Source organism: Patagioenas fasciata, chromosome W, assembly GCF_037038585.1.
Source record: "Patagioenas fasciata isolate bPatFas1 chromosome W, bPatFas1.hap1, whole genome shotgun sequence".
NCBI classification, from domain to species: domain Eukaryota; kingdom Metazoa; phylum Chordata; class Aves; order Columbiformes; family Columbidae; genus Patagioenas; species Patagioenas fasciata.
In genome coordinates this window covers 69,812,778-69,884,689 of record NC_092559.1, presented here as the reverse complement: position 1 = coordinate 69,884,689, position 71,912 = coordinate 69,812,778, and the positions used below count along the sequence as shown (strand labels likewise).

The 71,912-nt window shown below is 42.3% G+C and overlaps 1 protein-coding gene and 1 pseudogene across 10 annotated transcripts; one reads left to right on the top strand and one right to left on the bottom strand.

Annotated features, from left to right (window-relative positions):
• Positions 1 to 29,714: 29,714 nt before the first annotated feature.
• Positions 29,715 to 30,486, bottom strand: LOC139826359 (recQ-mediated genome instability protein 1-like; annotated as a pseudogene).
• A 1,589-nt stretch (positions 30,487 to 32,075) lies between these two features.
• LOC136114479 (heterogeneous nuclear ribonucleoprotein K) lies at positions 32,076 to 54,770 on the top strand. 10 transcript variants are annotated; one of them, XM_065859825.2, is made up of 15 exons: positions 32,076 to 32,179; positions 35,472 to 35,523; positions 36,383 to 36,480; positions 37,789 to 37,845; positions 39,262 to 39,305; positions 40,186 to 40,258; positions 40,825 to 40,938; positions 42,969 to 43,097; positions 43,675 to 43,982; positions 44,318 to 44,372; positions 50,319 to 50,369; positions 51,982 to 52,003; positions 52,078 to 52,160; positions 52,599 to 52,768; positions 53,544 to 54,769. In XM_065859825.2, the coding sequence occupies exons 2-15, from the start codon at positions 35,475 to 35,477 to the stop codon at positions 53,575 to 53,577; spliced, it is 1,287 nt and encodes a 428-aa protein (XP_065715897.1). In that variant the 5' UTR covers positions 32,076 to 32,179; positions 35,472 to 35,474; the 3' UTR covers positions 53,578 to 54,769. The 10 variants fall into 10 exon arrangements, with proteins under 10 accessions (XP_065715897.1, XP_065715900.1, XP_065715892.1 ...); XM_065859828.2 differs by having other exon boundaries at positions 32,103 to 32,179; positions 36,371 to 36,480; positions 53,544 to 54,770; XM_065859820.2 differs by lacking the exon at positions 32,076 to 32,179 and adding an exon at positions 32,300 to 32,437 and having other exon boundaries at positions 36,371 to 36,480; positions 53,607 to 54,770.
• Positions 54,771 to 71,912: the final 17,142 nt, after the last annotated feature.

Genomic DNA, 71,912 nt, shown 5'->3' with positions numbered 1-71,912 from the left:
TTACCTGGGAGGGAAGGGCAAAAAGGACTTAAAAGTAAATACTACTTCTAATTTCTAATCCAATTCTATTCATTATTGTCCTAGAAGGAAAAGAGTGCTAGGAATAATGACAGCAAACTGAAGATTAAGGGCAGCCTGCAATTGCAACTCTTTTTTAATCCAACATAAGAGGCAGAAGTTTTCTACAACTCTGCTTCTCATATAAATATATGTGTGTCCTTGAGGATTTTTTCCCTGTTCACATAGTGTTATCTAATGGGGCAAATTGCAATGTGTTCCTGTTAGAATCTGACCTGTTTCTGCTTTTTAGACTTCTCTTATGGCTGAACAAACCCAGTTCTTTCATCCTCTCAACAGAGTGGCAAATGCTCCAGGCTCACGATCACCTTGGTAGCCTGGACCTGCTCCACTATGTCAATGGCTTTCTTGTAGTAGGGAGCCCAAAATGGGACACGCTACTCCACATGAAGTCTCACAAATGCTGAATATAGAAGAATCACTTTCCTGGACCTGCCTGATACTTTCTAATAGAGCCTGGTATGTGGTTGGTCACCTTCACTGCAAGAGCACACTCCTGACTCACATTCAACTTATCCACCAGGGCACACAGGTTTTATTCTGTAAAGTTGCCTTCTAACTAGTCTGCCCCCAGCCCACATTGTTGCATGGGGTTATTTGTGCCCAGATGAAGAAATTTGCATTTGCCTTTGCTGAACTTAATGAGGTTTCTATCAGACTATTTCTCCAGCCTGCTGAGGTCCTTGCTCTCTAGTATATTTACTATTTTCTCTTCTCCCCCTCGCCCCCAGTTTGGTAGCTTCTCCCTTGCTTTACCCTTATCCACACAGTCAGTAATCTCTTCATAGAAAATAATCAGATTGGTCAGGCATGACTTGTCCTTGGTAAACCCATACTGGCTGTTCTATCCAGTCACCACCTTCTCCTTCGTGTGCCTGGATAGGGCTTCAAGGAGGATTTGGTCTAAACTTTGCAGGGACTGAAGTCAGGCTGCGCAGTCTGTAGTTCCCTGGATCCTCCTCCTTGTCCTCCTTGAAGACTGGTGTGACATTTGCTTTTTTCCAGTCATCAGAAATACCTCCCCAACGGTTATGACCTTTCCTGTCCCTGCAATGACATCAAGCCAGCTCCCTCAGCACCCTCAGCTGCATCCTGTGGGACTACAGTGGGTCCCTGGATTCCCTGACGGAGGGCATGGGAACAGAAATTAGCCTTGAAGATATTAAGGCCTACCCGTGAGAAAGATGGGAGTAAAGGAGTATCCGGAAATGTTAAGGATGTACCCATGAGAGAGAAGGGAGTAGAAGAGTAACACTGATGATAGCAAAAACAGCCAATGAGATGTTACTGCTGTAACTTGTAACCAATACTGAAGAGACACAGGAATTGGTAAAACTGTATAAAAATGCACTTGTGGCAATAAATGGCATCTACTACTTTCATCCTGGAAGAACTTGGTCTATGTCATTTGTCCGTCTCAACTGCGACATCTGGTGACTCCAACGTGATCCTGTATGAAGAAGGATCTCGCATGAAGAAGCGACAGCGGCGAAGCTGTGACAGCCGAAGATGAGCTGTGGAGACCGAGCCCAGTACAGCTGATAGAGCAGCAGGGGGGAGCTGCCGAAGATCCGGATCCTTGAAAAGACACCACGCCAAGAGTTGGTGAGCTACCGGGAACGAAGGGGGGGGGAGGTGGGTGGAACTTATCTAAAGAAGAGGGTATTATATTATCTACATGGAAATTGCTTCTGAAGAAGCAGGGTATTAGCCTTCTGGAACTGACTTTACGAAGGATGTTACTATGGGGCAAGGCACTACTGAAAGATCCAAAGAAACAACTGAACTGTTAACGATATGGCACTTGTTGCTAGAGACTTTGAGAGGATTAAAAGAGCAATGGGAACACGCAGAGACAGTGGAGAGGGGTGGCTTCTCTGGACTAGATTTGAAAAAGAAAAGAAAAGAAAAAAAACCCAAAACCACCGTTCAAGCCCGTGTTATCTGATGACTCGGATGAGCATGAGGGTCTGCAGCATTTTCTTGAAAAGTTAAAAGGAAAAGGAGTATGTGTATGTGTTGCCCCGAGATCAGATAAAAACCATGAAAGACTCAAGCAAAATTAGACCTATGCAATGTAACAGCTATAGATCATTTAGGACGGAATGATGGGGATTTGTTGAAAGGGGTGGGTATCCCCCAACTCTTGGAAGAGACACTAATTGGCACATCACAATTATAGGCACGATTAGTTTCTGAAATCCTGAGGCAGTCAGCAGACCTTGCATATCAAGCTATGATAGAGATGCCTGAAACCAACAAAGCAGCCAAATCATTTACCACTATTAATCAGGGTCCCAATGAGAATTACATGCAATTTATTGACCATCTTCAAGAGGCCATCAATAAGCAGGTTGAAAACTTAGAAGCTAAGGAAGCACTGGTGTTGAAATTAGCAGTAGAGAATGCTAATGTTTGCTATCAACGTGTTATCTGCGAGTTTTACAGTACACATTATGTGCTTCTGTGCATTGCCTCTCTGAAAATCAAGCAGCTTGTCAGGAATGTGAGTTAATTGTTTTACTGGTTGTTGTTAGAATTGTTTCTTTGTGCTATAAGTACACCGTAAAACCTTCTCCCCACTTTTCCCACTCATGCTGCAAGCAGCCCTGTGCTTCCCCCCCTTCCTCCCTCTTCTCATGGTTTTTGCTTAGGAGATGGGGTAGGAAACGACTGTTTTCAGTCGTGTTCCTAACAAATCGGTATTGGGAGGTGTTTTAAAACATAGGAAAGCACTTGGAAATATGAGGAAGGAAGATCTTGTGAAATACTATGATCGCTGGTGGCTGCTGTGTAAGTTAGATGAATGGGAAAAGTGGCTGGAGGATAGAACCTTGAAGTATAATACTTTGTTGCAATTAATGTTGTTTTTAAGGCGAGAAGAGCAGGACAAAATAAATCTCTACAAGAGATCATTAAATCATTTCAGACAGTTTTACAGGTGGACCGGTTTGAACTTCAACAAGCTGAGAGAAAATTAACTGATAACACACAGGTCACAGTAAACTTGCTCAAGTCTGCAAGATGCTTTCCTCATTAACCTGTTTTCTTTGTGGGTATCTGTTTAAGCATGTTGCAGTTTTAGTAGATCTTTGTTGTGTGGTATGGTGCATTCACAGACTGTTAAATAATGAGAATCCATAAATGTGCGTTTTGTGATAATACAGAAGATCATGAGTAATTTAGTTCTTTATTGTAAAATTTTGTGTGTAGTAGCTGTTATTTTTCTTTCTAGCATGCTAGCTTTATTCCGGCATTCAGACTTGCACAACTCTGTGATAGGCTGTGTCTCATCTTGGCGTACTAAACTTGGCTCTTTTGTATGCACAGTAGGTAAAGAATCCTGGTTTTGGGATAACAGTTGTAGCACACCAGATTGTTAGCAATCAGGACACATCAGGACACATAACCACGGGCGTAGTTATATGCGGTGCTTTATTTCAGCGCTGGGAAACCAGGGGTTCGCACCCAAAGCTGGCTTCAGCGATCAGTTTAAGTTGCACAGTATTTATACAGTCCATTCACATACATATTCATATATTCATTAGGATCATTAGGATATGTAATAGTTACTCAACATTTATTGCAACATCGATTGCAACACCTTGGAACTACTTTGATCATGCGCAGCGTCCTCTGGTGGTCTTTCAGGGGGTCTTCAGGATGAAGTAAGTAGTCTTCATCGCTTCTGTCCTTTTCACCTTTGGGTACTGCACATGCGCACTACTCTATAATTGCATAACTGCTGACTTGTTCAATTTCCAGAGATACTGTATATACTTCTTCTCATTCTAGGCATATTTGGGCTAAGATAAAAGCTAGGTTGATAAGATAAGAGTATACCCGGATCCCTTGCTAGGTAAAACACGATATGCTTGAACATCCTTTCAGGGACAGTTTACAAAACTGATTCATCCTTTCAGGAACATTTTGTAAAACTGATTCTGTTACTAACAAGATGAGACGCTAATAAAAGCCTTGCCCAGTCCAGCTTGCTGTGGCGGCGGGGGGGCGGGTGCTGATTGGGCTCCAGCGCGCACTGACCTGTTTTGTCAGGGAGACCCAGCGGTACCTCTGCCTGGCTGAGTGGTAAGCAGTTCAAAGGTGCAATGCAAAAATCGAGATATTGTCTTGAATAAGGAAGAGCTTAAGGAAGAGGTGGAGAGACTAAGGTGCATTAGGGAGAGTGAAGAGGAAATTGACTGGTGGAGTCAAACCCTTTTGACTCCTAAGGGTGTGCAACAGGAGATAGTGAAGCCCTGTCCCTCCTGCCATAAGGCAGATAGAGCAGAACTAATTGATGGGGGAAAATGGAAACATGTCCCTGATCGGAGAGGTAAAAGAACCCTCTCTCGAACACCATCACCACCCTTGGTGCCCTTAACAAATAGATATGAGGCCCTGGACCCAGAAAATCAGGCAGAGAACAGCCAAGATCTGCCTGGAGAGCCTCCTGGATGGACCTCATCTACAAAAAGGATTACAACTGCAGCTATAAGAAAAAAACAAAGAAGGGTGGTTGTAGTCGGCGACTCCCTTCTGAGGGGAACAGAGGGCCTTATATGTCACCCAGACCCATCCCACAGGGAGGTCTGCTGCCTTCCTGGGGCCAGGGTGAGGGACATTAATAGAAGACTTCTGGAGCTAATTCAGCCCTCAAACTATTATCCCCTGTTAGTAGTCCAAGCTGGCAGTGAGGACATTAACAGAAGAAGTACCAAGACAATTAAAAAAGACTTTAAAGCACTGGGTCGGTCAGTTCATGGGACAGGAGCACAGGTGATATTTGCCTCAGTTCCTGTGCTATCTGGGATGGATGAGGAGCTAAATAAAGAGAGGAGTAGAAAAGCCCATCTCATTAACAAGTGGCTAAAGGATTGGTGTCACCATCAACATTTTGGTTTTTTTGACCATGGGGCAAACTCCATGGTACCTAGTCTCCTCAAATCAGATGGGCTTCATCCTTCTAGGAAGAGCAAGAGGACTATAGCCCATAAGTTGCCGGGGCTGATCAGGAGGGCTTTAAACTAGGTTTGAAGGGGGAAGGGATTGAAACTGGGCTCTCCAAAGATCAGCCTAAGGATGGAAAGCCTGAATTAAGAGTGAAATCAGCAGCCCACTTGAAGTGCATGTACACTAATGCACGCAGTATGGGCAACAAACAAGAGGAGCTGGAAGCCATCGTGCAGCAGGAAAGCTATGACATAGTTGCCATCACAGAAACATGGTGGGATGACTCATATGACTGGAGTGCTGCTATGTGTGGCTACAAACTCTTCAGAAAAGACAGGCAGGGTGTCGAGGGTTAGGATTGTGGGGTGACAATCAAACCCTGGCAGATGTATTGTTAACCTCCTCTCCCCCCACTTCCCCCTTTTTGCCCCTCCCTCTCCCCCCTTCCCACTCAGAACAGGCGATCGGGAGGGAAAGAAGGACAGAGAGAAGAGAGGTGGAAAAGTTAAAGATGTTTTACTAGTGCTACTAATAAGAATAGAGAAAATAATACAAAATATACAAAACCAATCTTGTAAGTCTCAGCAACTGCAGAACCAGCACCCAAAGTCCTGGATTGGACTCTGCAGCCAACCGGAGCTGGATTCAGTCTCTCACTAGGCCTCAGTTCGCAGGGACGACCAGCAAGGTCCTCTCCTAATGTCGGCCATGTGGATAAAAGGGAAAAAGGGCAGCAAAAGGGAAAAAAGGAACGAGATCCTCGTGATCTCCCACTTTTATATGAAGTATTCACGTGAATGGAATGTTATACACCATTGGTCAGTCTCTCGGTCATCAGTTTTCTCGTTGCCCCTCTCGCGAGATGTCCATCCGTGCTTATCAATAAGTTTGCATTCCATTGCTAGGTTTAACCAAAACATGTGTTGAGTTCTCCAGGAAAATGCAGCTAATATGAAGGCTTTAGCTGACAGGCAAAAATTCACTAAAAGAGAAACTTGTTTTTAACAAAACCAGGACACAGGGTAAGAGAGGTGGAGGGGTGGCTTTATATGTTAGAGAGTCTCTTGACTCTCTTAAACTTGAGGTCAGCAGTGACAAGGTTGAGTGCCTGTGGACCAGAATCAGGGGGAAGTCCAACAAGGCTGACATCCTCGTGGGTGTCTGTTATAGACCGCCCGACCAGGATGATGAAGGAGATGAATTATTCTACAAGCAGCTGGCAGATGTCTCAAAATCGACAGCCCTTGTTCTTGTGGGTGACTTTAACCTGCCGGATATCTGCCGGGAGCTCAATACTGCACAGAAGAGGCAGTCTAGGAATTTCCTAGAGTGTATAGAGGACAATTTCCTTCATCAGCTGGTAAATGAGCCTACCAGGGGTAAGGCCCCGCTAGACCTACTGTTTACAAGCAGAGAAGGGCTGGTGGGATGTGGGAGATTTAAGGGATTTTCTTAAGGTTGTTGCGTGGATGGGTTTCTGTTAGATAGAGATTTATTTCTGAACTAGACAAAGCAACTCCAAGGCCGGCGCGAAGGCTGAAAAACAACACCTGTTATGAGAGTGAGGTAATTCTATAATAACAAGACCTGAACATGGACAATATCTGATCAGCCAATGCGTGTTTGGAACGTGGACGCGTGATCAAGAAATAACTGCATATATAAGGAGGCTTGTCTCTGTAATAAATGGCTTCACTTGAATTCGTATTGAATTGTGTGGAGTCCATGAGTTTTCGCCCTCGTAGTGGGAGATGTAGTGGTTGGAGGCCGCCTGGGGTATAGCGACCATGAAATAATAGAATTTTCAATACTCAGAGATGCAAGGAGAGCCATTAATAAAACCTCTACACTGGACTTCTGGAGGGCAGATTTTTGCCTATTCAGAAGTCTAGTTCAGAGCACACCTTGGGAAACAATGCTTAAAAACAAGGGGGCCCAGGAGGGTTGGACATGCTTCAAGCAGGAGGTTTTGAGTGCACAGGAACAAGCTATACCAGTGTGCCAAAAAGCTAGCTGGCGGGGAAGACAACCGGCTTGGCTAAACAGGGAGATTTTGAAGGAAATCAGAAATAAAAAGAGAGTTCACCGACTGTGGAAAAAAGGGCTGGCTACTTATGAAGAATTTATGAAAATAGCTAGATTGTGCAGAAAAAAAAAAATCAGGGAAACAAAAGTGCAATTTGAAGTTAATTTGGACAATTCTGTTAGGGATAATAAAAAGTCCTTCTTTAAATACGTTAATAACAAAAGGAGGGGCAAGGAAAACCTCCATTCTCTATTGGACTTTGAGGGAAATATACTTAACAAAGATGAGGTACTTAATACCTACTTTGCCTCAGTTTTTACCAGTAAGACAGGTGGCCCTCAGGACAACTGGACTCTGGAGGTGGTTGACAGAGATAGGAAGCCAAATAGTCCCCTTGTATTCCAGGAGGAAATAGTTGGTGACTTACTGAGCCATCTGGATCCTCACAAGTCTATGGGACCAGACGGGATCCATCCTAGGGTGATGAGGGAGCTAGCAGAAGAGCTCGCCAAGCCGCTCTCCATCATCTTCCAACAGTCCTGGCTCACTGGGGAGGTCCCATACGATTGGAAATTGGCGAATGTTACCCCAATCCACAAAAAGGGCTGCAAAGCTGACCCTGGCAACTACAGGCCTGTCAGCCTGACCTCGGTGCCTTGGCAGGGTTATGGAGCAGATAATCCTGAATGCAATCACACAGCACCTTCAGGATGGACAAGGGATCAGACCCAGCCAGCATGGGTTTAGGAGGGGCAGGTCCTGTCTGACCAACCTGATCTCCTTTTAGGATCAGGTGACCCACCTGGTGGATGAGGGGAAAGCTGTAGACGTGGTCTATCTAGACTTCAGCAAAGCCTTTGACACTGTCTCCCATAATCTACTCCTTCAAAAGCTGGTAGCCCATGGCTTGGACAAGTGCACTCTCTGCTGGGTTAAGAACTGGCTGGAGGGCCGGGCCCAGAGAGTGCTGGTGAATGGGGCCGCATCTAGCTGGCGGCCAGTCACTAGTGGTGTTCCCCAGGGGTAAGTGTTGGGTCCAGTCCTGTTTAACATCTTTATTGATGATTTAGATGAGGGGATTGAGACCATCATCAGCAAATTTGCTGATGACACCAAGTTGGGAGGGAGTGTCGACCTGCTGGAAGGCAGGAGGGCTCTGCAAAGGGATCTGGATAGACTGGAAAAATGAGCCGATTCCAATGGGATGAAGTTCAACAAGGCCAAGTGCCGGGTCCTGCACTTTGGCCACAACAACCCCCTGCAGCGCTACAGACTGAGCACAGAGTGGCTGGAGAGCAGTCAGGCAGAAAGGGACCTGGGGGTACTAATTGACAGGAAGCTCAACATGAGCCAACAGTGTGCCCAGGTGGCCAAGAAGGCCAATGGTATCCTGTCCTGTATCAAAAATAGCGTGGTCAGCAGGACAAGGGAAGTGATCCTTCCCCTGTACTCTGCATTGGTGAGGCCATACCTGGAGTATTGTGTTCAGTTCTGGGCCCCTCAGTTCAGGAAAGATATTGAAGTGCTGGAGCAGGTCCAGAGAAGAGCAACAAGATTGGTGAAGGGACTTGAGCACAAGACCTATGGGGAGAGGCTGAGGAAGCTGGGGTTGTTTAGTCTGGAGAAGAGGAGGCTTAGAGGTGACCTCATCACTCTCTAGAACTACCTGAAGGGAATTTATAGCCAGGTGGGGATTGGTCTCTTCTCCCAGGCAGTCAGCAATAGGACAAGGGGGCATGGGCTTAAACTCTGCCAGGGGAAATTTAGGCTGGATATTAGAAAGAAATTCTTTACAGAGAGAGTGGTCAGGCATTGGAATGGCTGCCCAGGGAGGTGGTGGACTCACCATCCCTGGAGGTTTTTAAACTAAGATTGGACATGGCACTTAGTGCCATGATCTAGTAAATGGACTGAAGTTGGACCAAGGGTTGGACTTGATGATCTCTGAGGTCTTTTACAACCCAGTCGATTCTGTGAGTCTGTGTGAATAAGTGTAACTGTGATCCATCTGCATATTTGAACTTGGTATTTGGTTTTCATATCTGAGCTCAGTATTTTAGTTTGCATATAAATATAATTTGGTACCAAAAGAATTTTGTTTGGGGAGATAATTACAAAATGGGAACCGGTTCCGCTGCTAAAATACCACCTTGCTCCCCCTTACGATGCATCCTTACACATGAGAGTAATTTTTGGGAAATATTCTGGTAAAAGAAAACTTGGAACGATACTGTACTTGAATGTGGTTTAAATGTGGAATTCTGGGTTTTAGTGCTGTATTGCAATTAATGTTCTTCTGCAGAACTTTGGAAAAAATTGGGTGAAGTATGGTACTGTAAGTTAATTAGCTAATTTTGAGACCAGAAAAGAATTTAAATTGTTAAAATCTGATTCACATTGGGAAAAAAAAAAAAAACAAAACAACCCCAAACAAACAAACAAACAAACAAAAGCAAAAAACACAAAACCAGAAACAAAACAAACCCTAAATGCTATGGTGGATGTGAACTTGGTATTGTATGAGGTTGTATGTAAAAGTTGCTAGAATATGAACCGATTTGGATCTAGGAAAATGGAATAATGGATTGATGTTTAATATGCTGGTTTTTGACATCTGTAAATTTTAAAAGGTAAATGGAGCTAAGGAATGTAACTATTGCTGAGCTACTTGGAATTGCATATAAAGTGTTTCATGGTTGGAATGAAATGGGAAAACACAAAAGCAAAATATCCCAGGCCTGTGTTGTACAGTTTGAATATGAATTTCAGGCCTGTGTCAAGCTGCAAGATTAACTCAGCTCATTGTAACTGAGGAGTTTGCCAGAGTCTCCCACTTCGTACCAGCGATTACGCCACCTGCATGGCCTTGGCTATATCTAAACTGCAGCAAGAAGAGAAAGAAAAAAAAAAAAGGGAAAACCTGGTTGCCCGTGGCTAAGTGGAGAAAGGGGGGCTTTATTCCCCCCGCTCTGTCTTTTTTTTCCTCAAGTGTTGTCATCCATCCTTGTGGCACTGCGTTGCTTCTCGGCTTTGAATCAGGGGTTGTTGGTGCTGTTTCTTTTTGCTTCCATCTTGTTTCTTAGGTTCTGGCACATTTGGGGAGAGAGCTCATCATTTAACCTCCTTGCTGAAGTCAGTCTTTTCACACTGGTCAGCTTTGGGGGGTCAGAGTGCTCAGTGCTTCTCTGGGTCAGACTGGTACTAATTTGGGTGTGGAGTGCAGCCAGACTGGTTTGATGTGGAGTTCGAACTGATTTGTTTTCATGCTGAGCTGGAGGTCTTGCCATCCCAGATGGGGGTGAGAGGGAGGTTTTATTCCCCCCCACCTCACCCCCCAGCAATGTTACTGCTAGAGAACTGTAATGCTGCATGAAGGAGTCTGAAGGTGAAATTTAGAGGCATTGCCAGTGGATCCATAGCTCTAATGAAGCTGGGAAATTAAACCAAAATTATTTTTTTTTAAATAGACTTATTCTGTGGTAACTAGTTGTAAGAGACTTCTTAGTAAATTCACCGTGCTAGTTTTTGAGGTCATGGGAGAGAATCAAAGAAAGGCTGTTTTTTGAGACCAATGGAATGCCAAATTTGGAACAAAGTTTTACCATATGAATTCTTGTATTTGCCAGAAAGCCCTATACCTCTCTTGGGTCAAGATTTGTTAAGTAAATTGTAAGCTCAAATAACGCTTTCTGAGAATTCTGTTTAGTTGCATGTCCTACAAGAAGCTGCTTGGATGGTGCAGATCTGCTTGCTTCAAGTGAGGAATCTCCAAGGAAATTTTTGAATGCTGTATTTCCACTAGTATTAACAGCCAATGTTTCGATAAAGCAAACACTACACTGATAGAACTGAAAGAGGACTTTGATCTGGTAAGGGAAAACAATATCCAATAAATATGACAGCCAAAATGGACTTGGAGACTTTGATGAATAAATTTATGACAACCTTACAGGCTGACTGCATTCGATTGGACTTGCAGATTTGTCTGTTTATAGCTACAACATAGAAACAACCTGTGGCTCTTGTGGGACAGTATGATGAGAATGCTACTAATGTTGCCATGCATGATTTCTCTGCTGCAAAGGGCCTTGCAGCAGACAATGAAGGCATTTTTTTTAGCACAAATACAAACGGGGAATTGTGGGGGACTACGGTGAGTCCGCGGATTCCCTGACGGAGGGCATGGGAACAGAAATTAGCCTTGAAGATATTAAGGCTTACCCGTGAGAAAGATGGCATTAACGGAGTATCCGGAGATGTTAAGGATGTATCCGTGAGAGAGAAGGGAGTAAAAGAGTATCATTGATGATAGCAAAAATAGCCAATGAGATGTTACTGCTGTAACTTGTAATCAATAGTGAAGAGACACAGGAATTGTTAAAACTGTGTAAAAATGCACTTGTGGCAATAAATGGCATCTACTACTTTCATCCTGGAAGAACTTGGTCTATGTCGTTTGTCCGTCTCAACCGTGACAGCATCCTGTCTGATCACAGAATCATAGAACGTCCTGAGTTGGAAGGGACCCACAAAGATCATCGAGTCCAACTCCTGTCCCTGCATATGACAACTCCACAGTTCACACCATGTGTCTGAGGGTGTTGTCCAGTCTCTTCTTGAATACTGCCAGGCTTGGGGCACCTCCCTGGGGAGCCTGTTCCAGTGCTCCACCACCCTCTGGGTGAAGAACCTTTTCCTAATTGTCACGGAGGCACCCCAAAGTCAGTTTTAGGCAGACAACAAGTTCCAAAACAGACTTTACTCTGACCGGAAAAGTGCAGCCAATAAACCGACCAAAACAGGGTTTATACAATTAGTTAGCACTCCGACAACATAAAATACAGGTTCGGATATCAGTTGAGGAGATTATCAGGGTGCAGCAAAATGAGAATAATGAGGATCCACAGCGTGCATGCACACACTCACAAGAAACAAACCAGAGCCCTCTGACTCCAGGGTACCCACAAGAAATAGTCACTCGCCTGGGTTAGGCAAGGACTTATTCAAGGATATATCCAGTAAATAACCACTCACGCAAACGAGGAGGTGAGGCACTCTCAATCCCAGGAAGTCTCCTTAGACGGCGTCCCAGTTTAAGGGGAGGGCTCCAGTTCACAGACCCGCTGCTCCGAGAAGACCACTTTGTTGGTAACAGAATCAATTTTACAACATGTTCCCTTCTGGAACAGGTACAGGATGGGCCTTTGCTGGCTCCGCCCTGGATATCACTGGATCTGTTACAGTTGGATTAACATTAAGATAGCAAACAACCTTGCAACTACAGAATCTTTGTATAAGCAGACCTTGTAACCATAGAATTCTTGTATTTAGTAACCAAGCCTTATTCTTAAAGTTGACATAGATTTATGATATATTCTTTTAAAGTAGGTAACTTAGAAATAACTGAATGTTACTTAGCATGTCTTAGATAGAGAGTTTGTGTTAGAATAGGTGTGGAATATGCTAATGGTTGTCAAGAATTGTAATGAATATGTAAGTGACCAAGTTGTACAAATAAGGTGTAGTCTGACTCAGTGGTTCGAAGCCAGCTTTGGGTGCAAACCCCTGGTTTCCCAGCGCTGAAATAAAGCACCGCATATAACTACGCCCATGGTTACGTGTCCGGATTGCTAACATTTTGGCGACCCAGATGGGACCTCGTGGGCATTGCTGCTCCGGCTAGCACGGAGGTATTCTTGGGGAGTGCATTGGACGTGACCGACCCTCTGCTGCTCACGACGAACCTCTGACTGATAAGAAGGTGCTTTATCTGTTGCTTTATCTGGATTATTGGGTACCCATCTGGTCTGGTTCTGGTCTGGTAGCCTGCTGGTCAGGCACCTAGTAGCCTGCCGGTCAGACGCGGCGAAAGCCACGCTTGGTTGGGCAGGGAGCTCCCGGGGTATTGCCTAGGCAGCCGTCCGTTAGACAGAGGGAAACCTCTGCAGGTTCGGCATCTGGTCTGGTTATTTATGCCGCAGGCTCGGCACCTGGTCTGGTCTGGTTATTTGTGCGCACCTGGTCTGGTTATCTATGCTGTTCAGCACCTGGTCTGTAGTTCTGGTAATTTGATCTGTATTTGCTGTTGAAACTGGTGATTTGATTCGCATTTACTGTTGTTTTGGTACAGTTATCTGTGTGTTATCTTTCTGTGTTAATCGTCTGTGTGTTACCCTTTTGTGTTGATATGAGTGGTACAAAGATGTCACCATTAGATTGTTTGTTGAAACATTGGAAGGAGGCTAGATTTGGACAATCAATGAGTAAAAATAAATTAATTAAATATTTACTCACTGGTGGCCTGAATATGACTTGCCTAATGAAGTGCGATGGCCACCGGAGGGTACTTTAGAACATGGAAATATTGTTGAATTAATGAGGTTTTGTCAAAGGGAAGGTAAATGGGATGAGGTACAGTACGTGGATCTCTTTTTCTATCTTGAACAAAAACAGGACTGGAGGAAGGAATGTGGGTTAATGTTAGTCCGGAGGAGCGGTACTAATGATAAATGCATGGGATGTACGGCAGAAAAGAAATGCATGACGTGTTTGGCTATAGAAAACAGTAGCGGTAACGCTTTAAAATTAGATCTGCCGTGTCTTGACGTTGCGCCTTCAGAAACTGAACCCTCTGCACCTAAACCCCTTAAACCCTCGGCACCTGTGCGTCTTACTGAAAGTGATATCGATTCTAGTGGTGATGAGGGGGCAGCAACTGGTGTAAAAGGAGTAACAACTACACCAATATCCCACAGGACTAGGAACAGAGAAAAGGAAGCCCAAAAGGGGGGTGGACCGCCAAATGTAATAGCACCTCTAAGACAAGCAGTAGGAGTGGGGGGAGAGCCAGTTTATGTAAAAGTTCCATTTTCGCCAGGAGATTTAATGATCTGGAAACAATCAGCTGGTCCTTACCGGGAAAACCCAGACAAGGTTGCAAGGGTAATCAAAATGATAATTAAAACGCAGAATCCTGATTGGGATGATTTGCAAGTGATTCTTGACACATTAATGGATTCTACAGAAAAAGATATGGTTATACGGGTAGCAAGAGATAAAGTAAGGGAGGATATTCGGAATGGGATAGTGGGCGGTAATGTTGATGAAAATTTTCCAAAAGAGGATCCCCGATGGGATTATAATACTGGAGGTGGTCAGCTTCGCCTCTGGAGGTATCAGGACTGGTTATTGATCGGTGTTCAGACTGCTATGCCAAAACAAATGAATTGGTCAAAATTGTATAGTGTTAGGCAGGAAAAGAACAAATCCCCTTCAGCCTTTTTAGAAAGATTAAAGGAAACTGCAAAGAGATATACGGATTTAGATATTGAAACAGAACAAGCAAGGGTTCAGTTGGCTTTAATCTTCTTGGGACAGTCTCAGGATGATATTCGAAAGAAATTACAGAAACTGGAGGGGGCGCAATTACGAGATCTGGATGTTATGTTAGAAACAGCCTGGAAAGTTTATAATAATAGAGAAAAGGAACAGTCGAGGCGTTCTCAGCAAGACTTGTTGGCCCTGGTCCAAGGACAAGGCAGGGGAGTAGGAATGGGAGTCCGTGGTAGAGGAACTAGAGACAGCCGAGGGCACGGTTTTCTCACAGCGGGTCTGTGAACTGGAGCCCTCCCCTTAAACTGGGACGCCGTCTAAGGAGACTTCCTGGGATTGAGAGTGCCTCACCTCCTCGTTTGCGTGAGTGGTTATTTACTGGATATATCCTTGAATAAGTCCTTGCCTAACCCAGGCGAGTGACTATTTCTTGTGGGTACCCTGGAGTCAGAGGGCTCTGGTTTGTTTCTTGTGAGTGTGTGCATGCACGCTGTGGATCCTCATTATTCTCATTTTGCTGCACCCTGATAATCTCCTCAACTGATATCCGAACCTGTATTTTATGTTGTCGGAGTGCTAACTAATTGTATAAACCCTGTTTTGGTCGGTTTATTGGCTGCACTTTTCCGGTCAGAGTAAAGTCTGTTTTGGAACTTGTTGTCTGCCTAAAACTGACTTTGGGGTGCCTCCGTGACAATTAGGAAAAGGTTCTTCACCCAGAGGGTGGTGGAGCACTGGAACAGGCTCCCCAGGGAGGTGCCCCAAGCCTGGCAGTATTCAAGAAGAGACTGGACAACACCCTCAGACACATGGTGTGAACTGTGGAGTTGTCATATGCAGGGACAGGAGTTGGACTCGATGATCTTTGTGGGTCCCTTCCAACTCAGGACGTTCTATGATTCTGTGATCAGACAGGATGCTGTCACGGTTGAGACGGACAAACGACATAGACCAAGTTCTTCCAGGATGAAAGTAGTAGATGCCATTTATTGCCACAAGTGCATTTTTACACAGTTTTAACAATTCCTGTGTCTCTTCACTATTGATTACAAGTTACAGCAGTAACATCTCATTGGCTATTTTTGCTATCATCAATGATACTCTTTTACTCCCTTCTCTCTCACGGATACATCCTTAACATCTCCGGATACTCCGTTAATGCCATCTTTCTCACGGGTAAGCCTTAATATCTTCAAGGCTAATTTCTGTTCCCATGCCCTCCGTCAGGGAATCCGCGGACTCACCGTAGTCCCCCACAATTCCCCGTTTGTATTTGTGCTAAAAAAAATGCCTTCATTGTCTGCTGCAAGGCCCTTTGCAGCAGAGAAATCATGCATGGCAACATTAGTAGCATTCTCATCATACTGTCCCACAAGAGCCACAGGTTGTTTCTATGTTGTAGCTATAAACAGACAAATCTGCAAGTCCAATCGAATGCAGTCAGCCTGTAAGGTTGTCATAAATTTATTCATCAAAGTCTCCAAGTCCATTTTGGCTGTCATATTTATTGGATATTGTTTTCCCTTACCAGATCAAAGTCCTCTTTCAGTTCTATCAGTGTAGTGTTTGCTTTATCGAAACATTGGCTGTTAATACTAGTGGAAATACAGCATTCAAAAATTTCCTTGGAGATTCCTCACTTGAAGCAAGCAGATCTGCACCATCCAAGCAGCTTCTTGTAGGACATGCAACTAAACAGAATTCTCAGAAAGCGTTATTTGAGCTTACAATTTACTTAACAAATCTTGACCCAAGAGAGGTATAGGGCTTTCTGGCAAATACAAGAATTCATATGGTAAAACTTTGTTCCAAATTTGGCATTCCATTGGTCTCAAAAAACAGCCTTTCTTTGATTCTCTCCCATGACCTCAAAAACTAGCACGGTGAATTTACTAAGAAGTCTCTTACAACTAGTTACCACAGAATAAGTCTATTTAAAAAAAAATAATTTTGGTTTAATTTCCCAGCTTCATTAGAGCTATGGATCCACTGGCAATGCCTCTAAATTTCACCTTCAGACTCCTTCATGCAGCATTACAGTTCTCTAGCAGTAACATTGCTGGGGGGTGAGGTGGGGGGGAATAAAACCTCCCTCTCACCCCCATCTGGGATGGCAAGACCTCCAGCTCAGCATGAAAACAAATCAGTTCGAACTCCACATCAAACCAGTCTGGCTGCACTCCACACCCAAATTAGTACCAGTCTGACCCAGAGAAGCACTGAGCACTCTGACCCCCCAAAGCTGACCAGTGTGAAAAGACTGACTTCAGCAAGGAGGTTAAATGATGAGCTCTCTCCCCAAATGTGCCAGAACCTAAGAAACAAGATGGAAGCAAAAAGAAACAGCACCAACAACCCCTGATTCAAAGCCGAGAAGCAACGCAGTGCCACAAGGATGGATGACAACACTTGAGGAAAAAAAAGACAGAGCGGGGGGAATAAAGCCCCCCTTTCTCCACTTAGCCACGGGCAACCAGGTTTTCCCTTTTTTTTTTTTCTTTCTCTTCTTGCTGCAGTTTAGATATAGCCAAGGCCATGCAGGTGGCGTAATCGCTGGTACGAAGTGGGAGACTCTGGCAAACTCCTCAGTTACAATGAGCTGAGTTAATCTTGCAGCTTGACACAGGCCTGAAATTCATATTCAAACTGTACAACACAGGCCTGGGATATTTTGCTTTTGTGTTTTCCCATTTCATTCCAACCATGAAACACTTTATATGCAATTCCAAGTAGCTCAGCAATAGTTACATTCCTTAGCTCCATTTACCTTTTAAAATTTACAGATGTCAAAAACCAGCATATTAAACATCAATCCATTATTCCATTTTCCTAGATCCAAATCGGTTCATATTCTAGCAACTTTTACATACAACCTCATACAATACCAAGTTCACATCCACCATAGCATTTAGGGTTTGTTTTGTTTCTGGTTTTGTGTTTTTTGCTTTTGTTTGTTTGTTTGTTTGTTTGGGGTTGTTTTGTTTTTTTTTTTTTTCCCAATGTGAATCAGATTTTAACAATTTAAATTCTTTTCTGGTCTCAAAATTAGCTAATTAACTTACAGTACCATACTTCACCCAATTTTTTCCAAAGTTCTGCAGAAGAACATTAATTGCAATACAGCACTAAAACCCAGAATTCCACATTTAAACCACATTCAAGTACAGTATCGTTCCAAGTTTTCTTTTACCAGAATATTTCCCAAAAATTACTCTCATGTGTAAGGATGCATCGTAAGGGGGAGCAAGGTGGTATTTTAGCAGCGGAACCGGTTCCCATTTTGTAATTATCTCCCCAAACAAAATTCTTTTGGTACCAAATTATATTTATATGCAAACTAAAATACTGAGCTCAGATATGAAAACCAAATACCAAGTTCAAATATGCAGATGGATCACAGTTACACTTATTCACACAGACTCACAGAATCGACTGGGTTGTAAAAGACCTCAGAGATCATCAAGTCCAACCCTTGGTCCAACTTCAGTCCATTTACTAGATCATGGCACTAAGTGCCATGTCCAATCTTAGTTTAAAAACCTCCAGGGATGGTGAGTCCACCACCTCCCTGGGCAGCCATTCCAATGCCTGACCACTCTCTCTGTAAAGAATTTCTTTCTAATATCCAGCCTAAATTTCCCCTGGCAGAGTTTAAGCCCATGCCCCCTTGTCCTATTGCTGACTGCCTGGGAGAAGAGACCAATCCCCACCTGGCTATAAATTCCCTTCAGGTAGTTCTAGAGAGTGATGAGGTCACCTCTAAGCCTCCTCTTCTCCAGACTAAACAACCCCAGCTTCCTCAGCCTCTCCCCATAGGTCTTGTGCTCAAGTCCCTTCACCAATCTTGTTGCTCTTCTCTGGACCTGCTCCAGCACTTCAATATCTTTCCTGAACTGAGGGGCCCAGAACTGAACACAATACTCCAGGTATGGCCTCACCAATGCAGAGTACAGGGGAAGGATCACTTCCCTTGTCCTGCTGACCACGCTATTTTTGATACAGGACAGGATACCATTGGCCTTCTTGGCCACCTGGGCACACTGTTGGCTCATGTTGAGCTTCCTGTCAATTAGTACCCCCAGGTCCCTTTCTGCCTGACTGCTCTCCAGCCACTCTGTGCTCAGTCTGTAGCGCTGCAGGGGGTTGTTGTGGCCAAAGTGCAGGACCCGGCACTTGGCCTTGTTGAACTTCATCCCATTGGAATCGGCTCATTTTTCCAGTCTATCCAGATCCCTTTGCAGAGCCCTCCTGCCTTCCAGCAGGTCGACACTCCCTCCCAACTTGGTGTCATCAGCAAATTTGCTGATGATGGTCTCAATCCCCTCATCTAAATCATCAATAAAGATGTTAAACAGGACTGGACCCAACACTTACCCCTGGGGAACACCACTAGTGACTGGCCGCCAGCTAGATGCGGCCCCATTCACCAGCACTCTCTGGGCCCGGCCCTCCAGCCAGTTCTTAACCCAGCAGAGAGTGCACTTGTCCAAGCCATGGGCTACCAGCTTTTGAAGGAGTAGATTATGGGAGACAGTGTCAAAGGCTTTGCTGAAGTCTAGATAGACCACGTCTACAGCTTTCCCCTCATCCACCAGGTGGGTCACCTGATCCTAAAAGGAGATCAGGTTGGTCAGACAGGACCTGCCCCTCCTAAACCCATGCTGGCTGGGTCTGATCCCTTGTCCATCCTGAAGGTGCTGTGTGATTGCATTCAGGATTATCTGCTCCATAACCCTGCCAAGGCACCGAGGTCAGGCTGACAGGCCTGTAGTTGCCAGGGTCAGCTTTGCAGCCCTTTTTGTGGATTGGGGTAACATTCGCCAATTTCCAATCGTATGGGACCTCCCCAGTGAGCCAGGACTGTTGGAAGATGATGGAGAGCGGCTTGGCGAGCTCTTCTGCTAGCTCCCTCATCACCCTAGGATGGATCCCGTCTGGTCCCATAGACTTGTGAGGATCCAGATGGCTCAGTAAGTCACCAACTATTTCCTCCTGGAATACAAGGGGACTATTTGGCTTCCTATCTCTGTCAACCACCTCCAGAGTCCAGTTGTCCTGAGGGCCACCTGTCTTACTGGTAAAAACTGAGGCAAAGTAGGTATTAAGTACCTCATCTTTGTTAAGTATATTTCCCTCAAAGTCCAATAGAGAATGGAGGTTTTCCTTGCCCCTCCTTTTGTTATTAACGTATTTAAAGAAGGACTTTTTATTATCCCTAACAGAATTGTCCAAATTAACTTCAAATTGCACTTTTGTTTCCCTGATTTTTTTTTTTCTGCACAATCTAGCTATTTTCATAAATTCTTCATAAGTAGCCAGCCCTTTTTTCCACAGTCGGTGAACTCTCTTTTTATTTCTGATTTCCTTCAAAATCTCCCTGTTTAGCCAAGCCGGTTGTCTTCCCCGCCAGCTAGCTTTTTGGCACACTGGTATAGCTTGTTCCTGTGCACTCAAAACCTCCTGCTTGAAGCATGTCCAACCCTCCTGGGCCCCCTTGTTTTTAAGCATTGTTTCCCAAGGTGTGCTCTGAACTAGACTTCTGAATAGGCAAAAATCTGCCCTCCAGAAGTCCAGTGTAGAGGTTTTATTAATGGCTCTCCTTGCATCTCTGAGTATTGAAAATTCTATTATTTCATGGTCGCTATACCCCAGGCGGCCTCCAACCACTACATCTCCCACTACGAGGGCGAAAACTCATGGACTCCACACAATTCAATACGAATTCAAGTGAAGCCATTTATTACAGAGACAAGCCTCCTTATATATGCAGTTATTTCTTGATCACGCGTCCACGTTCCAAACACGCATTGGCTGATCAGATATTGTCCATGTTCAGGTCTTGTTATTATAGAATTACCTCACTCTCATAACAGGTGTTGTTTTTCAGCCTTCGCGCCGGCCTTGGAGTTGCTTTGTCTAGTTCAGAAATAAATCTCTATCTAACAGAAACCCATCCACGCAACAACCTTAAGAAAATCCCTTAAATCTCCCACATCCCACCAGCCCTTCTCTGCTTGTAAACAGTAGGTCTAGCGGGGCCTTACCCCTGGTAGGCTCATTTACCAGCTGATGAAGGAAATTGTCCTCTATACACTCTAGGAAATTCCTAGACTGCCTCTTCTGTGCAGTATTGAGCTCCCGGCAGATATCCGGCAGGTTAAAGTCACCCACAAGAACAAGGGCTGTCGATTTTGAGACATCTGCCAGCTGCTTGTAGAATAATTCATCTCCTTCATCATCCTGGTCGGGCGGTCTATAACAGACACCCACGAGGATGTCAGCCTTGTTGGACTTCCCCCTGATTCTGGTCCACAGGCACTCAACCTTGTCACTGCTGACCTCAAGTTTAAGAGAGTCAAGAGACTCTCTAACATATAAAGCCACCCCTCCACCTCTCTTACCCTGTGTCCTGGTTTTGTTAAAAACAAGTTTCTCTTTTAGTGAATTTTTGCCTGTCAGCTAAAGCCTTCATATTAGCTGCATTTTCCTGGAGAACTCAACACATGTTTTGGTTAAACCTAGCAATGGAATGCAAACTTATTGATAAGCACGGATGGACATCTCGCGAGAGGGGCAACGAGAAAACTGATGACCGAGAGACTGACCAATGGTGTATAACATTCCATTCACGTGAATACTTCATATAAAAGTGGGAGATCACGAGGATCTCGTTCCTTTTTTCCCTTTTGCTGCCCTTTTTCCCTTTTATCCACATGGCCGACATTAGGAGAGGACCTTGCTGGTCGTCCCTGCGAACTGAGGCCTAGTGAGAGACTGAATCCAGCTCCGGTTGGCTGCAGAGTCCAATCCAGGACTTTGGGTGCTGGTTCTGCAGTTGCTGAGACTTACAAGATTGGTTTTGTATATTTTGTATTATTTTCTCTATTCTTATTAGTAGCACTAGTAAAACATCTTTAACTTTTCCACCTCTCTTCTCTCTGTCCTTCTTTCCCTCCCGATCGCCTGTTCTGAGTGGGAAGGGGGGAGAGGGAGGGGCAAAAAGGGGGAAGTGGGGGGAGAGGAGGTTAACAATACATCTGCCAGGGTTTGATTGTCACCCCACAATCCTAACCCTCGACACCCTGCCTGTCTTTTCTGAAGAGTTTGTAGCCACACATAGCAGCACTCCAGTCATATGAGTCATCCCACCATGTTTCTGTGATGGCAACTATGTCATAGCTTTCCTGCTGCACGATGGCTTCCAGCTCCTCTTGTTTGTTGCCCATACTGCGTGCATTAGTGTACATGCACTTCAAGTGGGCTGCTGATTTCACTCTTAATTCAGGCTTTCCATCCTTAGGCTGATCTTTGGAGAGCCCAGTTTCAATCCCTTCCCCCTTCAAACCTAGTTTAAAGCCCTCCTGATCAGCCCCGGCAACTTATGGGCTATAGTCCTCTTGCTCTTCCTAGAAGGATGAAGCCCATCTGATTTGAGGAGACTAGGTACCATGGAGTTTGCCCCATGGTCAAAAAAACCAAAATGTTGATGGTGACACCAATCCTTTAGCCACTTGTTAATGAGATGGGCTTTTCTACTCCTCTCTTTATTTAGCTCCTCATCCATCCCAGATAGCACAGGAACTGAGGCAAATATCACCTGTGCTCCTGTCCCATGAACTGACCGACCCAGTGCTTTAAAGTCTTTTTTAATTGTCTTGGTACTTCTTCTGTTAATGTCCTCACTGCCAGCTTGGACTACTAACAGGGGATAATAGTTTGAGGGCTGAATTAGCTCCAGAAGTCTTCTATTAATGTCCCTCACCCTGGCCCCAGGAAGGCAGCAGACCTCCCTGTGGGATGGGTCTGGGTGACATATAAGGCCCTCTGTTCCCCTCAGAAGGGAGTCGCCGACTACAACCACCCTTCTTTGTTTTTTTCTTATAGCTGCAGTTGTAATCCTTTTTGTAGATGAGGTCCATCCAGGAGGCTCTCCAGGCAGATCTTGGCTGTTCTCTGCCTGATTTTCTGGGTCCAGGGCCTCATATCTATTTGTTAAGGGCACCAAGGGTGGTGATGGTGTTCGAGAGAGGGTTCTTTTACCTCTCCGATCAGGGACATGTTTCCATTTTCCCCCATCAATTAGTTCTGCTCTATCTGCCTTATGGCAGGAGGGACAGGGCTTCACTATCTCCTGTTGCACACCCTTAGGAGTCAAAAGGGTTTGACTCCACCAGTCAATTTCCTCTTCACTCTCCCTAATGCACCTTAGTCTCTCCACCTCTTCCTTAAGCTCTTCCTTATTCAAGACAATATCTCGATTTTTGCATTGCACCTTTGAACTGCTTACCACTCAGCCAGGCAGAGGTACCGCTGGGTCTCCCTGACAAAACAGGTCAGTGCGCGCTGGAGCCCAATCAGCACCCGCCCCCCCGCCGCCACAGCAAGCTGGACTGGGCAAGGCTTTTATTAGCGTCTCATCTTGTTAGTAACAGAATCAGTTTTACAAAATGTTCCTGAAAGGATGAATCAGTTTTGTAAACTGTCCCTGAAAGGATGTTCAAGCATATCGTGTTTTACCTAGCAAGGGATCCGGGTATACTCTTATCTTATCAACCTAGCTTTTATCTTAGCCCAAATATGCCTAGAATGAGAAGAAGTATATACAGTATCTCTGGAAATTGAACAAGTCAGCAGTTATGCAATTATAGAGTAGTGCGCATGTGCAGTACCCAAAGGTGAAAAGGACAGAAGCGATGAAGACTACTTACTTCATCCTGAAGACCCCCTGAAAGACCACCAGAGGACGCTGCGCATGATCAAAGTAGTTCCAAGGTGTTGCAATCGATGTTGCAATAAATGTTGAGTAACTATTACATATCCTAATGATCCTAATGAATATATGAATATGTATGTGAATGGACTGTATAAATACTGTGCAACTTAAACTGATCGCTGAAGCCAGCTTTGGGTGCGAACCCCTGGTTTCCCAGCGCTGAAATAAAGCACCGCATATAACTACGCCCGTGGTTATGTGTCCTGATGTGTCCTGATTGCTAACAATCTGGTGTGCTACAACTGTTATCCCAAAACCAGGATTCTTTACCTACTGTGCATACAAAAGAGCCAAGTTTAGTACGCCAAGATGAGACACAGCCTATCACAGAGTTGTGCAAGTCTGAATGCCGGAATAAAGCTAGCATGCTAGAAAGAAAAATAACAGCTACTACACACAAAATTTTACAATAAAGAACTAAATTACTCATGATCTTCTGTATTATCACAAAACGCACATTTATGGATTCTCATTATTTAACAGTCTGTGAATGCACCATACCACACAACAAAGATCTACTAAAACTGCAACATGCTTAAACAGATACCCACAAAGAAAACAGGTTAATGAGGAAAGCATCTTGCAGACTTGAGCAAGTTTACTGTGACCTGTGTGTTATCAGTTAATTTTCTCTCAGCTTGTTGAAGTTCAAACCGGTCCACCTGTAAAACTGTCTGAAATGATTTAATGATCTCTTGTAGAGATTTATTTTGTCCTGCTCTTCTCGCCTTAAAAACAACATTAATTGCAACAAAGTATTATACTTCAAGGTTCTATCCTCCAGCCACTTTTCCCATTCATCTAACTTACACAGCAGCCACCAGCGATCATAGTATTTCACAAGATCTTCCTTCCTCATATTTCCAAGTGCTTTCCTATGTTTTAAAACACCTCCCAATACCGATTTGTTAGGAACACGACTGAAAACAGTCGTTTCCTACCCCATCTCCTAAGCAAAAACCATGAGAAGAGGGAGGAAGGGGGGGAAGCACAGGGCTGCTTGCAGCATGAGTGGGAAAAGTGGGGAGAAGGTTTTACGGTGTACTTATAGCACAAAGAAACAATTCTAACAACAACCAGTAAAACAATTAACTCACATTCCTGACAAGCTGCTTGATTTTCAGAGAGGCAATGCACAGAAGCACATAATGTGTACTGTAAAACTCGCAGATAACACGTTGATAGCAAACATTAGCATTCTCTACTGCTAATTTCAACACCAGTGCTTCCTTAGCTTCTAAGTTTTCAACCTGCTTATTGATGGCCTCTTGAAGATGGTCAATAAATTGCATGTAATTCTCATTGGGACCCTGATTAATAGTGGTAAATGATTTGGCTGCTTTGTTGGTTTCAGGCATCTCTATCATAGCTTGATATGCAAGGTCTGCTGACTGCCTCAGGATTTCAGAAACTAATCGTGCCTATAATTGTGATGTGCCAATTAGTGTCTCTTCCAAGAGTTGGGGGATACCCACCCCTTTCAACAAATCCCCATCATTCCGTCCTAAATGATCTATAGCTGTTACATTGCATAGGTCTAATTTTGCTTGAGTCTTTCATGGTTTTTATCTGATCTCGGGGCAACACATACACATACTCCTTTTCCTTTTAACTTTTCAAGAAAATGCTGCAGACCCTCATGCTCATCCGAGTCATCAGATAACACGGGCTTGAACGGTGGTTTTGGGTTTTTTTTCTTTTCTTTTCTTTTTCAAATCTAGTCCAGAGAAGCCACCCCTCTCCACTGTCTCTGCGTGTTCCCATTGCTCTTTTAATCCTCTCAAAGTCTCTAGCAACAAGTGCCATATCGTTAACAGTTCAGTTGTTTCTTTGGATCTTTCAGTAGTGCTTTGCCCCATAGTAACATCCTTCGTAAAGTCAGTTCCAGAAGGCTAATACCCTGCTTCTTCAGAAGCAATTTCCATGTAGATAATATAATACCCTCTTCTTTAGATAAGTTCCACCCACCTCCCCCCCCCTTCGTTCCCGGTAGCTCACCAACTCTTGGCGTGGTGTCTTTTCAAGGATCCGGATCTTCGGTAGCTCCCCCCTGCTGCTCTATCAGCTGTACTGGGCTCGGTCTCCACAGCTCATCTTCGGCTGTCACAGCTTCGCCGCTGTCGCTTCTTCATGCGAGATCCTTCTTCATACAGGATCACGTTGGAGTCACCAGATGTCGCAGTTGAGACGGACAAATGACATAGACCAAGTTCTTCCAGGATGAAAGTAGTAGATGCCATTTATTGCCACAAGTGCATTTTTATACAGTTTTACCAATTCCTGTGTCTCTTCAGTATTGGTTACAAGTTACAGCAGTAACATCTCATTGGCTGTTTTTGCTATCATCAGTGTTACTCTTCTACTCCCTTCTCTCTCATGGGTACATCCTTAACATTTCCGGATACTCCTTTACTCCCATCTTTCTCACGGGTAGGCCTTAATATCTTCAAGGCTAATTTCTGTTCCCATGCCCTCCGTCAGGGAATCCAGGGACCCACTGTAGTCCCACAGGATGCAGCTGAGGGTGCTGAGGGAGCTGGCTTGATGTCATTGCAGGGACAGGAAAGGTCATAACCGTTGGGGAGGTATTTCTGATGACTGGAAAAAAGCAAATGTCACACCAGTCTTCAAGGAGGACAAGGAGGAGGATCCAGGGAACTACAGACTGCGCAGCCTGACTTCAGTCCCTGCAAAGTTTAGACCAAATCCTCCTTGAAGCCCTATCCAGGCACACGAAGGAGAAGGTGGTGACTGGATAGAACAGCCAGTATGGGTTTACCAAGGACAAGTCATGCCTGACCAATCTGATTATTTTCTATGAAGAGATTACTGACTGTGTGGATAAGGGTAAAGCAAGGGAGAAGCTACCAAACTGGGGGCGAGGGGGAGAAGAGAAAATAGTAAATATACTAGAGAGCAAGGACCTCAGCAGGCTGGAGAAATAGTCTGATAGAAACCTCATTAAGTTCAGCAAAGGCAAATGCAAATTTCTTCATCTGGGCACAAATAACCCCATGCAACAATGTGGGCTGGGGGCAGACTAGTTAGAAGGCAACTTTACAGAATAAAACCTGTGTGCCCTGGTGGATAAGTTGAATGTGAGTCAGGAGTGTGCTCTTGCAGTGAAGGTGACCAACCACATACCAGGCTCTATTAGAAAGTATCAGGCAGGTCCAGGAAAGTGATTCTTCTATATTCAGCATTTGTGAGACTTCATGTGGAGTAGCGTGTCCCATTTTGGGCTCCCTACTACAAGAAAGCCATTGACATAGTGGAGCAGGTCCAGGCTACCAAGGTGATCGTGAGCCTGGAGCATTTGCCACTCTGTTGAGAGGATGAAAGAACTGGGTTTGTTCAGCCATAAGAGAAGTCTAAAAAGCAGAAACAGGTCAGATTCTAACAGGAACACATTGCAATTTGCCCCATTAGATAACACTATGTGAACAGGGAAAAAATCCTCAAGGACACACATATATTTATATGAGAAGCAGAGTTGTAGAAAACTTCTGCCTCTTATGTTGGATTAAAAAAGAGTTGCAATTGCAGGCTGCCCTTAATCTTCAGTTTGCTGTCATTATTCCTAGCACTCTTTTCCTTCTAGGACAATAATGAATAGAATTGGATTAGAAATTAGAAGTAGTATTTACTTTTAAGTCCTTTTTGCCCTTCCCTCCCAGGTAAATACATTTAAGTTTGCTTGACACCAGAAAACTCAAAAACACTGTACTGTAAATCACTCTACCTACAAAGAATAGCTTCAAGTTATTAAGATTTTATTCTAAACAGAAATGCTTGAGATTATTATAGCAAGTGAAGGGGAAATTCAAATTGTAACTGCTCAGCAGTGGTAATTTGTGACAGAGGAATGATCTAACATAGAGGGCAAGAACTGCAGAAGGGGTTGAACTGTCTGGAAGCAGGAATGCCAGAGACATAATGACTCCCTGTAAGGGAGTGAAGTTTCCCTTGGTGATGAGATAAGAAACAGCCATAGCAGTGTCTTGCAGCCATCCTGGAATGCAAGTGTTCAGGGGCCACCTATGGGCAGCAGAGCTGGGCCTGGGGATGGAATCAAGGCCAGGCTGAGACGCCTCATGCAACTTCTCATGGGATCGGTGCTGGTGCAAGTGTATATAAAGAATCAGCTTGTGATACATGTTCGCAGACTCCTCGTAGAACCGCTTATGGCAGTAGGACTCCGCCCAATGCAGTGTTCATTAATTTTGTCCTTTATATTTAAGCACAAATGTGGTTTTAATTCACCTCAAGGGGTACAATAAAAATTCCCACACAAAAGATATTAAGAAATAGGGTTTTATATTTTGTCCTAAATGCTATATTTAATGTTATATCTAATAGTGCTCCATACTCAACTTCTGTGAAAAGTCTCCTTCTGATATGACCTTGACTGTACCAATACAGCACACCCTTTAGGAAATAATTTATCCTTTCATATTCCTAAACGGTACTTTAAGATGATATTATGACAACTAGCTGTTACTTCCTTAGGATGCTACCTTCATTCAACAAGAAAGAAGTTGCTGGGTTATAAACACATGTATCACAGTGGCCAAATTGGTATCTGGAAGGATTAGGCTAATTCTCAAGCTGGTTTGGCCAGCCTAGTTTATTTGGAATCCTACCACATCTTTGGTCTAGCCACTGCCTTATTTTACAATTTGAGAGTGAATACATTTAACAATAAGTCTTTAATAATACTAATAGATCTTGGGCTGTCCATTCTTCTGAGTTGGAGGACCATGACTGCGGGAACAGTGACCTTTTATTTGTCACACTGAAATTGTAAGGGACCAGCTGTACCAGATGTATTCATAAGTCCATGGGGCCTGATGAGATTCACCCCAGAGTACTGAAGGAGCTAGTGGATGTTACAGCAGGACCCCCACCAAAGGTGTTGAGCATATGGGGAGGTCCCTGCTGGAAGCTCACCAGTGTTAGTCCGATTTACAAGAAAGGCATGAAGGAAGATCCAGGAAACTACAGACCTGTTAGTCTAACCTCAGTACCCAGAAAAATTATGGAGAAGGTCATACTGGGTGCTACTGAAAGACGTTTAAAGGACAATGCAATCATCGGGCACAGTCAATACGGGTTCACAAATGGAAAGTCCTGTCTAATTTAATTTCCTTCTACAATAAGGTCACCCACCTAGTGGATGAAGGAAAGGAGGGGGATGTAGTTTTTCCGGATTTTAGGAAGGTTGGACCAGATGATCCTTGTGGTCCCTTCCAACCTGCTATGATTCTATGAAAGTGATACATGAATATTTTAAATCAAGCCAAAAAAAACAAAAAAATCAAAAGTTTAATTCGATATTATTACCATAAGAAACAAACAGGTAAAGCCCTGCCTGCTAAGACATCTCTCACTTTTCCACTATTGTTCCTGAGAGAGAAAACATACCACTTAATTTAAAAATTTAATTTTCAACAGTCCTTCAGAGGAAATCTTGACTTAAACATTTCCTAATATATAATCTACAAGTTTGTACACATTATTTATTTAAACAATTCTTCAATTGTTCTTGATGCTTTGCATCCACATCCTGCAGAACTAATACAGTGCCTTTAGACTGAAAAAAAAAAAAAAAAAAGGATTAAATTCTGTAGTCATCAAACAGACTCTAAACCATCCTTAAGCTTTGGATGTGAAATGGGATATTTTTCCACATATTTATTTCAGGCACTGAAAACCCAATCAAACTTGTTAGAATATCATCAGCAAAATCTACTTTGAGATAAGCTGAACCATCAGAATTTTTTTTTCTTTATACCCCTGGACATCTAACTTTCAGAATTGGCTTTTTTGCAAGGAGAACAGAAATATCGGTGAAAGGTGGAAAAATTAAATCAAGATCACATGCCTCTACTGCTCTACAAGGAAAGGATTGCATATTGTTCTCTGGCTGATCTGCTTTTGAATCAGTTTTCAAAAAACATACTGGTTCATTGTTAGCAGCTTGCTGTCAGAAGTGTGTTGGAATTTATGTCCACTCTCAACTAGGTCTATATCATTCTACCTTTCTTTGGTAGTATTTTCCAAAGAGAAATCTGCAGAACTCTAAGTCTGATGTACGGTATTATGCTGTGAAAAGTTACTTGTACTATTTTCATCTCCAGCAGATATTGTTCTTTCAGAAGTCTTTTGCTTGCGGGTAGCTTTTACAGGCTTCTCTCATATATTTTTCATAAGTGCCATTCAAAGATGAATCACATGAACTTCTGGATGTATGTAGAAGCCTCTCAGTAATTAAATCTATGTTTCTCTTCATGACAACTGACAGCACTTCTTCTATCTCTCTTTGGATCTCTTCTTCCAGAAGAAAGCAATCTTCCAAAGGAAAGTAATTTAAAAAATCCTTCATCGTTACACAGGAGGTGAAATTTGTTCATCTGAATGAGGCAAAGGATTTCCAAATTCTTATTACAAAACATTTTCATCATGTGCAGTTAGCAAACCTGAGGCTGTACTGAAATTGTCACTTCTACTGCAGTATCTGCTTTCTGAAGGTGTTACATTATTTAAAACAAATTAATTGTTTTCATCAAGACTAGCTAAAAGATCTTCATTTGAAGGGCCTAGAATTTGCCCTAATTCATCTACAGGCCTTGGAACAATTTGTTCATGATCAGTTTGTCCAACAGGGTTAAGGTTCTCATCTTCCCCGATTAATCCAGCAAGGACTTTTTCCTGAGTATATTCCACTATAAGAATCTCCACCTCATCCAGTTCACCAAGAATCTAACATTTTCTGGTTTAAGAAGGACTCCAAGACAACATGCAAGATTCCCTTGTACAGTGCTTTTTCTTCCAGGAGGATGATTACTATGGAGAACAGGGACTGGTTGATATTCCATGCCCTGAATTTGATCTATCCCATCAATTAGTTGCAGTATCAGCATTTGAGTACACTTTGCTTCCTGGGATTCTTGTGATGCTCAAGTGTTGGCTGCTACTTCTTCATTTACAGTATTTTTTCCTCTGAGCTTCTGCAACTGTGAACATGCTAGTTTGACTAACATAAACCAGTGAATCAATCTGTATGGAGTAGAAGCCAGACAACTCTCTTTTGGGAGCATCTAAAATGCAATCAGGCAAAAAGGGATATTCCAAATCTCTTAGATCTGGTAAGAATCCATTGCTCAAATATCTGTCTGTTAATCTTAGCTTGGCTTAAGTTACTACTGCTATTTTTTTCACAGATAAAATTAATACAGGCTTCCAGCCATATCAAAGGAATTTCAACATGCTACATAGATGAAAGGCAAGTTTCCATTCTTGCTGCAATGTTAGATGCAGACATTTTCTTTTAAGTTAAAAGAAAAAAAAAGTGAGTTCTCTAGAACAAAACCCAGAAAGATGTTTTTATTCTTCTGACAATAGCTAAAGTTATGATGTCTCTCACTTGCACTGTATAGAAATTTGCTTTCAATTCAAAGTTCAGCTATTCTAAGTGTGACAATGTAGAAGCAATTACATTTAAAAACACTCCCACTGATGCTAAAAGTAAACATGCAGTTCCAATAATTAAACAAGTTACCTTCAACCAGCATAAACAGTTTATACAGTTTATTCATCACAGTATCAGGAAAGTACTGAGACTTCTACAAGCAACCCTTCTTGGTGGCTTTATCTTTTCATGTTGATTTAATTGGAAGTATACACCTGAAATCCTTTTGCTGTGGATGGAAACATATAATAATTAGAAGAAGAAAGGTTCTCTTCCAACTGTTTTTTGTTTGTTTTATTCCTATCAGTGCTGCTGTTCACACCCGGTCTACTTTAAAAATTGACCCAAGAAGTTATTCTCCCATCTCATTAGCACAGTTAAGAACACAAGTGAGAAGCCCCATTTATAATACAAACAAGCTGGGATCTGCAAGTATTTGTACCACAGGAGCAATTTTTACACTTCAACACAATGAAAGCTTTGGAACTGACAACAGAAGGCTAGCCTGAAACATCAATGTTATCTAGAGACCCAGTTCACCGGGGTTTGGCTGCAATAGTACCAAGTTTTGGTGGTCATTGACTCAAGAATATCGGTAGCTAATAAGCTCTAACTTGTTAGTTTTAGAAGTAGCTATGCATGTTTAAGTTGTATAACTGTATTGGAACCTGTTTATCCCCTTAAGGGTGGAGTGACCAAGGAGCTCAACCTCCCTACAGAATTATACCAAAGAAAAAGAATCGTTAAGAAACACAAGGCTTGTCTTCTGACATTATAACCTGCAGCTAAGAAAAAAAATACCCTGCCTTAAAGTTCTCTCCAAAACTCCTCCACTTAACTGTACAGTTGCTTAAGGGAAATAGCCCATTTGTTCACTCATCAACGTGTCTAATCCCATGGGCCTCTTGTAAGGTAAGGATCAGTATGTCACGCCATTTCCGATAACTTTCTCATCTCAGCCGTGAAGTCCTTAGGCAGCCTGTCGCGCGCTTGGCGCTGCTACCCGGTGCCCAGGCCCCCGGGGCAGTGAGCCAACTACCACCCCGCATCCCTGCTGGCACCAACGAGCTGCAGTGAACAGCCATGGACGCTGAGGTGAGATAGCCCGCCTGACCACACAGTCAAATAGGAGATGGGACACATACCTCCCTACTCCTCAAACAAGCTGACTCTAAACCCCTTCCCCCGCACCCCACCCTTAGCCAAGCTACCCCGCACTTAACCGGGGTAGGGGTGGTGCCTAACGAGCGGGCAGAATCAGCAGGGCAGCCCACCTCCCAAGTTGCGGGTGGGAAGGAAAAAGAGAATACATCTGCTCTCTGTGCACAGCCCCCCAAAACCCCGCGCAACCCAACAGCCAATAGAAAGGATGGAGCCACGCGCGCCTTTAAGCATCGCAAGAACTCTTCCCCGCCCCCTCCGGTGCTAGAGGACAAGCACACGGCGGAGTTTTCGTAGACGCCATTTTTTCCCCCCCCAAAAACTGAGGCCGCCCTCCACTGTCTCCACTTTTATTGCCAGTCTTCTCGTAACTCCTGTCAGGCAGGTAAAACAAACAACCTAGGCACACTACAACGATGCAGGGTGGATCGCGCTCTTCTCGTGACACCGGCTTGTCTCGCTGTAGTTTACACGGAGGGCGGGGCGAACAAGAGGCCATCCCTACCCTGACGGGCAGCTGCCTTACCCAACGGGGCTTCTGTGGGTCCCCACGTGGGGGAGGAGAGGAGTCGCTTGGCGGTGCTGGTGGACGTGTGTGTTAGTGGTGGGATCTGCTTTACTCTCTCGTACGTCGTGGGTGTAGGTAAGCGCGGCTTGCGCGCGTAGCTGATAAAGGTGAGGAGGTGTTGCGCTCGTGCTAGGGAGGGGTAGGCAGGCCTTATGAAAGTGGAGCTGTTAATCGCGCCCCTCTCGATGTTGCTGTGTGACACAGTAACGCGGGAGGCCTGAGTCGCTGCCGGGCCCTACGATTTTAGTGGGCTCCCGCAGGGACAGCGCTCTTCCTCGCTGTCGGGGCGGCGGAATTGAGTAGGTCCGGGTACCGCTGCGTGGAGGAGGGGGCCGGGAGAGACTCCTCCTTAGCTAATGTGGAGTGGCTTGGAGCAACCTGCGGGCCCAAGGGGCTCTATCTGTTCTAAGGGAAGGGCAAAAAGGATGATTTGTGTCTCTGCCGGCAGTCGTCGCGCCTCGGCGACCTTAGTGCGGGCACGGCGGCCCAACCGGTGCGACTCCCGGAGTGGTGATCTGGGGGAGACTAGCTGCAGTAGCGGGTGCGCACTAAGACTGGGGGAAGCGGCCGCCGCCGCTTTCTTGCGCCTATCCTGGAGAAGTGTGTATAGATAGGGCGAGTTTTGGGGAATTATGGCGGGCAGAGAGGAAGAGGAGGGAGGGCACTCTCGGCTGCGGCCTATGCGGAAGCGGCCGTGCCAAACCGATTGGGGAGCGGTCTGCAGCAGGGTCCACTTTAAAGAGCGATCGCGGCGATGGCGGAGTTCTTGTGGCGGGGCCGTTGCGCTTTGTTGGCCCTGCTTAAGCTCGAGTAGGGGCTGCCGAGTGCCTCCTTTGTGTCTCCCTGGGAAGAGTGGGGGAAATCTTGTGACCGCGTGGTGGTAGTTTTTTAGCTCCTGGCTCCGCCTAGCAGTGGGTAGGTGCTATTACAGCGGCCGCCATTTCTGCTTGTCTCCGCCAACGTGGAGGTGGGTCTTGGTCAGGGGTTATGTAACAGCCCCTCCTCCTCCTCCTCTACCTCCTCCTCTCTCTCCGCCCCCCCACCTCCTCCTCTCTCTCCCCTCCTCCCTCCCCCCCCCACCCTCTCTCTTTCCCCCCCCATCTCCTCCTCCTCCCCTCCCCCATCTCCTCCTTCTCCTCCCCCCCCCTCTTTTCCCTCCCCCCCCCCTCTTTTCCCTCCCCCCCCCTCTCCTCCCTCCCCCCCCCCCTCTCCTCCCTCCCCCCGCCCCTCTCCTCCCTCCCCCCCGCCCCCTCCTCCCCCCCCCCCCCTCCTCCCCCCCCCCCTCCTCCCGCCCCCCCCTCTCCTCCCGCCCCCCCCCCTCCTCCCCTCCCGCCCCCCCCCCCTCCTCTCCTCCCGCCCCCCCCCCCCTCCCTCTCCTCCCGCCCCCCCCCCCCTCCTCTCCTCCCGCCCCCCCCTCCCCCCTCCCCCCCCCCCCCCCCCCTCCCCCCCCTCCCCCCCTCCCCCCTCCCCCCCTCCCCCCTCCCCTCCTCCCCCTCCTCCCCCCCTCCTCCCCCCCTCCCCCTCCTCCCCCTCCCCCTCCCCCCTCCTCCCCCCCCCCCCCTCCTCCCCCTCCTCCCCCCCTCCCCCCCCTCTCCCCTCCCCCCCTCTCCCCCCCCCCTCTCCCCCCCTCTCCCCCCTCCTCCCCCTCCTCCCTCCCCTCCTCCCCTCCTCCCCCCCTCCTCCCCTCCCCCCCCCTCCTCCTCCCCCTCCCCCCCCCTCCCCCCCCCCTCCCCCCCTCCTCCCCTCCCCCCCCTTTCCCCCTCCTCCCCCTCCTCCCCTCCTCCCCTCCTCCCCCTCCTCCCCCCTCCTCCCCCCTCCTCCCCCCTCCTCCCCCCCCCCCTCCCCCTCCTCCCCCTCCCCCTCCCCCTCCTCCCCCTCCTCCCCCCCCCCCCCCCCCCTCCCCCCTCCCCCTCCCCCTCCCCCCCCCCTCCTCCCCCTCCCCCCCTCCTCCCCCCCTCCCCCCCCTCCCCCCCCCCCTCCTCCCCCCCTCCCCCCTCCTCCCCCTCCCCCCCTCCTCCCCCTCCTCCCCTCCTCTCCCCCCCCCCCCCCCCCCCCCCCCCCCCCCCCCCCCCCCCCCCCCCCCCCCCCCCCCTCCCCCCCCCCCCCCCCCCCTCCCCTCCTCCCCTCCCCTTCTCTCTCCCTCCCCCTCCCTCCCTCCCTCCCTCCTTCTCCCTCTCCCCCTCCTCCCTCCCCCCCTCCCTCTCTCTCCTCCCTCCCCCCCCCCCCCCCCCCCTCCTCCCCCCCCCTCCCCTCCCCCCCCCCCTCCCCCCCCCCCCCCCCCCCCCTCAATTTAACAAAAAATAGATCTTGAAAGAGGTACCTAATTCACAGAGTCAAATTCAGCTGCTTTTGAGATTATTCGTGCATGTATGCAAAGGTTATACATAACTACAGTGTAGTATATTTCACAGAATTTTTCTGGTGTGGCTTGTGTGTAATTTCTGTTGTTCATCTGTTGTATTAAATGGAAGGCACGATTAAATGCCTGCTAGTAAGTTGATAGAGAACTTATAAAATTAATGCTGACGATTATAATAACAACTTTTTAGTCTAAATTCAAGATATGTATTAAATAACAAGCTAAAAATAGGAACTGGATAATTGTTCACTTTATCTGAAAATCATCGGTAAATGTGATTGCTTAAAACTAGCAAACGCTTGAAAAATGAGCAAGTCTATCTAGAATCAGACTGTAATTGTTTATCTGTAAGTTTACAGACTCGATTATTTTTTTCTCCTCCTAATTTGGCTTTGTTATATTTTCTTACTTATAAAGAAAAGCTTTACAGTAAAAACTTGAGTCAAACCCACGTTTTTAGTTGTAGCAAGAATCAGATCAGCAAAGATCAGACTGTTCACTTACAGTTTTCATAGGCTTCTGAAGCAGTAGGCTGTTCTGTTTTGATCCCTCCTAGAACACTTGAGTTTTGCTCTGCAAATATATATAAAACCGGTAAGTTATAAAAGCAGGCATCTTTGTTTTCCCCTTTAGTATGATGTATACTTAGGCATTTGTTTGTAGGGTTTTTTTGTGTGCTGTGTTTTGTTTGTTTTTTTTTTTTTTTCCCCCCACAAAATAGATGTACTAGCTTTTTTAATTCTGCAACAGGTAATGGAGACTGAACAACAGGAGGAGACCTTTACCAACACAGAGACAAATGGTAATTTTTATTGAAGGACTGTTTTATTTGAGGGGGAAATAAGCTTTTTAAGTCACAGTGTTTCTAACTATTTTGGAATGTTTTAACTGTATCAAGTGTTTGTATTGCCAGTGTTTTTGCATTTAATCTTAACTTTCAGTGTCCCATATCGTTTTATATGGGTTTTGTATCACAAATATGTAATTTTTCTTTAGGAGCATTTTAGACATGGCATAAGTAACTAAAATTTATAACTAAGGATTCAAAAATATTTGATAGCTAAAGTCTCAGTACTTGTCTGGGCGGTGTGATCATGTAAAAATACTGTCAGGCGTATCTGTTACTGTATTTATTGCAGTTGTTACTTTAAAGGAATGCATATAAATGTGAAATATCTAAATATTAGATGAGTAACACTTTTTGGATATGATTACTGAAGAAGTGTTAGGGCATTAGCATTGAGTTGATTCATGCCAGTTTTTCAAAGCTATTTGAAATACTCCTTTCCTCTTGTTTCACCAGTATTTCAGTATTGGACAAGATACTTTTGATCTTTTGGGCTTTAAGGTTTCCCAATTGTAAAAGAAATACTAAGTAGGTGACATAGCACTGCTTTAAACGACATGTTGTAATCTTTTCACAAAGTTTTCAACTATAGTTCATGGATTTGAAATGAGTCTTCAATAATTGATATGTAGGATGATGAATTAAAAACCTATTTCTGTGCTATAGATACTCAGGGTAGATGTCAGAAGCTAGCATTTGGCTTATAGGTAATGCTTCATTACAAATACAGTGCATAAGCTTGATATACAATTTTATCGTTACTTTGAAAGTTAAAAATATGTTTGTGTTTTCCCTCCTATGGACCTGTCTACAGGCAAACGTCCTGCAGAAGATATGGAAGAAGAACAGGCCTTCAAAAGATCTCGGAATACAGATGAGATGGTTGAATTACGCATTTTGCTTCAAAGCAAAGTATGGTTTTTTGGTATCGCTATGTTCCTGCTTATACCATTGCTTAAGATAGTAGTGACAAAGTGTATGTTGTGGTTTATGTTTAGAAAGAACATATGCTTTATTTGAAATAAAAGAACTTATTAGGATCATTTATAAGTGTATGTGAGCGATAGTAGAAGTGTATTGCAATGGTATTCAGTAAATTTTTTTAAGGGTGGGTCTTTAATGATCTATGTGACTTCTGATTTTAAATAAAAGTACTAATTGAAAAAATAAAGCAATAGAAATTATAAACCACTTTTCTTATATTTGAATGGAACATAATTGTTTCCATGGGAATGACTGTGTATTAGTCTTAAGAAAGCAAGCAGTTTAGAGAATGATCAGCTTATGATTGTAAATTAAACATGAGAGAAAAGAGGAGGTCTTCCTCAGGGTTTTAGTAATTTTCCCAGATTTAATAAATCTCTATTTATCAACAGAAGGAAATATGCTATTTATGAATCTCCTTTAGTGTTTCCAGTCATTACAGGTGTTTGTGCTGTCTGAAGTAACTCAGTCTTTTCTGTTGGGGCAGAGGAGTGTTTCCTCTGTATGGCATTTCTGATGAATAGTCAAGTTACATGGAATGCTGCAAAATATTTGTGGTGCTGTAAGCATTATGTATGAACTGCATAATAAAAGCAATAATTTTGCATGTAGTTCTTGATATAGCCTGGTAAAAATGTAGTTTTATGGTTGTCCCTCTTGAATATCTGAGTTTATTCCTGTTGATTTTAGCAACTGGAGAGTAACAATTGCTTATATTTACTTTACATTCTTTAACCTATACCTGCCTGAGTGGTCAATTGAGTTACGTAGGTTTAAACCAAGAGTAGCATTTGAAATTATCAAATGTTTGGAGCGTGAAAGTAAAATTTGCAAACATATTTTAAAAAGTGATAAATCAGGAAAATACTTGACCTACATAACAATGGAATTCCATAAGGTATTTTTTCAGTCATACTCTAACTATGGGATGACTTTAACATGAGCAGAATTGCCTAGGAACTTAAATGTGAAATGGAAATAATATTATTGAGTATTTTTATCTCTTTCCAAAGTTCAGTGGTAATAGCTGCTTTGACTTTTTTTTCCCCATGGTAAACCCATGTCAGTTGATATTTAGATTTCATTTGAACCTTCAAAAGCAAAACAAGCCCCACCACACCCCTAAATGCATCCCACAAGGTAATGCAGAAATAGATATGTTGTTTTCAGTCTTCAGTTAAAAAATGTAGTCTATGTTGTATTAGCATAACATAACTTCTCAAAACTATTTTCCAGAATGCTGGAGCAGTGATTGGAAAAGGTGGCAAAAATATTAAGGCACTTCGTACGGATGTGAGTATAGATGAGTTTGAATTAATTTAACACCAATTCTTTCAGAACACTACATAAAAAAACTTGATTGCATACATTTATAGAAATTGAGAAATTCAAATCTAGACAACAATAATCTGATTATAAGCCATTTGTAATGATTTTTAGAGGAGGTAAATTTAGTTTTTCAGTTTGTGTTGTAATTAAAACCCAGCTTGAGTTATGTGGGAGGAGAGGTTTATATTGAACCTCTTTACTTTCAAACAGGGTTCCTCTAAATTAGGCACTTCAAATGAGTTAACATCTTTAATTAGAAATAATGGTAAAGCATAAAACCCTTAACTGTACCATTTCCCATATGTGTGAATTGATTATAGTACTATTAAAAACTGTTGCAGGTGGCTGGCTTAACCCAGTGATAGAGGAATTCTTTAGCCACCCACCATAATGCTCCGTCTGTTCTTACTTTAACAGCGTGGACATAAAGTACAAAAATATTCATGTTGAGGTTACATTATTTGAATATGGGTATAGAACAGTAAAGAAACATTTTATTCTGTTACTTAGAAGCATTTTTAAATGGTCACGACTTATTTACTTATTTTCTAGTGGATTAACTCTTGTGATTAGACACATTCAACATAAATGTTATGTATTTATACAACTTGGCAATGCTTTTTAAATTCCATTTGTTTACACTCCTGTACTTAGCATTAGCTATAATTCAGGAATTTTTCAAGCAAGACTGTGTTCAACACAATATTTGCTATATATCTTTACAGAATCTGTTCCATCTAAGTTCACAAACTAGAGCAACTAGAATTGAGGATTAAGCTGAAATGGTCAGGAATCATACATACACTCACTAACTTTGGCAGCTAGTGTATTTGTTTTAAGTAAATAAATACATCAACTAAATCTAGATAATTTAATTGGTCTGGAATAGTAACTTGCCCAAGATTTCAGTAATATTTATCTCAACAGTTTTTGTGTCTACATTCATGAGCCAGCCTACTGAAACATTGTTAAAAGTAAAAAGTAGTTTAGTCAGATAAAGTAACTCAGTAAGATTCATACTGTTAAACCACTGTTGATGTAGCAATCCATTATTGTGTTAGTCTTCAGAACAACTTAAGCTTGCTTCGTTAACTGAGAGTAATGAGTATAGTTTGTTTTAAATTAAAATGTATTGCTTTTCCCCCTTTTCCCTCTCCTTGTTTTTTTGGCCATATATCTCCGTTATCCATGTACTGGATCGACTTGTCCCTGCGTTGCCCACCATGACGTTGGCCCATCCGCCCCTGAACGCCCATGTGAAAACCCTGGTTGGCTATGCCCAAAAATGTGCTCGTTGCCAAACGGGTACAATACTTGACAACTTCTGATTGAATACCCATGCCCAATGCCAACATCCACGAACGCCAATGACCAATGCAGTACAATGCAAGTGTTTCAGTCCCAGACAGCAGTGGCCCCGAGCGGTATGTCCCAACAGTTTATGCCTCACTGCCTGATGAGAAAGAGAGAAATGTATTTTATTACCTGCTTTTTATATAATTAAATAGTATCCCCTTATAGACTGTATTTTTTTTTTAAGTTTTCTGTCTTATTTTCCACATTAAGTCACTTTTATGTGAGTTGGCCACCCAAATGATCCAGTAATTTTATTTCAGTGGAAGGAGCATAGCTTCAAGTGTTGCATATTCACTGCATTGTAAATCAAATTGTTTCAAGAGTGTCTTCCTCTGTCTTTGTGGCCCACCTTGCTCCCCTCAGCATTGTCTGTTCATAATTATTTCTGATGAAATACTAAATCTAGTTCACTTTCCTTCACTTTGCATTTGTGTTATATTTTTGTTGGTGAGGTTTTTGTTTTCCTTGTCTTTATATTCCTTTTTTGCAGTGCCCATTAATAATCTAATCTCTAACTGGTCTCTCAACCTTACTCCAGGTGTAATGCATATCTCCGCTTTTTCCATAAGAAACTGTGCCAGTTTTACCAATGTAATGATGAGGATATACTAAATTAGTGGTGGTGGGGAATGTGAACATTTACTTTCAGTTCTGTGTTGATTTCTTGCCCACTTAATCTGAGCCCTTCCAAAAGCTCTTGCTTGCTTGCTCTCTCTTACTCTCTGCAAGACCTGCTTAGTCTTAAATTCATCATGCATATATGTTGGGCATAAACAAAGATGCATGTGTTTTAAATCCATTGAACAGGTTTACTTTAAATGGGAAATATTAATTGTAAGTTCTTCTGTGTAGTCAATCTTGTTAGAATTTTGCATATGATTATGAATACTAAACTTATTTCTACTTTTCCACCTTCTCCATATTTTCTGACACTATGGCCTCTAACAGCATCTTGAGTATAAGTGCAGATACAGAGACAATTGGAGAAATCTTGAAGAAGATTATCCCTACTTTAGAAGAGGTATGTCTCTTTCTTCTTCAGAGGTATAAATTTAGATTTTAAACCAAGATAATTCTAGATGATTGTGGCTTTAATATGTTAAATTAGAAAATAAAACCCATCCTTTTTTGAAAGGAGGCCTATAGCTCTCAAACTACGTGTTGACTTTGTCCTCTGCCAAAAAAAAAATCTCTTCTTAGAAAACTAATATTTGGAACAACCTTCTCCCCTCAAAACACCTGTCTCCTTACTTGTTTAGTCCCCAATTTGAAGTAGCTGGTTTGTAATTTCCATCCCACCTTGGCTGTAAGCAAGTATGTTGTGCTGTTTGACATCTTAATTTTATACAATAATAATAAAAGAAATAAGAAAAACTAATTTGACATCACCTCACGTTGAGGCAAAGTACTTAAATATTTAAGTGTGTTCTATCATAGCAAATACAGCATTACAGTTCAGCAGCAAATTAAGTCATACCATGGTGTTAAGAGAAAAACCTTAACAAAAAAGCAAAATTAGTACTTTGATTTTTCAATTATTTTTTCCATTGACTAATATTTTATTATTTCCTTGTATGCATCTTACAGTATCAACACTACAAAGGTAGTGACTTCGATTGTGAATTAAGACTTCTAATTCACCAAAGTCTAGCAGGAGGAATTATTGGTGTCAAAGGTGCTAAAATCAAAGAACTCAGAGAGGTAAAGTTTCCTCCTCTTTTCAGATTCTGCTTTTATTCTATAAAAAAATTAGTTTTTTGTGTTAAATAACAGTGAGTGTAAGCATCATCTGTGCAATAATTGCTTCAGAACATATTTCATACATTATTTCTATGTTCTGAGAGCAGTTTGAGTACAACTTCCTTGCAAAAAGTCAGAAGTGAAGTGACTGTTGGTGATAGAACCTAGGACTTCTTATAAAGCTTTTAAGCATATTAGCAGTAGACTCATCTTTATAAATAAAGGATGCTTTTTAAAATTGCCATTCATCACTCCTGGAATTAACTACTAAATAGACTATTGGTGGTGTTGGACATGGAAAAATGGTTTAGTGTGGATACATAAACTCTTTAACAATGATAATTTAATAGATGTTTGAATATTGCTATAAAAAGGTAGTATGGGGTGGGGTTTTGGATGGGTTTTGGGTCTTGTGGATTTTGATTTTTTTTGGGGTGGGGGGTGGGGTTGGTGGTTGGGTTTTTTTGTTAGGAAGTTCCACTTCCTTGAAGACCACTGTTTCCTTTGTGAAGGAATGATGTTTTATTCTAAAAAGCTAGTGGTCTCTATGAATCTAGAGTGTTGTTTTCTCTCCTGGCATTGCGTCAAAGGCAATTCCAGGTCAGTTTGGGTGTAAGCTACTATCTGTGTGGACTGAGGAAGGCAAGATGACTAGAAATAATCCTAGCAACACTGCTGTTTTGCATCTAAAGCATATTTTTATGACATGTGAAGGTTTATATAACCTGTAAGCTCATCATGGATATGTGGTCATTTTCTTATTTGAGTTCAAAATGGGTTGTAAAGCAGCAGAGACAACTTGCAACATCAACATTGCATTTGGCCCAGGAACTGCTAATGAATGTATGGTGCAGTGGTGGTTCAAGAAGTTTTGCAAAGGAGATGAGAGCCTTGAAGATGAGGAGCATAGTGGCTGGCCATCAGAAGTTGACAATGACCAATTGAGAACAATCGAACATGAGAAGTTGCCAAAGAACTCAATGTTGACCGTTCTGTGGTCGTTTGGCATTTGAAGCAAATTGGGAAAGTGAAAAAGCTCAATACGTGCATGCCTCATGAACTGACCAAAATTAAAAAATTTTGTTGTTTTGAAGTGTCGTCTTCTCTGATTCTATGCAACAACAACAAACCATTTCTTGATCAGATTGTGATGTGTGACAAAATGTGGATTTTATATGACAACCAGCGACGATCAGTTCAGTGGTTGGACTGAGAAGAACCTCCAAAGTACTTCCCAAAGTCAAATTTGCACAAAAAAGAAAAAAAAAAAAGTCATGGTCCCTGGTGGTTTGTTGCCAGTCTGATCCACTGCAGCTTTCTGAATCCGGGCAAAACCATTACATCTGAGAAGTATGCTCAGCAAAATGATGAGATGCACTGAAAACTTGGAATGCCTGCAGCTGGCATTGGTCAACAGAAAGGGCCCAATTCTTCTCCGTGACAATACCCAATTGCACATCGCACAACCAACACTTCAAAAGTCGAACGAATTAGGCTATGAAGTTTTGGCTCATCTGCCATATTCACCTGACCTCTTGCCAACTGGCTACCACTTCTTCAAGCATCTTGACAAATTTTTGCAAGGAAAATGCTTCCACAACTAGCAGGATGCAGAAAATGCTTTCTAAGAGTTAATTGAATCCCGAAGCACAAATTTTTATGCTACAGGAATAAACAAACTTGTTTATCATTTGCAAAAATGTGTTGACTGTAATGTTTCCTATTTTGATTAACAAAGATGTATTTGAGCCTAGTTATAATGATTTAAAATTCACAGTCCAAAACTGCAATTACTTTTGCACCAACCTAGTAATATCCCAAGATTGAATTTGTTTTAAGAACTCAGAAGCGAGCATTCACTTGCAATGACTAGAAGTTTAATGGCCTGGTTTGTTTGTTTATATGAAAATGTTTGTGTGTGTGTCTTACCCATTTTGTTTTCAATAACTTTATAAAATTGTGTAAAATACTTCTATTTTTTTCTTCAACAGAACACTCAGACCACCATTAAGCTCTTCCAAGAGTGTTGTCCTCATTCCACTGATAGAGTGGTGCTTATTGGTGGAAAACCTGATAGAGTTGTCGAATGTATCAAGATTATCTTGGATCTTATCTCTGAGGTAATGTGTCTTAAACTTATTATTCTTTCATTGGTATTCATGAAAATTGGGATGATTTGGATGGAAAATTACATCTTTCCCTTTCTGTTCTGATTCAGTGCCTCTTCTCCAGTAACAAAATAAGTGTTGGACTGTTAGCACCCTTTGAAATTATTCCTGTTTTCTAGAATTGGGGTGTACCTTATTGGAGAGGGAAGCCGTTTTTAGTACCAATGGACCGTTAGTCATGATTTACGTATCAGTAAAATAAAAAAATTTAAATTGGGAAGTGAGACAAATGTATGTGTCACCTATCCGTAACAGCAGGTTTTTTTATTATAGTTAAGTTCTGAGGAAACATATCACCATCCCTGGCTTTCTTATTAGCATTGTGGAATCAAGAATGTATTCAGAATGCATAAATTGATATTTATACATTTAATATAGTAATTTAATTAAATATAATAATTGTAATAGTCAGTGCTAACCAGGGGAGGGGGTGGTGTTGGTTTTGTTTTTGTGGTTTGGTGTATTTTTAATTTTTTTGTCATTTTGTGTGGCTTCTTAATGTTTTTGTTTTTTTGTGTGTGTGTCTTAGTCTCCAATTAAAGGACGGGCCCAGCCTTATGATCCCAATTTCTATGATGAAACATATGACTATGGTGGCTTCACAATGATGTTTGATGATAGAAGGGGACGTCCAGTAGGTTTTCCAATGCGTGGAAGAGGGGGCTTTGATCGAATGCCTCCTGGTCGTGGTGGACGACCTATGCCTCCATCGAGAAGAGATTATGATGATATGAGCCCTCGCAGAGGACCTCCACCTCCTCCGCCAGGTCGTGGTGGCAGAGGTGGCAGCAGAGCTCGTAATCTTCCTCTTCCTCCTCCACCACCTCCTCGTGGCGGGTGAGCTGTTGTATAAATACATTGTATAAAACTCAAGTTGAGTAAAACTTGCTGAATTGTATTCATGTTTCCAGGACTTACTTTGCATTCCATGTTGGTAGTGATTATGCAGGATTGAGTGTGCATCGCACCATAAAATTTCAAAAAGCATTTGAATGTAATTATTTCTGCTATGTATCAGTCTATCAGGACTATAGTCAGTAGTTCTGTAACTTTATTTTGTTATTCAGAACTTGACTAAAGCATTCAGAAATTCATAGTTGTGTGCAAATCATGGAAACTTGAATTAGAGTACATAAACATAAGTCATCTGCTGCTGTTTTTTCTTGTTTTAGAGATCTTATGTCTTATGACCGAAGGGGTAGACCTGGAGACCGTTATGATGGAATGGTAGGAGTTAAAATTCATATTGATTTGTTTAGTAATGCAGTTAGCACTTAGAATATCTGAGGAAACTGTTCTTGAATACATACATTTAAGTGTGGGGCATGTGTGCTTCTGATAAACTTTGATATCACCAAAATGTTTTGGCCATACAAATGGTCTCCCCAAGAAGACAATAGTTTGGGGTGTAAAGGGTATTTGGGATGTAAATCTGCTGTGTGGTTTTGGTTTGTGGGTGTTGGTTTGTTGTTTTCCTTACCTGCCATCAACAGTGGAATAGAAAGTTGGTAGAACATAGTACCTGCAGGTTTTATTACACAGACCTTCTTTTAGACTTTTTCTTTTTCATTAGGATGGCAGAAGTAGGAATGGGGAGGCTTTTCAGATCAAGAAAGCATGTCAGAACAATGTTTTCCAACAGATGTTAACAGAATTTAAGAGAACATGAATAATATCTTTAAAGAGCTCTAGTTGATCTTGGCAGATGATTGCTTTTTCAAATAAATTCTTGTCTCTATGCCAATTTTCATGTCTGCAAAAAAAAAATCTACTGTAATTCCAAATTTTTTTGGAGCCAGGGCCACTGATAAGTTGAAATTTAAATGAAATTAGGTATATTCACCCATGTTGGGGGATAGGAAGAATTTAAAAAGGTTGTACTCTGAAATGTGACTGTCATGGTTTAACCCGAGCTAGCAATACAAGCACAATAGCTGCTCACTCACCCCCTCACCCCCCCCCCCCCCCCGTCCCCCAACAGGGGAGAGAATCCAAAGGGAGAAGAAAGAGGAAAAAGGCAGAAAGGCTCAGAGGCCTCTGCAAAGTGGCAAAAGGCTGGACTAAATGTCCTGCACCAAAAACTCCCCTGTCTGACCAAATAAAAAAAAGCAGAAGACCCAACTCTCCTTATGTATGAATCATGATGCTAATGAGATGGAATGCTCTTATTGATTGGTCTGGATGTCAGTCAAGCTCTGCCCCATCTATGCCCCCCTTCCTCGATACCTCACACCTGTGGGCAGAAGCTAGTTGCTTCTCTTCCACTGCTGTAACCACCCCCACAAGGCATTTGCCACCATCCATGAGTCAGTATAAAGTACTGGCCATTTTTCCCATTCAGCAATGTCCAAAGCCAGCTGGATGGCTTTCACTTCTGCAAATTGACTCGATTCACCTTGTCCTTCAGTAGCTTCTGTAACTCATCATGTGGGACTCCACACAGCAGTTTTCCACCTCTGATGTTTTTCTGTAAGAGAGCAGGATCCATCTGTGAACAGCGCATACTGCTTATCAGTCTCTGATAGTTTATTGTACAGTGGTGCTTCTTCAGCACGTTACTTTCTCTTCATCTGGCAACTTCATAAAATCTACTTTCTGGACAATCTGTAATCACTTCTAAGATCACTGGGCGATTGGTTCTCCCTATTTAAGCTCGTGTGATCATTGTACTCCACATAGCATCGGTTGCATGATGCGTAGAGGGAAACTTCCCTTTGAACAATCTAGCCCAGCACCGGCAGTCGAGGTGCCAGGAGAAGCTGTGCTTTCGTACCAATCACTTCTGAAGCAGCTCAGACCCCTTCACATGCTGCTAGTATCTCTTTTTCAGTTGGAGTATAGTTGGCCTCAGATCCTTTGTATCCTCAACTCCAAAACCTAAGGGTCCATCTCTAGTTTCTCCTGATGCTTTCTGCCACAGGTGGGCAGAGCATTCAGGGTGTCCTTGGCTCTCAGACCAGAGCAATTAAAAACATTAGCTCTGTGCTGGGGTGTTATCTTCTTGTTCTCAAACTAAGTCCAAATAATGAGCGTGCTAGCTATGAAAAAGAAATGTTTCTGACTGCATGAAGAAAACCCATTTTCAGTCAAGCCAGCACAGTGATTTCCTGGTAGTCATTTATTGTTGTATTCTCTTTCCTGGGAAGAGAATTCATAGGCATCTGGGAGGTAAATCTCTCTGGTTAACCATCTTCTTTTTTCCTCTGGTTCTGCTTGGCACATTCCTTAAAATAACAGGTTAGATGAGATTTTTATTCTTCTTTTACATTAATGGAAAAGAAAGAAGTGGAGAGAAGCTATGAAATGGACTAGTTGAATGAGATTTACACATTGTCTCCTTCTGAGAGGAAGAGGCAATTACTTCCAGTAATATGTACTGGAAGTACGTATTGCAAAAATGTCAAAATTGGGGCACCAGAATCCTAGCAGAAATATTGAAAGGAAAGACTTGCACTTAAAATTACCAAAACAAACAATAAACCTCACCCACCAAAGAAACCAACAACAGAAATGCTAAGTTGTCTATTCTATTCTGGATCTTAAAAACTAGAAGAATCATGAGTTATACATTTAAGATCCCTTATTCATATTCTTATTTTCAAAGCTCAATTTTTGTGTTTTCATATTTGCGGCTGGTAAAACCAGTGTCAGGGCATATAAACAGAGCAGCCTGTCCTCCCTTAGTTATCTGGTTGAGTGCAATCTTTAGCTTGGGCAGTGGTGTATTTCTCGTTCTGTTCCAGAATAGAAAATTTGAACCCTATTTATTCTGACTTTAAACAGGTTGACCTTGACTTTCTTGACATGAGTTTCTACAAATAAGTAGGAGTCATCTCTGCTTATTTTCCATGTTCCAAAAACTGTTTTTATTTCGTCTTCACGGTGGAGCTGCTCATGGCTTTGACTGTTTTATGCATGAGTTTCATAGCTTGCCTACAAAGTGGACTGCTTACTGACACAGACTGTATTTAATTTCGAGTTTTAGCTAGGCATAATCACAGTATCCTTGATTGTATAAGCAGATGAGAAGTTTTTCCATGGATTGCAAGGCTGAAGCTGGAAGAGTCATGCCAGAATTATAAGGTTGTCTTGAGCTACTATGCATTTCATATAGAAACCATTGTCTAGCAAAGCATTTAAAGTAAACCAACATTGTGGTTTGCGAAGTGATGCATGGGAAAGGCTACTTTCAGAGAGCAGGAATGACATTTTACATAAACACATAAAGGCAAGAATAGTTTCTCTTTTCAGACCAACATCTTGGAGATGTTGAATCTATAGAAATCCTCATTTTCTGCCAGTTCTCCACTAAAGGCTGAAAAATTCAGTAGTTCAAGACTTTTAAGATTGTGAACCAAGACTGGATGGTGAAACTTTAATTTTCTGATATGCAACAATACTGACAGCCTTGTAAATTCTAAGATGGGAGGGAAAAAAAAATGGATTTATACATATAATCTCTTTTCTAAGGCATTTTACTGAAAGACATACATGCATTGTTTCTCTTATTCAAGAGGTATATCTTTTAGGCTGTAACTACTCCAAATCAAATGTCTGTGGACCATGATGACTATTTTGATAGCTGAGAAAACATGAATGTGTTTCTACTACTTCTTTTTCTTAATACCCCCATTGGTGCTTCAGATATACAAATGCACAAAAACATACTGGGGGGGGAAATAAGGTGAAGAGGTTCATGTAAAGGCACTTAATCTCCCCCCTGCCCTTTTTTTAATGGTCAATTCCTAATGCTTTCAAAGTCTGCTTGAGTTGGAGTTTAATGAGAACTAAATCAGAATGTCTGTTTAAAAGTAGAGTGTATGTTCAGATGTCTAATCTGGTTTTGCTCATTCAAATGATTCCTACTTGATGTTTTTTAACATTATATATATGTATATGTGTATATACATGTCTGTATAAGCACTTCAATAAAGGTACAGACACTAAAAAATATTCAAAGTACTTCATGTTTAAGAAATTTGACATTAAGGAGCATGTAAAAAAAAAAATCAGTGAAGGAAAGATGCTCATGGCCTGGATGGGCATACTCTTTGCTGGGTAAAAAACTGTCTGGATGGCTGGGCCCAAAGAATTGTGAATTGAGTTAAATCCAGTTGGTGCCAGGTCACAAATAGTGTTCAGTATTGGGACCGGTTCTGTTTAATATTTTTATCAGTGATCTGGACAAGGGGGATCAAGTGCACCTTCAAAGTTTGCAGATGACACCAAATTGGGTGGGAGTGTTGGTCTGCTTGAGGGTAGGAAGGCTCTACAGAGGGATCTGGACCAGCTGGATTGATGGGCTGAGGCCAATTGTATGAGGTTCAACAAGGCCAAGTACCGGATCCTGCACTTGGGTCACAACAACCCCACACAACGCTACAGGCTTGGGGAAGAGTGCCTGGAAAGCTGCCCAGTGGAAAAGGACCTGGGGGTGTTGGTTGACAACCGGCTGAATATGAGCCAGCAGTGTGCCCAGGTGGCCAAAAAGGTCAGCAGGATCCTGGCCTGTATCAGAAACAGTGTGGCCAGTAGGACTAGAGAAGTGCTTTTCTACCTGTACTGAGCACTAGTAAGGCTGCACCTTGAATCTTGTGTTCACTTTTGGGCTCCTCACTACAAGAAAGACATTGAGGTGCTGGAGAGAGTTCAGAGAAGGGCAATGAAGCTGGTGAAGGGTCTGGAGTGACGAGGAGCAGCTGAGGGACATGGGGAGGGTTCAGCCTAGAGAAAAGGAGGCTGAGGGAAGACCTTCTTGCTGTCTACAACTACCTGAAAGGAGGTTGTACCATGGAAGGTATTGGTCTCTTTTCTTGAGGCCGTTGCCTTTTGTGCTATTGCTTGTTACTCAAGTTGTGCTAGGGGAGGTTTAGATTTGATATTAGGAAAAGCTTCCTCATGGAAAGGGTTGTCAGGCATTGGAACAAGCTGCCCAGGGGAGTGGTTGAGTCGACATCCCTGAAGGTGTTTAAAAGATGTGTAGGTGTGGTGCTTAGTGATATGGTTTAGAGGTAGACTTGACAGTGCTAGGTTAACGGTTGGACTTGATGATCTTAAAGGTCTTTTCAAACCAAAATGATTCTATGACACTTCTTATTTACCTGTTTAAATACTAAAAGTAATTAACAAAATTTCACTCCTCTGGGCCAGTCCCTTAGGGAAAGTTACAATATGGAATTTGCCATCAGTTAGGATTGCATACATATTCTTATTAATACTCTATGCTTTGTCTTATCCATGCAGTGTTTCATTTGGTTTCAGTTTCATTTCCATTTATTACCAGTAGTAGCTAGCGCAAATGAGTCTGTAGAGAAGAAAATTCTGTAATGTATCTTAAGTTATCTTGCACCTAGTATTTTAGAACTGGTTTAAAATTAGCATTTATATTTTAATGTACTATTCATTTTGTGTTGCACGTTTTAACCCCGCAAAGGCCTTTGCCTTAAATAGTAATTTAAATTGGATTCCACAAATTATGTTTTTATAAATTTTTTCCAGTGTTTGTTGTAGAATTCTGAAGGAAATAAATGTTATATATTTGAAAAAAATAATTAGATTTCCAACATGATTAGGCAGTAGTAGATTGTTAGATGAGTTATTGACTGTATGAGGTATATGGAAATTAATTAATAAGAGAAGCCATGTCCTTCCTGTTCAGGACATAGGTACATTAATGACAGTTACTTGTTTTATTAAATGCCTTTTCTGGGTTTTTTGTTTTGTTTTGGTGGGTTTTTTTGTTTTTTGTTGTGTGTTTTTTTTTTTTTAATGCATGAGAGAAATCGAAGGTTTTGCTATCCAAGAGTAACATTTTTTAGTATATAGTACAGTTTTAGTACTCAAAGGTATTTAAAGCAAACTCTTGAAGTTTGCTCTCCCCTTAGCTGTCTGACATTTTTTGTAAGAGGAAAATCTGTTTACATCACAGAAACAAGGAAGAAAGAAGTGTGACCAGTTACAGTTCCCTTGCAGTGAAAGTAAAAGGGAGTGTATCTTGTAACTGGTCTATATCATGTACTTTTGAGTTTTAGTAGTGTTTTAAAGTAGTGCAGAAAAATGTTTCTCTGTATTGGTATTGTATGTGTTTGCTTGCCAAGTTACCTATAAGCTTCCATGACATGGACTTAACTTGGATTCATTTCCTCTTTCCTCCTATGATTTTGTGCCTGGAAGATGATGCAGTGTCATGTGGATGCCTGTGATGACATGCAGCCACCAGAGTTGGTGAGTGTGCTCATGCTTTTATTTGACTAGTTTAAGAGTTGGTTTTTTGAGAAAAATCATTTTAATTGCTTACATGATAACTGGAATTTCTTGAGATTGAATGTAGTCAGTGGCAGCTTGCACCTATTGAAAAATCCTTAAAGCTGTCCTTCTAACTCAGGTTATTTGCAGTTCATGTCCTGAACAGTGCATCCTATACGGGCAGTTAATGTTCCACAATGGCAGTATGCAGCAGCACAGCCAAGACAGAGAAGCTTTTCTGTTGTATTACCTCTTTTGTACCCTATTTTAGTGTTCTAAGTTGTAACTTTCACTGTAACTATTACTTTTCAACACCCTGTAGGTGCATCTATTTAGGAGTATGTTTTATGTTAACTTTGTCATGTTGTGTTTTCTCCTGTTTCACACAAGGAATGTTAAGAATAATTCATATAGTTGTGGATAAACTATTATGCATTACCTATCTATATATTTGAAAGTATTCCATTTCATTTGTGTTTATCAGACTTCTTACTCTTAGGGGGTTTAGTAAGGAAAGTTCAAAGGGTGTCAGCAAGTGTTTATGCTGTCTAGAAGATGGCAAAGTGCTGCCAAATATTTAATGTTAGTTTCTATCTTATGTAAACTCTGCACTTATAATTATTCTTTTGCTATCAAATTCATTTGTTATCTTGTAGTCTGGGGAAGAGAAGCAGCAGAAAGGGTCAAGAAAAGAGTTGTTCATTAAAACAACTTAGCCTGAAAAAGATTCTCTGTGCAAAATATCAGCTGAAATAGATAGAAGAGTATGTGTGTGGAATATGCAGCTCTGATCAACCTCCGAATTAAGATCAAAACCAGCAGTAATTAGTGTTATGATTGCTACAATCCTTTGTATCTTAGAAAGGACATAGTCTGAATGGAGAGACCAATCATAAAATTTTTATTAGAGATGACTTGTTTTTTCCTCAAGATATAGATGGAGTAGGATTGGCAGTTACTAGGTAAATGTCTTGTCCCAAACTGACACTTTAAATTGTCCCAAACTGTGTAGGTACTAGGCTGAACTCTGATTTTTTGTTTGTTTGTTTTGAATGTTAGTTTAGTCCAAGGGTCAGGAGTATATGAGCATCAAGAGCTGTTTACCAACTGAATTGATAAGGTTGCTTTGTAAATAGTATGGCTGGATCTTGATGACTTAGAGCAGGGGTGTCAAACTCATTTACACCGGAGGCCACATCAGCCTCACAGTTGCCTTCAAAGGGCCAAATGTAATTTTAGGACTGTATAAATGTAACTACTCCTACATTTATACAGTCTTAAAATTACATTGGGCCATTTGAAGGCAGCTGTAAGGCTGACGTGGCCCCCGGTGAAAATGAGTTTGACACCCCTGACTTAGACTTTTTAACAGAGCAAGCTAAGAGTTTCTCATGAGATATTCTCCCCACTCCCCCCCTTGGTTCCTATTCTGCCCTCTTCTGCAGTTTGCCTTTAATAACATTTAGATTAAGGTTGTGTGTTAGGATTTTTGCATAAAATAGGCTCAAAGTTAACAGTATGATACTTAAAATGAAAACATATTAATTAATCATGGCTATTTGCTATTTAAGTGTTTTTCTTTTTCTTATAGTTTGAGGGTGGCTCTGGATATGGTAAGTTTTTATAGACAACTTTGACATGCACTTTATTTAGTTAGTAAGGGGCTTGATGCATACATTTAAATCAGACTATTCTTACACAGGGGGCCGTGGTTCATACGGAGATCTTGGTGGACCCATCATCACAACACAAGTAACGATTCCCAAAGATGTAAGTAAAACTGATTTGCTGATTTCCACTTGTTTTTAAATAAATAAATAGAAAGTCACAGCCTTTTCTCAGACTATGTAAGTAAATCAAAATATTTGGAATGCTTGACAAATACTTTTAATATAAAGCAAGTGTTTCTAAGTTGTCAAAAGCTTATTCTTAAGGATGTTTGTTTTGTCTTCACTTTAGAGATACACTGAACTACCTTTTAAAATTGTTAATATTCAATACCTTGTTTTTATAAACAAGCATCTGGTTCTTCCAACTTTATCCCACCTGTGTTTATATAATAAACATTACAGATGATGTTTTGAGGCTGTAAAAGAGTAAGCTTCTGTTTTAATTCTTAAAACTAAATTGATGGAAGCTACTTGAACAGTACTGTGTTTTTGCAGAGAAAGTTACATCAATAAATAAATGCTTTATTTTCTCCCCTAGTTGGCAGGATCTATTATTGGAAAGGGAGGCCAGAGAATCAAACAAATACGTCATGAGTCAGGAGCTTCAATCAAAATTGATGAACCACTAGAAGGCTCAGAAGATCGAATAATAACTATTACAGGAACACAGGACCAGATACAAAATGCTCAGTATTTACTGCAGAACAGGCAAGTTGAAGCTTAATGCTGTCCTTCATGTCAATTTTAAACTGACTTTACTCCTACTACAATCTAAAGCTGCTCTTCTCCGCAATACAGTTTTTAGAAGGCAGTACCTAAGTAACTACTGAACTTCTCCAGTGGTAGTTCTGCCTTGATTTTCTTCTTTTCTCTGTTCTAATTGAAATGAAGATTCCCTCAAAACTAATCTTGATGGAAGACACCTTAACCAAGCAGTCCTCTCATTTCTCTGGTGAAAATTGCTGCAAAAAGTGTATTTGTAATAAATTACATAGAACCTGTAGAAAATATAGAAGATTTCAGTGGATGTTGGTCTAGTTCTGTGTGGAAGACTAGTGATTTTGTTGTTTTTAGATAACTTAACTGACAACAAATCACAGTCTACCATATGGCACAGACCATGCCTCTACAGGACAAGTTGAAATCAATTGGTGCTGTTAGGCAGCATTTCACACCTTGCTGGCATTACTTTCTCTTCTGTCAAATATTAACAATTTTGGACTTAGTTCGCTTAGTTTTGCTTTAATAATGTTGGCTATCATAGCATTTGTTAATGTTTAACTTGAATGTTTGATTTTTAATATTTAAATGTGCTTAAAATAATTATATGCCTGTAATTACTAGCCATTAATCTTTTAAAATTATTTATTTTTAAATGTATTGGGCATTTGTAGATTAATCTTTTAGAATGCTATTGTGAATATTGATGCAAGATGTATGGTCAATCATTCTAATACATACTTTTTTCTTTTTTCTTTTATAGTGTGAAGCAGTATGCAGATGTTGAAGGATTCTAATGCAAGATTATTTTTTTCTTTTTTTATAGTGTGAAGCAGTATTCTGGAAAGTTTTTCTAAGACTAGTGAAGAACTGAAGGAGTCCTGCACCTTTTTTTTTTTTTTTTTTTTAATATCTGCTTCTGTTTAAAAAGCCAACATTCCTCTGCTTCATAAGTGTTCTGCATTTGAGGTGTAGTGAAATCTGCTGTTCATCAGATGTAATGTTCTAGTTCATTACAAATATTCAGAGAAGGGAAAGGCCGCACAAGACTAACACTGAAATTTTGAAACAGCAGCAGAGAGTGGATTTTATTTTTGTTCATTATTGGTGATAAATTGTAATGATTTTTCTGTAACTATTGTGAAAACCCTGCTTTATGAAATGTACAATGTGTAAATTTTTTTTTTTTTTTTTTTTTTTTTTTTTAAGGGAGGAGAAGACTGGTCATCCATGTGTCCCTGACATCCTTTGAGAACAGTGTGCAGAATGTAATGCTCTTTTTTTTAAGATATATGATTTTTAAATAAATTTAGTGAACCTATTATTGGTGGTCATTTTTTATATACATAAGGTAATATCTAAAATGGATACACCCTTTTTGCCCCTCACAAGAAAATGCATAAATGAAAGTTGTTAAGTTTACTCTTCTGCTTCTTTGATATAGATGGAGTTATGTGTTTTTGGCAAATTAAAGAAACAGTGTGAAAACAGTGGCTCAGCTTTGCGATTTGGGGGAAAAAAAGCACAAAAATATTAATGCAAACACTGTGAAGTTTGACCTTTTTTTGCAAGTTTTTGGCCCTTTTTGCAGTACATTTATATATATTGGTAACAGTATATAAATAAAATATTTTTAAAATTTGTGATGCCACTAAGTTAACAGTGGGTTAAATACACCTGGTTCTAGACAGCTCGCTTAATGCAAATAAAAATGTTAAAAATAGCAGTTGGTGTATCATTAATGACTTAATTGTAGTTTTCAGAGCTTTCATTTGTGTCAGGTAGAAACTTCTATGAGCTGACAAATTGGCAGTATCTAACTTGATTTTCATTGTATACAGAACTTAAACTTGTTTGGTTTCCCTGTTGTTTGTTGAATTCCATGGGAAATATTTGTGAGACATTAAACAAGATAAAGTACCTCTTGATATTTCATGTAATACCCTGGCATTTGTATTTATAGTTTATAAGTTTTAATTTCACTTCCTAAATAAAAAAAAAAAATATTCACAATAGCTTAGTAAACCTGTGATTGATCGAGATTAAGTGGATTCTTTCATTTTGGGTGGGGGGGTGTCACGGAGGAGTGATTTTAGGGGTTCTCCTTGCTGCAGAACAATGTTTAGATTTCTTAAAGAGAAGCATGACTTAAAAGAGTTTAGTGGCAGGTTCACTCTACTGCATGGGGTAGATATCCCAAGCCAAATGCTGCTTACCTTCTCTCCAGATGCCTGTACCTGTTCACGAAGCAAACTTTCAGGTGTTTCCCTCCCTGATAACCGTTCGCTCCAGGGGCTGTGTCTTGGAGCTCTGGAGACAAACTTTCAGGCAAGGCCATGTCTGTCGTAGTGCAAACCATCAGGATTCCTCTTTCCCTGATAAACATTTGCTCTGGAGTTTGTATTTTAAAGCTCCAGCAGCAAACAGGCGAGGCCGTATGACCATATGCAGAGCAGACTTTCAGGAGACAAGATTATCAGAAAAAAAAAAAAATTACTGGAGTAGAATAGCAGAAGGGCTGGTTCAAGCTGGGTACCTGTGAAGAGGTTTGCCTGAGCATAGAAAACCACAAACTTATACCTTAACAGAACATTCACACCAGGATCCAGTCCAATAGCAAAATTTCACCACCAGGTCCCTTAGTCCCCATTAGACCCTTTTTCCTTGACTCCATGCAGGCCTTTGTTTTTTTCAGTTGTAGACATTGTTTTTGGTCCATATCCTTGAAGATGCTGTTTTGTCTGGATAAATCCTTTCTTCTCAGCAAAGTGCAAAATAGGTGCCACTTTGCAGATGTCTGCGATGTCTCCGCATGAGCCTTGGATCATTGTTTTCCCAGTCAGTTCCATCCTTCTAGACTTTATCTTGCAAAGTTTAGTGTAGTCTGCAATTGACCTTGGTAAAAATTTTGCAAATCTAGTCTACCAAGTAACATGAATCAAGGAGTATATTAAAAATCATACAACCTTATATTTCTAAATAATTCATTACATTTGGTGTGCATCTACTTAAGCTAAACGATCAATATTGTACTCAAATTGGGCTCATCCGCTGACCTGTGAGTAGTAAAACCATTCCCATACAGCTCACTTATTTAGCAGGGAGAGCCCAAAGTAGGCTCCTCCAGGCTGTTGTATTTAACTGTGGAGGGGTTTTGTTAGATGGAGATATGTTGTTGAATTAGTCAGGCCCAAAGGAATCTCAAGGCCACTTCAAGAAGCTGAGAACAGAATCTGCTGTGAGAAAGAGGGGCGTTTCTTCATTAACAGGGCCTCAGCATGGCGTGAGTCGTCGGACCTATCATCGGTGGGGCTCCAGCGTGTGGGCTGCCTGTGATACTCATTTAGCGAATCCATGCTTGGAGCGTGGACGTGTGATTAGAGAATAGTTGCGTATATAAGGAGGCTTGTTTCTGTAATAAATGACTTTGCGTGATTCACATTGAATTGGAATGCTGAGTCCTTTATCGCTCCAACAAATGGTGACCCCGACGTGATACTCTGAACGGTGTCTCACTACGATCGGGGAAAAGCCTGGAGCGGCCCAGCCGGAGGCGGATCAGCTGGACTGAGAACCAGGCGGAGGCGTACGGACGTTCCGCAGACAAATTTGTTGAAGAAATCACTGGAAAAGGTGAGCGGCTGGGAGCAGGAGGAGGGAAGAGTGAAGTTATGGGGCAAAACATATCCTCTGAGGAACAAGCCATAGTTAAACTCCTCCTGCATATTCTCTCTGTGAGAGGACTTAAATATGAAGAAAGTAACATACGTAGACTGTTGGTTTGGTGTAGAACTAACGGCTACCCGACAGAAGCTGAGAAGGTTTTTAAAATTGAACTTTGGGACGATATAGGGCAGAAATTATGGAATAAGGTCAGCAATGGAGATGATAAAGAAGCTAAATCATTAGCGACTACATGGAAGCTTATAAAAGATTTTAAGGCTGAACGGTCTGCTGCTGCTGGAGTTTTTGTAGCGTTGCAGCCTGGTAAGTATCCTGAAAGTCACTGTGAAGTTTACCCGCTTCGTGTCTTTGATACCTTCTCTACTCCATCCCCTGCTGTGCTTTCTACACCCCCGATGGTTCAGCAGTCTGGGGCGGGGGGAGGAAAAATGCCGAGCGGGTGACCTCCTACACTATTACTCAACTCTGATGAGAACAGCAAGTCCAAAGAACTGGAGTCAGACAACTTGCCCAAAGAACCTGTGAAAGCTGAGAATGCTAAAGTCATAGACAAGTCCTTTTACCAATTTGTATCTGCTTTTATGGCCTTTTAACCCTCCAACTTCCATGAGAGAGCAGAACGAGTCGCCGGATAAGAACTGGGCAAAAGAACTGTGTGAAAGATCAGATCAGCTATTAGCGAGTGAATCCAACAGTCAGCAATATCAAGCTATGAGAGAGGTGCCTGAAACCAACAAAGCAGTCAAATCATTTGCAACGATTAATCAGGGTCCCAACGAGAATTACATGCAATTTATTGACCACCTTCAAGAGGCCATCAATAAGCAGTTTGAAAACTTAGAAGTTAAGGAAGCACTGGTGTTGAAATTAGCAGTAGAGAATGCTAATGTTTGCTATCAACGTGTTATTTGCAAGTTTTACAGTACATATTATGTGCTCCTGTGTACTGTCTCTCTGAAAATCAAGCAGCTTGTCAGGAATGTGAGCCGATTGTTTTACTGGTTGTTTTTAAGTGAGCCATAAAACCTTCTTCCCGCTCTTCCCACTCATGCTGCAAGCAGCCCTGTGCTTCCCCTCCTCCCTCCCTCTTCTCAAGGTTTTTACTTGCAAGATGGGGTCAGGAATGATTGTTTTCAGTTGCGTTCCTAAAAAATCGGTATTGGGAGATGTTTTAAAACATAGGAAAGCACTCGGACAAGAAGTCATTAAATCATTTCAGACAGTTTTACAGGCGGGACGATTTGAACTTCAACAAGCTGAGAGAGACTTAACTGATAACACACAGGTCAGAAAACTTGTTTAAGTCTGCAAGATGCTTTCCTTATTAACTTGTTTTCTTTGTGGGTATCTGTTTAAGCGTGTTGCAGTTTTGGTAGGTTATATCCATTGACTCAGAATGTGCATTTTGTGATAATACAGAAGATCATGAGTAATTTAGTTCTTTACTGCACGAATGTGATGGTAAAATTTTGTGTGTAGTAGCTGTTATTTTTTTTTCTAGCACGCTAGCTTTATTCCGGTATCCAGACTTGTGCAACTCTGTGATAGGCTGTGTCTCATCTCGATGTGCTGGATTTGGCTCTTTTGTATGCACACCAAGTAAAGAATCCTGGTTTTGGGATAACAGTTGTAGCACACCAGATGAGACACTGATAAAAACCTTGCCCGGTCCAGCTTGCTGCGGCAGCGGGGGGGCGGGTGCTCATTGAGCTCCAGTGCACAGTGACCTTTTTTGTCAGAGAGACCCAGCAGTACCTCTGCCTGGCTGAGCAGTGAGAAGTTCAAAGGTGCAATGCAAAAAATTGAGAGTTTTTCTTAAATTAGTGTAACTGTGATCTATCTGCATATTTGAACTTGGTATTTGGTTTTCATCTCTGAGCTCAGTATTTTAATTTGCATATTTCTATTTGGTACCAAAACAGTTTTGTTTGGGGAGATAATTACAAAATGGGAACTGGTTCCACTGCTAGAATTTCACTGCTAAAATTCCACCTTGCTCCCTCTTAGGATGCATCCTTGTGCATTAGAGTAATTGCTTATATTGTCATCTAGTAATTTTTAGACCAGAAAATAATTTAAATTGTTAAACTCTGCTTTGCATTAAAAAAAAAAAAAGCAACAAAACACACAAAAAACAAACAAACAAACACCTAAATGCTATGATGGATGTGAACTTGGTATTGTATGAAGTTGTATTTAAAAGTTGCTGGAATGTGAACTGATTTGGATCTAGGAAAATGGAATAATGGATTGATGTTTAATATACTGTATTTTGACGTCTGTAAATTGTGAAAGGTAAATGGGGCTGAGGAATGTAACAACTGTTGAGCTAATTGGAATTCCTTATAAAACTCAGCTCATTGTAACTGAGGAGTTTGCCAGAGCCTCCCAGTTCGTACCAGTGATTACGCCAGCTGCGTGTCCTTGGCTACATCTGAACTGCAGCAAGAAGAGAAAGAAAAAAAAAGAAAAGAAAAACCTGTTTGCCCACTGCTAAGCGGAGAAAGGGGGGCTTTACTCCCCCCGCTCTGTGGTTTGGTTTGTTGGTTTTTTTTTTTTCCTGGAGTATTGTTATCCATCCTTGTTGTGGCACTGTGTTGACTCTCAGCTTTGAATCAGGGGTTGTTGGTGATGTTTCTTTTTGCTTCTGTCTTTTTTCCTAGGTTTTGGCACATTTGGGGAAAGAGCTCATAATTTTACTTCCTTGCTGAAGTCAGTCTTTTCACACTGGTCAGCTTTGGGGAGGTCAGAGTGCTCAGTGCTTCTCTGGGTCAGACTGGTACTGATTTGGGTGTGGAATGCAACCAGGTTGGTTTGATGTGGAGTTCGAACTGATTTGTTTTCATGCTAGGCTGGAGATCCTGCCATCCCAGATGGGGGTGAGAGGGAGGTTTAATTTCCCCCCCCCAGCAATGTTACTGCTAGAGAACTGTAATACTGCCTGAAGGAGTCTGAGAGTTGAAATTTAAAGGCATTATCAGTGGGTCCATACTTCTAATGAAGCTGGGAAATTAAACAAAAAATTTTTAATAGACTTATTCTGTGGTAACTAGTTGTAAGAGACTTCTTAGTAAATTCACCATGCTAGTTTTTGAGGTCATGGGAGAGAACAAAAGAAAGGCCATTTTTTGAGACCAATAGAATGCCAAATTTGGAACAAAGTTTTAATACATGAATTCTTGTAGTTGCCAGAAAGTCCTATACCTCTCTTGGATCAGGATTTGTTAAGTAAATTGTAAGCTCAAATAACGTTTTCTGAGAATTCTGTTTAGTTGCATGTCCTACAAGGAGGTGCTTGGATGGTGCAGATCTGCTTGCTGCAAGTGAGAAATCTCCAAGGAAATTTCAAATGCTGTATTTCCACTAGTATTAACAGCCAATGTTTCGATAAAGCAAATACTACACTGATAGATCTGAAACAGGACGTCAATCTGGTAAGGGAAATCAATATCCAATAAATATGACAGCCAAAATGGAGTTAGAAACTTTGAGGAAGAAATTTATGACAACCTTACAGGCTGACTGCATTCGATTGGACTTGCAGATTTGTCTATGAAACAACCTGTGGCTATTGTGGGACAGTATGATGAGATTGCTAGCAGATTGATATACCGACTGTTATATACCAATTGTCACTCTGATCAAGAAAATGCAGGGAATGAATTTAAGTCTTAAAAGGCCATGATCCTTTTGTCATATCTGTACCACTTGTGAAATTTAATTCTGTTTTTTTTTTTTTGTTTGTAATCTATGTCTTTGTAAATTGCACTAGCTGGTTTTCTTAACACCACAGCTGTTGGCATGCCTAAATGTAAATTGCTGCAGAACCTGCACGTCTTTAACATCAGGTCATAGGCCATACTTGTATTTGGTCTGATCCTACATATTTGCACAGTCTTTGTTGATGGTTCTGGGAATTCTCATAAAGCTATGGTGGTTTGGTGTGAAGATAACGATTGGCATCATTCTGTAAAAATTATTGAAGGTTCAAGCCACTTAGCAGAACTTGGCGCAGCTTTAAATTACTTAGAGCTTTTAAAGAAGGAACGTCTAAATTTGATTTGTGATTTTGAGTACGTAGTCAAGATCCAGCACACGGATCTGATTCCAAACTTTGTTCGTTTGTTTATTTGTTTTAAAAAAAAAGGGGGGAAGTAGGGGAAACACCACAAAACCAATTGTCAAAAGCATTGTATGTGATGAAATACTTTGCAAGTATGACCCAAAACGATGCTAAATCAGAAAGAACCTACATTAGTTATGGTCAAATCACTAGTCAATGGAAAAAGCCACATCAATTGATAACCTGGGGAAAAGGTTATGTTTGTCTCTTTACAGGCCAAGGACTGAAGTGGATTCCCGCAAAATGGGTCAAGCCATGACTGAATAAAGACAACAAAGATACAATGGATGCAGATGGACAGGAGGAAGATAAGTTGTGAGGACTGTTTCAGATGTAAACTATGGATCCTAATTCAGTGTTATAGATGCTCACAGACCTGGTGGTCTAGAAGCCTATTAGCAAGCAGATGGTGTACCTTCTGTGGAGAATGGCAATTTGAACAATCAGCAGGAGAGCCAAAAGGGTGATATTACACTTAGTCAATGCAAAAATGAGGTAAAATTATGAGACATTCCTACAAAATCTACAAAATCACGCAGTTATATATTTTCTACTTTTAACATTAGGATTATGGTTGTGCTGTATTAACTTGTTTGATTATTCTGAATCTATTAATAAGTGCTTTAGGCAAACTAGAACAGTACATTAATAAGATTGTTGTAGTAAAGTTAAGGTTTGACATATAGCTTATAAGTTTTGGAATAAGTGGGTAGTTGTTTGATCTTAATTACATTATATGTAATTGTAATTATGTTGTTAATCACGTGTTCGATGTTGCAGTGTATTTCAAAGATGATTCAGCATGCTGTTTAAGGGGCCTGACTAATTCAAGAACAAAAAGGGGGAACTGTGGAGGGGTTTCATTAGATGGAGATATGTTGTTGAATTAGTCAGACCCAAAGGAATCTCAAGGCCACTTCGAGAAGCTGAGAATAGAATCTGCTGTGAGAAAGAGGGGCGTTTCTTCATTAACAGGGCCTCAGCATGGCGTGAGTCGTCGGACCTATCATCAGTGGGGCTCCAGCGTGTGGACTGCCCGTGATACTCATTTAGCGAATCCATGCTTGAAGCGTGGACGCGTGATTAAAGAATAGTTGCGTATATAAGGAGGCTTGTTTCTGTAATAAATGGCTTTTTGTGATTTACATTGAATCGGAATGGTGAGTCCTTTATCGCTCCAACATTTATCGAATGAGGTGGTTGATTTGTGGTCAAATTGCATACAGTTGAAAAGTCTGCATGAGACTCCCTGTGCCCACAAGCCACTGGGGTTCAGTGCCATTCTGCTTCCCTGTGGGTCTCCTAGAAGGAGTTCTTGGCTTGGCTGCGGCTCAGGCCCTTCCCTCCTCTGGAGCCTGGACCAAACTGCTGCTGGTTTGTCTGAGGGGGGGGGCGAGTGCATCCACCACAGGGAGGTGTCTAGAACATTTTACTTTTCTCATCTTTTTGAACTATATGGGATAATTCCTGTCATAATAAGGAGCTACACTTAAAATGTAATGGGAAAGGTCAAGGAGGTAAGAGGTAACCTCCTTATCGGAGCTGTAATCAGTCCTTAGAAAACACACAAAACCTGCTTTTGTCTAGGGTAATGAGTATGGCAGTTTTCCCAGTTGGACTGGTATTGCTGGGATCAAGTTAGTTTTCTTAATAGTGATTAGAATCTTTTTAGTAGCTAGAAGTCTTTTGTTTTGGATTTAGTATGGAATAATGTGATAATACACCAAAGTTTCCATGGGAAAGAGTTGATCTTCCCTGGGACAGAATTAATTTTTTCTTTCTAGTAACTAGACTGTGTTTTGGAGTTGGTATGAAAAGAATGTGAAGACTCGCATGTTTTGGCTGTTGCCAAGGAGACCCAAGGACTTTTTCAACTTTCCAGCAGCTGCAGGTGCACATAGAAGCTGGGAGGGAGCATAACAGGACAGCCCCTAGGACTGACATCCAGGCTGGCCAATGAGCTATTCCCTACCATTAGCATCATGCTCTGTATATAGCTAGAGCCACCTTTTCCAGCTTGGCCTTTTGCTCTCTTTCTGGGATCAACTGTTCAATGCTGGGTTGCTTTTTTTTTTTTTTTTCCTGGGACTGTCTGTTCAGTTCAACTGTGTTCAAGCATGAACTGATGTCTGGATCTCCACTTTTCTGGGATCAGCTGTATGGAACTGGTGTTTGTGAGCAATTGCATCGTGTATCACTTATTTTCTTTTTCTTTGCTGTCCTATTAAACTTCTTATCTCAACCCATGAGTTTAAACCTTCCCTTTTGATTCTCTACCCTATCCCACTTGGGCAGGGGGGGCTGTGAGCAAACAGCTGCATGGTCCTAGTTACCAGATGGGGTTAAACCACACCACCAGTGAATAAATATACATGTAGAATTGGCACTTCCTTAGGAAAGGCTGAACATAAGTTTTATGTAGAAGTCAACAAGGAGGTGGCTGGATGCCAGTTGTTGAAGCCAGCTCTGTTTTCATCATTGTTGCACTTTTTTCACTTTTACTGAAGTTCATTCTTCATTAACCTGAAAGATATTTACTGAATACTGTTAGTATGGTGTATAGTATTATGTAACAACTACCAGTAGCAATTAGCATCCTATAGTTCACATAATGGAGTATTCTCACTCAGAATCAAATCCCCTTGAGGTACACATTGGACTCCTCCATTCTTCAGCATTACCAACCAAGTGTACCCAGGTCCATGAGCAAAAGCAATCCCACAGATGGGTTTGCCTTTGCCTGAGGCAGGAGTAACACATACCGTCTTCCCTAACATACTCTTCATATGCACTACAGTACGTGGAAGCTTTGGGCAGGGCCAGCTTGATTGGTATATCCCCTAGTGTTAACTAACCATGTGACCTTTGCTAAATTTGAATCCCAGTTTCTGAAGGTTCTACCACCCATTGCTCTCAGTGTAGTCTTTAACAGTCCATTGTACTGTTCAATTTTCCCAGAGGCCGGTGCATGATAGGGGATGCGATATACCCACTCAATGCCATGCTCTTTGGTCCAAGTGTCTATGAGGTTGTTTCAGAAATGAGTCCCACTGTCCGACTCAATTCTTTCTAGGGTGCCATGTCGCTGTAGGACTTGCTTTTCAAGGCCCAGGATAGTGTTTTGGGCAGTAGCATGGGGCACAGGATATGTTTCTATCCACCCTGTGGTTGCTTCCACCATTGTAAGCACACAGTGCTTGCCATGGCAGTTTCTGGGAGTGTAATATAGTCAATCTGCCAGGCTTCTCCATATTTATACTTTTGCCATCGCTCACCCATACCACACAGGCTTTAATTGTTTGGCTTGCTTAATTGTAGTGCATGTTTCACATTCATGGATAACCTGTGCAATAGTGTCCATGGTCAAGTCCACCCCTTGATGACAAGTCCATCTATATGTTGCATCTCTTCCTTTATGACCTGAGGAATCATGGGCCCATCGAGGTAGAAATAATTTACCTTTTGGTTGCCAGTCCAAATCTATCTAAGCCACTTTAACCTTAGCAACCTGATCTGCTTGCTGGTTGTTTTGGTGTTCCTCAGTGGACTGACTTTTAGGCACGAGCATCTATATGACATACTTGTACAGGCAGGCTCTAGTCAGGCAGCAATATTTTGCCACAATTCAGCAACCCAGATGGGTTTAACTCTACGCTGCCAGTTGCTCCACTTCCATTGCTGTAACCACCCCCACAGGACATTTGCCAACATTCATGAGTCAGTATAAAGAAAAAGTGCTGGCCATTTTTCTCATTCAGCAATATCTAAAGCCAGCTGGATGGCTTTTACCTCTGCAAACTGACTCAATTCACCTTGTCCTTCAGTGACTTCTGTGACTCATCATATAGGACTTCAAACAGCAACTTTTTGCTTCCAATGTTTTCCTACAATACGGCAGGATCCATTAGTAAACAGGGCATAACAGTTATTCTCTGATAGTTTGTTATATGGTGGGGCCTCTTCAGCACGCATCACCTCTTCCGGCGATGTTACAAAATCTTTGACCTCTGGCCAGTTCATGATCACTTCCAAGATTCCTGGGTGATTTGGGTTCCCCATTTGATCCCATTTTGTGATCAGCGTGACCCACTTATTCCATGTAGCATCGGTTGCATGATGTGTAGAGGCTACCTTCCCTTTGAACATTCAGCCCAGCACTGGCAGTTGAGGTGCCAGGAGGAGCTGTGCTTCAGTACCAACCACTTCTGAAGCAGCTCGAATCCCTTCATGTGCTGCCAATATCTCTTTTTCAGTTGGAGTATAGCAGACCTTGGAGCCTCTATATCCTCAACTCCAAAACCCTAAGGATTGACCTTGGGTCTCTCCTGGTGCTTTCTGACAGAGGTTCCAAGTAGGGCCATTCTCCCTGGCTGTGATATAGAGAACATTTTTTGCATCTTGTCCTACCTGGACTGGTGCCAGGACTACTGCATGGACTGTCTCCCATTTAATTTGTTCAAAGGCTTGCTGTTGCTCCAGACCCCACTCAAAATCGTTCTTCTTCTGGGTCACTTGATAGAGAAGGCTCACAATCAGACTGTAATTTGGAATGTGCATTCTCCAAAAACCCGTAACGCCCAAGAAAGTTTGTGTCTCCTTTTTATTAGTTGGTAGAGACATAGCTGCTATTTTGTTGATCACATCTATTGGGATCTGACAACATCCATCTTTACATTTTATTCCTAAAAACTGGTATAGGTCCCTTGGCATAACCAGCTTTCAGAAGAATTTGGATTTTTTCCTCCCCTTTCTCAAAACTTCTTCTGTGTTGCTCCACACAATGATGTCATCATTGTATTGCAGGTGTTCTGGAGCTTTGCCCTCTTCCAGCGCAGTCTGGATCAGTCCATGGCAAATGGTAGGGCTGTGTTTCCATCCCTGGGGCAGTCAATTGGCGTGTACTGGACGCCCCTCCAAGTTAAAGCAAACTATGGCACTGTTGCCAAAGGAATTGAGAAAAATGCATTAGTGATGTCAGTTGTGGCATACCACTTGGCTGTCTTTGATTCCAATTCTTATTGCAGTTCTAGCATGTCCAGCACAGCAGCACTTAATGGCGGCATGACTTAATTCAGGCCATGATAGTCTACTCTTAGTCTCCACTCTCCATTTGTCAAGGTTTAATTGCAAGGCGACAATAAACCGTGGCAGATGCTCTCTGTTAATCCTCCCCCACCCTCTACCCTCTCCGCATAGGAAAAAGTCCTCGCTAAGGGAAAGTGATAGGAAGGAAAAGGGGAGAGAGACTTCAAGTTGGAAAGGTTTTAAAATGCTTTACTAATGCTACTAATAAATAGAGAAAATGATACAAAATATACAAAACCAATCTTGAATCCCCTGGGGTAGAGCAGCATTTAACCCCTCCTGTGGTGGGCGAAGCTGGCTTGGCTCCAACAGCTGCAGGGCAGGCACCTGGAAGTCCTGGGCAGGACTTCACAGCAATCTGGAAACTGGATTCAGGGATGCAGGGCCTGGAGTGGGCCTGGGATTTGCAGGGATGACAGGCAGGGTCCTCTTCAGATGCTGGCCATGGTCGAAGAGTGTGAGACCCTCGTGATCTCCCTCTTTTATAGGGTGTATGATGCGTATGGGATGGAATACTCAGTTGGTCAGTTTTAGTCACCTGTTCTGTCTGCCCCTCCTTGCAAATATGTCCCGTTATCAGTTAACCTTGGTTACCATAGTAATAAATCTAAACATGGGGCTCTTCTGCATTCTGTTGGTCATCTTATCAGTCCCTGAGTGAACAGCTCCTCAAAAAATATGCAGGAAAGTGCAGTTACTTAGAAGAACTGAGCTGAAAGGAAAGTTCACTAAAAGATAACTGGTCTTGTTTTTAACAAAATCAGGACACCATTGGACTTCCACACTGACGCAATGGGGCTGTTAGTGGGGGAGTGAGTCTTACTGATCACTCCTTGATTCTCTCCAGTTGGCGAATCAACTTATGGATGGGAGTCAGAGAGTCTTGGTGCAACATTGTCGCCAGTGCACCATCATGGTAGCAATTGGCACCTGCTGTTCTTTGACCCTCAGCAATCCTACAACAGAAGGGTCCTCCAAGAGACCGAGCAAAGTAGACAGCTGTTTAATGTCCTCTGTCTCCATAGCTGCTATACCAAAAGCCCACTGGTACCCTTTTGGGTCCTTAAAATACCTTCTTCTGAGAGTATGAGTCTATGTCAAGGATGCATGGAGCATCCGGACCAGTCACAATGGGGTGCTTTTGCCAGTCTTTCCCAGTTAAACTCACTTCAGCTTCTAATACAGTCAACTGTGGGATTCCCCTGTCACTTCAGAAATACTGATGGGTTCTGCCCCTTCATAATTTGATGGAATTAGTTTACATTGTGTACTGGTGTCCACTAGAACCTTATACTCTTGTGGGTCTGATGTGCCAGGCTATTGAATCCACAAAGTCTAATAAACCCAGTTGTCCCTTTCCTCCACCTGGCTGGAGGCAGAGCCCCTCTAGTCCTGGTCATAGTATTCATTACTTGCTTCTTGTGAAAATGAATCAGAAGTTCCTTCCATAGGATCAGAAGTGAGATCAACCCTTTTACTCTCTCTGGGGAACTGCCCTCTGGAAACTGGAGTGGCATCTTTCCTGGAAGAGTCCCCGTTCGTGATTGTTTTTCCTTGCAACTCATGTACCCATGCATCTAGGGTTGAAGTAGGTTTTGCATCACACATCCTCATGTCCTCTCCATGGTCATGCAGGTAAAACCACAGGGTGCCTCATAGTGTGTACCCTTTATAGTCTCTCTCTTGAACTGAGGAACACTCATCCCTAATAGCTGAGATACTGGTCCGTACAGGTGGAGAGTGGAACTTATACTTGAATCACTAGAACTCTCAGTACAGTTTCTCCACAGCTGAGGCACAGGCCTTTAGGGCAAAAGAGAGACTTCCTTTGTATTGCTGGAGTTGACTAACCAATTCATACACCTTTTGTCCCTCTCCTTTTCAGGACATTACTGCCAATGAGGTGGTATACGATGATGTGCACTCTGTAGGAACTTGGGTTGTGTGTATTTGACTTCATCTATATCTGTGGGTAAATGCTTGTTATTTGGATCATTATAAATCACCTCCAACATGGCTAATTCCTCAAGTACTGGATACCTCTCTCCATGGTGGTCCGCTTGCCTGGGTGACAGGTAACATCTTCCTTGAAGGGACAGTTTTCCTTCACGCCTGAGAGAACTCACTTCCAGAGGCTGAGAGCTTGTGTCTTTTTCCCAATCTCTTTGTCAATGCCCCCTTCCCTAGACAAGATTCCCATCTGCTTGACTTCCCTACCCTCTAACTCCAAGCTACTGGCCCCATTATCTCAACACTGGAGCAGCCAGGCAACAGTGTGCTCACTGGGACGGCAGCTGAAATCTTTTCACATATCTCACAGCTCACTCAGGGACAGGGATGGGATGATTATCTCTGGTTCTGCCTCTTCCTCCTGTTCTCATGATTACTCTGGTTCATCATCATCCCTCACTAAATGAACTGAATTTTTGTGTATTTCCTTTTACATATAGGGGTGACTGATACTGGCATGTATTGGTTCTCTGGTTCAGCTGCAGTGCCTGTTGACTGGGTTTGAGTAGTCACAGTTCCTGTCACTGGGGTCTGAGCAGCTGCAGTGTTTGGCAAGAGGGTGGGAATAGCTGCAGTGCCTATCTGTCTGTTTTCCCTCTCTTCCCCCTGGGGATGCTGCATGGTATTGAGCAGAGTTTGGTAGATACTGGCCAGGGCCCAGCACAAGGTGATAAGTTATGCCTCTTTGGAATAGCCACAGCATTTTCCTTCTAAATAATCTATAATTTAATCAGGGTCCTGTAGTTGTTCAGGAGTGAAACTCCAAACCATTGGAGGTGAGAAATTTTCTAAATACCTGCCCATGTTCTCCCACATGCCATGCCACCCATGACCATCCAGCCTTGGGGCAAATCTCTGGGTGATATTCTTAAAAAATCTTTTTGTAACCCTAAATATGACCTGAAACACATTGAGGAGACATAGCAATAAGAGTATGCTAGCTTGAATGTCCCCAGGGGGGTCAAAATTCTCATAAACTGTTGTACCTAGCCTGAAGGAGAAAGGGAAAGTGAAAGAGTGTAGGAAAGTTTCACCCCCCCTCCGCCTTCCTCATAGACTGGGTGTGATTGCTAATCAGTTCCGAGAGATGGTGCCCGAAGTATGAAAATGACAGCAATGCCGCATGCAAATAACAGCCTAGCTGCATGGCAAGAGATGTTATCATATCATAGGTTGATATTACATAGGACAGCAGTATGATAATCCCGATTCTTCTCCCAGAAGGGAGCACTGCAGGGAATATATAGAACATGTAAGAATTTATATAACAGAGCCATGTGGGCAAGCAAAACAACATTGTGACCAGCAACTACTTAGCTAATATAATAAATGTGTATAACATGCTTTGGTAAGTTCTGTCATTATCCCAAAACTTCATGCTGGGGCAAGTCCAAAAAGGACTGTTGTGGATTAGCCCTAGTTGGAAAACTAGGACCACGCAGCCACTTGCTCACCTCTCCCCCTGCCCTGGTGGGATAGGGAGGAGAACTGGGAATCACAGAATCACAGAATGGTTGGGGTTGGAAGGGACCTCTGGAGATCATCTAGTCCAACCCACCAGCTAAAGCAGGTTTGTTGCTTTATCCATGCGAGCCACGGAACCTGACACACCAATATGATGTTCACAGAGTTCGCTTTATTGTCGGACCGGGCTAGCTTTATAGCAAAGCTGCCCTGTCCACGCGCCTTACAACAATGTGATTGGTTGTAACTCGTGTTATACAATAACATGATAGGCTGCATGTGCTGTCCACGCGCTCTGCACGCATGTGTCCGGCGATTGCTCACTCATTATTACCTTCTAATGGTGCTCCTTTAGTCTCTTTTGTCTCTGGCTTCACCTCTCAGCCAGGCTGGCGACAACCCCATCCCCCTGGGGCGGGGGGGCTCTGCCACTACATCTCCCCCTCTTTTATTTAATATTAACAATACACCGTATCATGCTTTAAAGACAGTGTGAAATACAGGGTAAGAACATTAAGGCTAATACAATTACAATTAACAAGAACAAACCTGTTTTCAATATTCCTTTTAACCAAACAAGGCATTCACCCCAAAAAACCCAATATCTTCTGTTATTTTCTTGTTCTGCAAATCATCTATCTTTTTATCTTTTAAGTTCAAACAACACATACAATCAAACTCTTCATAACTGTGAACATGTCCAATAACAAAAAATTAATTGCTGCTCTGTTTTACAAAGTGGTATTCTCAACATTGGCTACATTCGTTGCTTAAAGCGATAACATGTCTGAGGTTAAGGGTTGTCATCACTGCAATCGGTTTCTTCTCTGTTAGCTAGCCAAGGTCTCACCCACTTTGCTGGGATCCATGAATTTTTGTGGTTACCTGTAGAAACACAAGCATATCCCCTTCCCCAGGTTATTAGTGACATAGGACCTTCCCATTGTTGTGTTGTCGGATTAAACACACTAACCTTAGGCACATTTTCGGAAAAATCTTTGACATTTTTGATATGGTGCATAACAACCGGTTCCATTTCAGTTTCACTTTTAGGATTAAGCCAGTTCAGCACATACAATGCCTTCATCAATACCTCTTCTGGGCTCACACCAATTCGCCCTTGTTTTTTCAAAACAGACAAAAGATTTTTTAATGTACGGTGTGCACGCTCAATAATTGCTTGGCCAGTAGAATTATAAGGGATTCCAAACAGGTGTTGTACCTTCCACTGGGTGAGGAAGGCTGCAAGTCTGTCAGAGTGGTATGCAGGACCATTATCTGTTTTGATTTGTGTAGGGACACCCATGACAGCAAAAGCTTGTAGTAAATGACGTTTTACTGCCTTTGCATTTGCTGAGGTCAAGGCTGTAGCCCACAGCAGTCCTGAACAGGTATCTATGGACACATGAATGTACTTTTGTCTGCCAAATGGTGCAAATTCAGTAATATCAGTTTGCCATAACTGACCTGGCTGCAAGCCCCGAGGATTTGCTCTCTTTTGTTGGAGAGGTACTATGCGGGCACAATCAGGACAAGCTGCAATAATGGCTCGAGCTTGTTCCTTTGTAATTGTAAACTGCTTTCGGAGTGCTGCTGAGGATTGATGAAAGAATTCGTGAGCTTGTCTGGCTTGTTCAAAAGGGGATATATCTGCTACTGCCACAAGTTTGTCTATAATGCTGTTTCCCTCTACTAGACCACCTGGTATGTTAGTATGGCTTTTTATATGCATGATAAATACTGGTGCTGTCCTATAATCTAATACGTTCCACAAATCTAACAATGCTTCAAACAACAAGGAATTGGAAACTAGCTGCAAAAGCGCTCTATGTATTCTTTGTACAATTCCCACAACATAAATAGAATCTGTTACCAGATTAACTGGAGAGTTATGCCATTTTTGCAATGCTGCTAAGCATATTGAGGGCAGTTTCTTCTAATATGTCCTGTCTGTCCGCAAGTAAAACATGCAAGAACAAGAAGAAGGGCTTCGGCCTTTCATTGCAGGCTTAAGTGCTGCAGCCAAGGCTGCAGCGTGGGCTTGAGCATGTATTTTTGCTTTTTCTACCTCCTGTTGCATAATCGGTACCTGTCTGCAAGCTTCCACCATCTCTGCTAAAGAAGCAGTTTTTCCCAAACCGGCTAATATCTGTTGGCACTGGGTGTTTGCATTCATCATAGCCAAATCTTTCCCCACAGCAGCTTTTGCCTCTGGAGTCACGTTAGGAGAGGCATCTATCACTTCTTTTAAACAATCCACAAATGTCATATATGGTTCCCCAGGATCCCACTCTATTGTAGAATAGGGTGGCACAGGGTTACCTCTATTTGGCAATTCTTTCACTGCCGCCAAGGAAAGCCTTTGCGTTTGCTGCAAAATCCTTGGATGAAGTGCTGCCTGAGTAGCACCATCCGCATATTGCCCACGACCCAATAACTGGTCCATGCTAGCTAACTGCAACGGATCATCAGCTGGTAAACGAACATTTTCTAATACTGCCAATTCCACTTTCCCCTGCCACTTGTCCAAGAACAGCAAATACCCCGTTGGAGGAAGCAATAACTCCATCAATGCCCTAATATCTGTTGGAGTTAGTACTTGCCCCTTGAAAAATGAATTGATTAGCTGCATCACATGCTTATTATCCATACCATATTGCATAACTGCACTTTGCAATTGCTTAACCGTTTTCCAATCAAAGGGCGACCACTGCCTTTGTCCTCTATTATCTATGTGCACTGGCATTGCTGTAATACTACCAGGTA

Bases quoted from the DNA above. Each gene is read 5' to 3' on its own strand.
- LOC136114479 (XM_065859828.2), top strand. From the start codon at position 35,475: ATGGAGACTGAACAACAGGAGGAGACCTTTACCAACACAGAGACAAAT. The intron at 35,524-36,370 runs GTAATTTTTATT...TCCCTCCTATGG, and splicing joins TACCAACACAGAGACAAATG to ACCTGTCTACAGGCAAACGT. The intron at 36,481-37,788 runs GTATGGTTTTTT...ACTATTTTCCAG, and splicing joins GCATTTTGCTTCAAAGCAAA to AATGCTGGAGCAGTGATTGG.